This window comes from Carya illinoinensis, chromosome 10 (assembly GCF_018687715.1).
Source record: "Carya illinoinensis cultivar Pawnee chromosome 10, C.illinoinensisPawnee_v1, whole genome shotgun sequence".
In the NCBI taxonomy this organism is placed as follows: Eukaryota; Viridiplantae; Streptophyta; class Magnoliopsida; order Fagales; family Juglandaceae; genus Carya; species Carya illinoinensis.
This window is the reverse complement of record NC_056761.1, coordinates 38,615,339-38,687,427: the sequence shown is the minus strand read 5'-3', so window position 1 is coordinate 38,687,427 and position 72,089 is coordinate 38,615,339. Positions and strand designations below refer to the sequence as shown.

The window sequence follows — 72,089 nt, the reverse complement described above, 5'->3', positions numbered from 1 at the left end:
CTGCTTTGACAAGTCGAAAGAGAAGTCGGAGCAGAGTCTAACACCGTCAGAGGCGGAGTCGGAGGCTAGATTCAGCCTCCGACAAAGTCGGAGTTGGAGTCGGATGGCTCTAATACCGACTCCGATTCGTCGGTGCTCAACCCTAGTTGCTTTGTGGATACCTTTGCAGCATAGTTCATCTGACAAGCGAGTGTTCTTGCTTTGGTTAAGCGTAAGAGTGGTGAAACTGTTTTCGCTTCTTTTCTTTCTGCTTTTCAATTATTTAATATATTATACTATTTTTAACTTTTCATTATAAATAGAATTATAAAAAGTTAAAATGATAAATAATCATAAAAAATTATAATTTTAACTATTAATTTTTAGATTTGGATAGTAGGATAAGAATTTTTTATTTTATATCAAAATTTAAAATATTATTTTTTAATATTATTATTATTTTAAAATTTTAAAAAATAGAATTAAGATTTAAAAAAATTGAATTATTTTTTATATTTAGTGTGAAAATTTAAAAAAATTATAATATGATATGAAAATTTTGTGTCCTATCCTATTACCATACCTTCTCTTAAATAATCAGGTTAAAATTAGAAAGTGATGTCATGGAAATAATTGTATATATTAGATTGATTGAATTTATTTTTTAATAAAAATAATTTTATATTTTATAAATTAATATTTTGAATATAATAAATTAATTTTATTTTATAATAAAAATTACTTTACGATTTAACCAAAAATCAACTGATATATCTTATTTTAAAAAATATTAACTAATGAGTAAGCATTAGGGTGATAAATGGTAGCGGGAAAAAAAATAGTACGCCGAAAAGAGTGCTGATTTGTTATGAGACTGGATGTGGGCCAGTTTTGTCTCCTCTTTATTATATATAAAGAATAAAATAATATTTATGAATATAAATAGATTTTATAAAAATAAATTTAAAAATTAACGAAATTTTATTAAATCATTTAAATTTATTATACCATATTAGACCATATCAATTTATAAATCTACTTTTATATAATCTCTTTGTGGATAAAATATTTCTCAAAGAATAATAAATGGTGTTGCTACTATGTCTCTTTAAATTTATTATTAGTGTAATTGTATTTCTTGATATTGTCTTTTTTTTTTTTTTTTTTTTTTGGGAAAGGTTTATGATCACTCTTTCGTAACTTTAATTCCCAAGCAGCTGGTAGATTCCCCATTAACTGATTTCTCTCATTTGGGGATTATTAATAGTTAATTGTCAAGTTCATAATTTATACAATATTCTTTTCAAAGATTATTGCTTCTGTATTGGCTTCTATGATGCTTAAATTGATCTCTTTCAATATCAAGGTGCTTTTGTTGGGAGAAGATCAGTCAGACTAATAATAAAACCAATTTCTATTATGCGTAAGTACCATTGATATATATGGCTAAGGTCTTTTAAAGAGTTAATTGGCCTTATACCTTCCTTAGGTTCACATTCTTTTGGATTGATTAATGTTGAATGGTACTTTTATATGTTTCTCAAACTTTCTGTGGGTCATGCATGGAGCTTATATAATGTATATATGCTGGATACTTTGCCTTTGGTTGAGGTCTTCTTTACTTTCTCTCTTTTATATATAAATATATATATATGTATATGTATATGTATATGTATGTATATATATATATATTGTGCTTAATGAGGAGTCATTTAGTCAATTAGGTCTTTAAATTATTTTCTTTATGGCTGAGATTAATAATAACATTAATATAAACAATATAATATAAACTATCGGGGAGACCCCAACAAACAATATCCCAAACACTAGGTTAGCACAAAGCTAGCAGAAAAGATAAAACAAATAAAGGGGAAATGACTACCAAAAGTTGGTCCCATGTTTCTTGGTATATATAGATCAAGATCCGTACTTTCATTTGATTTAAAATATAACTCAATCCTCATTCTCATCCTCTTCGATCTCTTCCTCTTAATCTTTCTCTTGCACTTCATCATTGGTTTTTGACACATTTTCATCTTTTTCCTGCTCTTCATCATTTGTTTGGTTTATTCCTGAAGCCTGAATGGAAATTCTAATGAGAGTCTAAAAAATTCAAAACAAGTTCGATTAACATCAACTAAATATATGTGAGTATTAACATATGCATGCATGAAGTTGTTCACTAAGTTCTACAACTCAATTAATTCATTCTGCATTTTATCAAACTCCACATTGGATATACAGTCTTCTTACCTAGAAGTTGATACCGTTAAAAGATTGTATATCGAATGCTAACTAGTTTTCCTAGAAGGGGTTGGCCTAAACCCCAAACTATGCAGACGTCCAAGTCGTTATGAGCCCAATAACTTTAGAATAAATGTCATCTGATGCTCATTTATTTATTCACATTCAATTAACTAGTACAAGCTGGATGCGCATTCAACTTAGTACAAACTAGCTCATTTATTTATGTAAAAAACCTGTCCATCCATCATTACTCAGCTAATGTATATTTAAATACACTTGCATTAATATTTAATTTCCTGCATTATTGTTTTACCCTACCGACCACCAACCTACCAAGTCCACAAAGATTAAAAAGAAACCTCTACTTGGCAATACCCCATTGTCCATTGATTTTATTAAATTATTTCTCCTTGTCATTTTTTTTTTTTTTAATGTTGAATCATGCTCCTTAAAGAAGAATTGCTGCCCAGCGTTTTACTTCAAATATAGAGAACAGGCTACTGGAGAAAGAAAGAAAGAGAGAAAAATGAGAGAGATGAGAGACTTTTGCACTGATACAATTAATGAGAAGGAAAAATAAAGATGGAGAACTTATTAGTTTGTTTCACACGGACGGTTGAACCAAAAAATTGATACTGTTCATTTCATACAGACTTAACATACAAAAAAAGAAAATTCACTGTTTATTACTGTATCAACTCCATACACACTTATTATAATAGAGAGATACAAGTGTTGATATCCAACATAGGGGGAGCTGGAGATATCCTTAATTAGAGGTGACAATATGTTACACGACCCGTTTACCCAACATAAACATGACACGATAATAGCGGGTTAGGATTTAGTCTTAATGGGTTTGGGTCAAAACGGGTTGACTTGTTAAGACACGATTGCTTAACGAGTTGATAACGAGTCAACCCGTTATGACACGTTATAACCCGTTATGATACGTTAATAAAGTTAAATTACAATTATACCATTATACCTAAAAGTAAAATTGTTAGAATTTTAATTTCGATATTTTTATTGTTTGGATTGTAATTTTGGACTTGTAGTTAGCTTGATAATTTTTATAAATATTGTGATTTTAAAATTTATATAAAATTATGCTAAATTTAATTAGTTCAAACTGATTAATTTCGGGTTATTCAACCCATTTATATAAACAATTTGAAACGGGTCTTATAGTATCGTTTTAACTTATTTCATAATATTCACTAATAGGTCAAAACAGGTTGACACGACATGACCTGTTATGTTAATGGGTCGTGTTAGAGTTTGAGATTTTGACACGATAAGTTTAATATGTCGGATTAGGGTTGAGCTATATAGTATAATATATATTTTAACATGACACGAATACGACCCGTTAACATGATTTGACACTCCCATCTCTAATGTTTGGATCAAAGGGTCTAAAACCAACAAATGGGAAACCATGTCAAGAAACTGGGGCGTCAATTGGCAGAGCCTGAGTTATCTTAATGGTCAGAGCTTGTCGTTTAGAGTCCAAACCAGCAATGGACAAACTCGCACAGCTCTCAACATGGTGCCTTCCAATTGGAAGTTTGGGCAGTCCTTCACCAGCAACGTTCAATTCTAGATGATTGGTACAAAAGCATATACATATACAGTGTGCTCCGTTTTCAATATCTTTCTATAATATTAAGCATCTATGCGTTTACTACAGTAATGAACAGTCAATCACATTCCGTTTCCATGTTTCATGTTTTCTTTTCACATTCCGTTTCCGTGTTTCATGTTTTTCTGATTGTGCAGTCTAAATTTGTATTTTTTTTTTTACTTGAAAGATGGATTGTGTCAGTGATGTATTTTATATAATTTCCGCCAGTTGCATTGGTACTAAATCTGTTGTTGTGTCTCCTCTGTCAGGGGTCAGATTAGCGCATGCACATTGAAATTACTCTTTCCTTTGGTTGCTCAGTACATGCCTATAGATAATTACAATTTGTCAGATATCATAAAAAAATATTAAAACTCTATTATATATATTTTTTTATATATAAGTGGGAATTCGTTCTGCTACAATGTTTTCATTTTATTTGTTTTCCAATTTTACCCTTAGTTATATTTTAAAATTGCAAGCTGTTTGCTTTTATTTTTATTTTGCAGACAAATAATTTAGTCTTTTTACCTTCCTAACCGATAAATGTTTTGCTCTATTTTCACTCCACTCCACTCCACTCTGCTTCTCTATTTTCACTTTCCCGAAAAATCTCTCCCTCCCGAGTTCTCTCTCCGCCTCGCCTTGCTTCGGTTGCCGCCGTTAGCAGTCGCGGAGTAGGCCAGACAACGACCATCCTCCAAGCAGCAGCAGCTCTCTCACGATCTCTCCTACGTTTTCCTCTTGCAGCCACAATGCAGTCACAGTAAGGAAGGCCCTTCTCTCTCTGTCTCTATTTTTACATTTCTCCAATCTCTCGACCGTTGCCCACGCTGCCAGCATCAAGTCCAGCTCCGCTGCTACCAAATACAGGGAGGGATCTTCTTTGGTTGCCCAAATAATCTGTGGTGGTTAAGAAAAAAAATTGGGATTTGATTGGATCTTGTTTGGTTGCCCAAATAATCTGGGGCGGTTAAGAAAAAAAAATTGGGATTTGATTCTTTTATTTCTTTTGTAGTCCTATCTGTTGTGCACTTTACTATCCAAATTAGCCTCTGTTTAGGCAGTGGTTTATTATTTTTTTATTATTTTTTATATACTTTTTACTTTTTTTTACTATTCAATATTTATTATTATTTCTTTACTACTATTTATAGCATATTTAAAATTATCTCGTTATCCAAATGTAACCTTAAAATGGCTTAAATGTCAAACCCTTTCAAATATATTATATGTATTTATTTTAATAATTTTATATTTATACTAAAAACTCTAGGTAATTAAAATAAAGATACCATCCATCACTATAAAAAAAAATGATTTGTTGCATCACCTAAATTGGATTTGAAAAACATAAAATGGTTGCGGAAAAAACTTTGGCAACCATTTTATGTTTTTTGCATCCAATTTAAATGATGCAAAAAGTCATTTTTCTTATCGTGTATTTAAAAGCTAACAATTAAACTTCTTAATTGAAGGAATTAACACTTAGAAAATAGTGGATAAGGCTCTTAGCCTATCTATATAGAAAGGTCTGTAATTGTTCATCAGGCACAATTGTTAATGTAAATAAAGAAGGCTGAGACCTCCACTCAATACTCTCTATATAGAATTTTATGAGGGTTTAAAATTTAGAAACAATCTATTCTTGTAAATTAATATTTGATCAACAATGGCAAGTCTATCATGTCATTGTAAAACATTAAATAGCTAGCTCATTTTGATTTAATATTTTGATGTAATTTATTTCTTAGAATGAATTTGATGTCAATTTTAGTCATAGGAAAAAAGTACCAACTGTGAATGAGTTGTTGGTTATATTATTTCAGCATCATAAAAGATGATGTCATGACCATTTCAAAAAATTTGAGATGATAGAAGAGGCTGTTTTGTCTCCTGTTCAGAAAATAAAATTTAACGATTAGAGGAAGTGTTATAATATATTTGTAAATCTAAATTATTAGGTAATCTAAATTTATATCCTATAACTTATTTACATTTATATCAGTTCAAAATATATATATATTATAATTAATATTTTTAATTAATTTTATAACACTTAAGTTTTATAAATACACATAATAGAATGATTCCAACTATCCACCATCACGCCGGTGGAAGGTCATTATTCGTTCTCTGTTGATGGAGCTAATTTGTTCTTTCCAGGAAAAGTATCTAAAGAGATAATTGGCCGTATTAGCTACTCAAGTTGATCACAAGCGCGTTAATTAATGACTGATGGACTCATGAGCACCACAAATTAGTCAATCAAGTCTATTATGTCATTGTAAAACATTAAATAGCTAGCTCATTTTGATTTAATATTTTGACCAAATTTATTTCTTAAAATGAATTTAATCTCAATTTTAATCGTATAGAAGAACAAACTGCGAATGGATTGATGGTTATTATTTCAGCGTCATAAAAGACGATGTCATGACCCGCTTCGTAACAAGAGTATGAATATGAAGTCTTAGACAGCGTTTGGTTATTAAGTTTAGTCTAATTTAATTTAACTTATCTCATCTAATCATTACATTTTTTCTAACTTCTAACACAAAATATAATAAATAATTTAACTTTTTCAAATTCTAATTCAACTTTTTCAAATATCAAAATAATAATAATATTAAAAAATAATATTTTAAACTTTCATCTCAACTCAACCCATTATCCAAACCGGGCAGAATGTCCCGTGCTCTGTGACAGAGTGGAAGAGTTGATCGATCCAATTGGCTCTCGAATACGCTCGACAATAATTGGCAAGACCCCAGCCTATAGTAGGAATCTTATGATTAGAATCCTAAAAGGAAAAATATCTGTCATAACATAGGAAACCTCTGATCGAATCCTAGTGAATATATAATCCACTAAGTTAATAGGCACCATATGAGTGACGCATATCATAAACCTCGCCCGATCCATGCCAACCTCCGTCTTTGCTGCCGAGGATTAATGTTGTTGGCGAGGATTAAGTTTAAGGTCTTGAATAAGGCAGATAAATCAGTCTATTTGATGCTCTTCGTCCCATTATAAGGAGGAGCATCTGGACCAACAACCAACTGCCTCACCTTATGATCTCTGAGGCCATTGAGTCCATTAGTATCAAAGCCCTCGTCCTGAATTGTCTCCCTATCAGTTGTAGATTTCCTAGGCAACACATTCGAATATGCAGTCTGTAAACATGCGATGTCAATGAAATCAGCAAGTATGTCTGTCGAGAATGGAAATGAAGCTCCTCGTATAGTGACAATAAATCTACCATCAGCATCTTAATCGGAGGCACCGAGACTTGCTGTGTTTTATGCATGATTAAATTCATAGAGGATCTAGACTTTCAACAAGTCATTTAAATTGGAAGGAGATTGTTTGTAAGTTGTTGAAAGAATTAAGAAGCTAGGCAACAGGGTGATGATACTTGTCATGGAATCTTCATAACAGAAATCCTGAAGATTTTGTCAGGATGAGAACATTGCTCAGTAAACCATATTGAAAGGTATTGTAATAAGACAGCACGTCTTAAGCAAAGATGCTTGTGGGGTTGTAGGGTCCAAAATTGATCTCACTGGTATTAATTCTCTTGTATTTTTCCTTATCGTTGATGTAGATGAATAAAGTCATAATTTCTTTAAAAAAATAAATAAATCTATCAAGTCATTGTAAAACATTAATTACGTACGACGTTACTTCTGTCTCTTATGATGACTTTAACCAGAAAAAAGGAGGAAATTAAATTAATATTTTAAATTTTATTTCGATGTTATTTCAGTTTAAATATAAAAATAAAATATTTTAATATCAATATATAATGGTCGTTGTATTTCCTAATTTATATATACATATATATATTTATATATATATATGTCATGATCGAACCTGCGCTAGCTATGATGGAATGGTCAGCGCGCAAGTCTTCTATCACTGATATATATGTCATTATCTCCGTTAATGAAGCTAATTTGTTCTTTCCAGGAAAAGTATCTAAAGAGATAATTGGCCGTATTAGCCACTCAAGTTGATAGCAAGCGCATTAATTAATGACTGATGGACTCATGAGCACCACAAATCAGTCAATCAAGTCTATTATGTCATTGTAAAACACTAAATAGCAAGCTCATTTTGATTTAATATTTTGACGTAATTTATTTCTTAAAATGAATTTAATCTCAATTTTAATCGTATAGAAGAACAAACTGCGAATAGATTGATGGTTATTATTTCAGCTTCGTAAAAGACGATGTCATGACCCGCTTTGTAATAAGAGTATGAATATGAAGTCTTTAAATAGTGTTTGGTTATCAAGTCTAGTCTAACTCAGTTTAATTTATCTTATTTAATCATTATAAGTTTTTTAACTTTTAACATAAAATATAATAAACAATTTAACTTTTTCAAATTCTAATTTAGCTTTTTCAAATATTAAAATAATAATAATATTAAAAAAATAATATTTTAAATTTTCATCTCAACTCAACCCACTATCCAAACCGGGCAGAGTGTCTCGTGCTCTATGACAGGATGGAAGAGTTGATCGATCCAATTGGCTCTCGAATACGCTCGACAATAGTTGGCAAGACCCCAGCCTATAGTAGGAATCTTGTGATTAGAATCCCAAAAGGAAAAATATCTGTCATAACATAGGAAACCTCTAATCGAATCCTAATGAATATATAATCCACTAAGTTAATAGGCACCATATGAGTGACACATATCATAAACCTCGCCCGATCCATACCAACTTCCTTCTTTGTTGTCGAGGATTAATGTTGTTGGCAAGGATTAAGTTTAAGGTCTTGAATAAGACAGATAAATCAGTCTATTTGATGCTCTTCATCCCATTATAAGGAGGAGCATCTGGACCAACAATCAACTGCTTTGCCTCATGATCTCTGAGGCCATTGAGTCCATTAGTATCAAAGCCCTCGTCCTCAGTCGTCTCCCCATCAGTTGTAGATTCCCTAGGCAACACATTTGAATATGCAGTCCGTAAACGTGCGATGTCAATGAAATCAGCAAGTATGTCTACCGAAAATGGAAATGAAGCTCCTTGTATAGTGACAGTAAATCTACCATTAGCATCTTAATCGGAGGAACCGAGTGCTCTATAAAACTCGGTGACGAGATCGATGTATGACACGAGAATGAATGCCTTGCCCCTCTGTTCTAGAATCGATGCCCAACCACGCTCCACAAACATAGATGTCAAGGAACACCCCTCCTAGAGAAGATCCTGAAAGTTAGAGATCTTCACCTGACGCTCCAATAAAACTACACAGCCTAAAAATGTATCGGCAATACTACTAGAAGAGGGAGCTTGCCCTGGTCTAGCATGCTTCCTTCCCCTAGAAGATATTTCAACTTGAAATTTAAATAATAAAATTAAGAAAATTAGTTACAAAATATGATACACAAAACAATCACAAAATTATATATGGACTAAAATAATTTAAATCTATTTCGTGTTTAACCATTCGAACGAGTTTGTCTTTTGTTCGAACGGTTTCCCAACCATTTGAAATTTTAAAACGTAAGTGAACACTTTCAAATGCCTTCAAACGTCTAATTAGTGGTCCAACGCTATTTAATAGAGGGTCGAATAGTGTAGTAGCCGTTTGAAATTCTGACCCTTGAGTTCTATCCATTCAAGTGTGTAGTAAACACATTTGAACAGTATCTGGAACAAGCTTAACAATGACTTAATCGACTCAGTGGCCATTGAAACTAAAGGAATCCACCGATTCCTTTCGTTTCTTCGTTTCTTCCACAAAATAATATACACACACAAAAAGCCGAAATGTGCATAGAAGCATCTCGACCTTGTGTTTTCCATGCCTAGAATACTAAATCTGAAAATAGTATGAGTTTTCTATTTTTTTTTTTAAACTGTAAATGAAAATAACAATAAAAGACTATTAAACGAAGTAAAAATGTACCTGTTGAATAGTTGTACTATTGGTCGATAGTGGCATGATACGACCGTGATACAGCTATTGTTCGAGGGCTTTTTTTTTAAAAAATTTTTTTGAAGCTCGGAGGAAAAAGGGTTTGATCGCGAGTCTAGCCCTCTTATAGTATAGCACCGTTCGAACTCCTACTTCAATCGTTTGAATGGTTGTCTGTTCAACTGGGTGTTTGAACGTTGGTGCCCCTCAAACACGATATAATAGTAATTGTTATATAGTATTACTAATAATACTATATAGTTATAATATATACTATATAGTGTTATATACTATATATTTACTATATAAACTATATACTATATAGTTATAAGATATACTATATATTAGTTATAATATATAATAGTAATAGTTATAATATATAGTATTACTTTTTTTTTTTTTTTATATATAGAAAACCAACTTTATTGAAGATAAATAAGATTACAGTCATTTATCAAGCCAAAAAGCTTGAGAAAGAAAGTCTAAAATACAATCTTCTCACACCTCAACATTCCAAGCATGTCTTGCAAGACAATGTGCTGCTGAGTTACCCTCTCTAAACACGTGTAAAAGAACAAGATGCAAAACAAGTTTTTAATCTCATAACTTCACCATAAAGAGCCCCAAGGTCTAAATCAAGCATATCATTCTGCTACAAAGAATCAACAAGCAACAGGCAATCGGATTCCACAATTATATTCATGATAGCCCTACTAGCACACAGTTGCATCCCATGAAAAATAGCCAATAGTTCAATGGTTTCTGGGTTTTCCACTTCATTCTCAGCTATACTTGCTGCCATAAGCATTTCACTCTTATCATCCCTGAGTATCACCCGAATTCCAGCCTTCTTAAGGTCACAAAATATGGCCCCATCGGCCCCATCAGTATTAAGTTTCATGCACTCAACTGGAGGTGGAGACCATTTAAGATGGTTTTTCATTTGTGTATATGACTATCCCTTAACATATCTAAAACTTCTCAGAAGGCTTAATACATGTTTAGACACCTATTTGATGGGCAAAACTACATTTTCAAAAGTCATCTTCTTCCTTCTATACCAAAAACCCCAAGCCAAAGAGAAAAAAAATAGCCAAACTGTCATAATCCTTCAGTTGACAAAGCTGAGAGACTAAATCAAATAGCTTAGCATTCTGGTTCATAGGCAAGCTAGGGACATGTTTTTTCCAAGAATCTCAAAGGAAATGGCAACTGAACACTGCATGATTTAAGTCCTCGACTGGATATTCACAGAAGCTGCATTTTCCTTCAGTAATTGCCTTCTTCTTCAAAAGATTATCCTTTGTTGGAAGGCCATTTCTATATGCTCTCCAAGAAAATATTTTAATCTTGCTTGGCAATGGTAATTTCCACAAAGCCTTCCAAACTACATGTTGTTGACCCATCTCTGAAGGCTCTACCGTAGCAGCCTTTAACTTACTTGAAATAAACCGATAGCAACTTCTAACAATATACTTGCCATTCCTTTCATGCTCCCAAATCCATTATCAACTGTATTTTCTGGTCCTAGCAGCAACTTCCTAATTTCTATAACCAAATTTGGATTGAAGAGAGATATAAGAATCTCCATATCCCAACATCTCTGATTTTCAGCAAACAAACTCTCCACCAAATCCTCTATGTTATCCTCGGGTATTTCATAACCTTCTTAAATCAGAGCCTTGTGTCCAGGTACCCATTTTGCAGTCCATATTTGTGCTGCTTTTACATCTCCTATCCTCCTTCTACACCCTTCTTTTAAATCAACTGTTCACCTACCATTGATAAAAGTTGCCGACACAAAAGACAAAAAACTTTTGTACAAACTGCACTGGACCGTATTGGCAAAAATAATAAACTATAGCAAAGTAATAAACAAGATGAACTCAAAGTAATAAACATGGCGTCAGCCATGTGGGCTCCATGAGAGAGATGGAAAACTGTGTCAGTTACCTGGCCCCATGATGAACTCAATTTTGAACTAGATTGAGACCGTAGAAACTGTCTGTTTGGATGCTGAAAGTAGTTCAAGATGAACTGCACTGAGTGCAGTGAAGTAACCAAACAGAGCCTTAAGATTACTATATACTATATAACTAATACTATAGATATATTCCCATAGTGATGATACTATAGTAATACTATAATGCTATTATGCTATTTTCACTATAGTAATACTAGTTAAACAGAGTTTTCAACCATTGCCACGGCAGCTATCACCTCTCCCATCGAGTCCCGAACCAATACACATGCACCCATACGATCACTTTCCTTCTCAAGTCCCACATCCTAGTTAACCTTGAAAGTCCCAACACAGTTTCTTCCAAGCATTGATCCTCACAGTTGGAATCGGTAAGTTGTTCCCAGTCATAAAGATCTTAGTATGTGCTTGCTGGTATTCCTTTACTTCTTTCAAACCACTACACTTAGGATCACCAAACTTGCCCTAAAATACAAATTGGTTTCTTCTAAGCCAAATTCTTCTTAGCACACATTCCACTTCTTCGAGTTTTTTTACAAATAAACTTCGGGATAACTTCTCCCATAACCGATTGAACTCCATCTCTCCACTAGGATCTTATATGCATGTTTTGTAGGTGTTTATTGAGTTGTTTGGATTTGCGCTGGTCGAGGTATGCTTATATTTTGTAGTTTATAGTTTCTAACATAGAATTTATGTATTTGTGTGTTTGTCTTTATTGTGAATTGATTTGTGAGACCGTTGAATGAATTCTACGATTGTGTTTTTCTCTCTGGTTCGAATCTGGGTACAAACCGTTCGAACAACATATTTCCCCGTTTGAACAATTTTTCATATTCAAAAATAAGTATTTACCGTTCGAATAAAAACACTTGAAAACTATAACAATACCTAAAATGAAAATATCATAATAGTTAATACTTTGTTAAAAAATAGTATAAATACTTAAGAGTTAATATAAGGATTATATAAATAAAAAATATTAAAAAATACTCAATAGTTAATAGTTAGAATATTTGGAATACTTAATAGTTAATGCTTAACATAGTTAATAATTAGAATACTTAGAATAACTAATAGTTAATACTTAGAATACATAATAGTTAGGATAGTTAATAGCTAATAATAAAATACACTTAGAATACTTAATAATTAAAACTTAATATTTAATATAAGTATTGTATAAATAAAAATATTAAAAAATACCTAATATTGTTAATACTTAGAATACTTAATACTTCACATATTAATTAGAATATTTACTACGTAAAATAGGACCATGAAAAAAGAACATAGAAAAGAAGTTAACTTAGTCTAATAATAATCATGCATTCTTGTTGTAGAATTGTGTTCTTGTATCTTGCATTGTAGTTATGTTTTAATATCGTATCTTGTATGTTGCATCGAAATAAATCTTATAAATATATATAGCGACTAGTATAAAAGTTTTCTCCGAGAAATATATATGACGTTATCCCTGAGGTGGAGAGACAAGATGAACAAGAAGATGATCCCTTTACTAAAGAAGCATATTAAGAGAGTCAACCTGTTTTTAACTTGTTTGTAGATTTGATCTAGTATGAGATGATTCCATTACATAGGGAAGATATTGAGGCTGAAATTGTTGATACGACAGTTGAGCAAAATGTTGAGTCATCTTATGTATCTATAGATGATGAGAGTGAATCTATAAATGAAACTGATACATGTGATTGACTAGTTCCGTATTCATATTATACAATATCTCGAAATTATGCCACTGAAGATGAATGAAGTTCGCATCCCATCTCCACATGTTTCTAGCTCTCCGTCTGACTCACCACTAGAGACTGACTCTATTGAACAAGGAAAATATCTAATACTCATTTTTTCAATTAAGATAATTGATACATATTAAGATCTTTAAGATCATTGATCTGAACTAAATATTTTATAGAGTTAACAGTACAATCTCGTTAACGCAGGGGTGCTACTAGAGGTGGGACATTGGAGAAACATCTTAAAGTGGGTAAAATTAAAGTTAACATTCCTGATGAACATATCAGATGCAAAGGAGAACAATCAGCTTGGCTTATATTGCATGTGGGTGCTCTTACACAAACTTATGTACCTTTGGCTACGAGTTCATGGGATAAAGTCTAACAAGATGTGAAAGAGCTTATGAAGAAGCACTGTTTGGTACGTAATATTTAAATAATAAATTTATATTAATATTATTTAATAACTAATGCAAAATTTAGAATATTCTAAGTGATAATATCTTTGTGTATATATATTTTTAATGGATAACTGCGAACAAAATTTTGGTCAGAGAGAAGAGTGTAAGACTATCACGCGAAGAGCTTATATATAATGCATTCTAAAAGTATAAGACGATGTGTCATGAGTATTACAATAAGTTCGGGAACAAGGAAGATGCACACCAACACCATTTTCAGGATGTTCGTCCTTCCAATTGGAAAAAACTTTCCACTATGTTTAAGGATTCATCATATAAGGTAAATTAAAAGAATTGTTTACGTGTCCCATTTATAATTTTTGCTTACTAATATTTACAACTACTATGCAGGAGCGAAATTCTATAAACAAAACAAATAAATTGAAGTTGAAAATTCATCATCATGCAGGTTCAAGATCTTTCCATCACCTATCTAAGAAATTGGTAATTTACTTTTTAATTATTTTTATTGTATATAATTTGTTTGTTGGAGGTACTAATTTTAGTATTGACTTTATATCTTAAAAATGTCTTTTGTAGCAAGAGTCAAACACGAATTACTATTTGACAAAATTATATATTGCATCACACACTGTAAATGCAAAAGTTGGCTAGGATTAGATGACTAAATGATAAGATTTATCTTATAATTATATTTGTAATTTTTGGATGAATGTAAAATAATTATCAACTTTATCTCTAAACAACATTGAGTTTATCTAGAAATCTTAGAGATTATTTAGATAAGTCAATGAGGTAAAATTTGAGTCCATGAGGATTTCCATTTATCCAGAATAGAAGTTGAACAAAAATCAGTCACTGCAGAAGAGAGTTATTGTGAAATGTCAGCAATTCGTCAGGAGACAGATTCTATCCATCAACAGAATCCTACTTCAACTGGAACTCTTTCCAGATTCTTTATTTAAGAGATCCTATTGGTTAGTATCTATAGAGATTCAGATCTACATATTTTCTAGAGCACTTTCTAGTGCATGTTTTGGTGAGAAAATTCCTTGGTGAATTTTTATATTTGTGATCTCTTTTTTAGTGTGATCGTGCTTCAAGTGTGAATGATCATTGATTGGATTTCAGTCACTGGAGTTCTAGGAGGGAAGTTGATGAAGCGCTAAAACTGCATGATTAAGTTACTTAAGCGAACAAATTGTTTAATAAAAAATAATTTAAGTACTTAATTATGTAATAGATCACAATACTTGAGTCAATTGATAAATTCTGGTATTTTTGTGCTTAAAAAGATTTATAATGCAATTGTTTCACATGAAAATAAATATTTCATTTTTATTCCTCTCATAACAGGGAAAGTTTGGGCAATACACAGCAAAGACATCATTCAAAAAAATGAAGTGTGAATGCACACATGCAGACCAGGCCTCATTCGGACAGCAGCCACTCACACATGCAATACATGTGCAGCAGGAGATAAATGCACACATGCATATCAGTAGAAGAACAGCAGGCCCTCAGTTTTGACAATTGAAGATCACGTTGGAGACAGCCGGACAACAACACACCAATGCAGAAAACATGTTGCTGGAAGGCAAGCTGTTCATTTCAACTTTCTTGCTTCTGCACATGGAAGGTCACCACGGAAGCATGAGCTGCACATTTGCTGTGAATTGTATAACAATATGACAGCACACACTCGGCATGCTGGAGCATATCACGTTGAGCAGCAAAATCATTCTTCTTTCTTTTTCGGATGGTTGAACGTGCAGCAGCAGAGGATTATCTTATTTAAGCTTTTGGCATGTGATTCCACCGAATTTGTCATTGAAGCTGAGAGATGGAAGACAGCTGGACGGAAAGCAGCAGCAGGAGATCACATGGGATCACACAGACAGACGGGCTGACTTTTGGCTCTTTACTTTTCAACTTGTTTTTATATGGCTGGGAGTCTTTCGTTCATGCAATAGGGGTAGTCTAGGATTTATTTTCTTTCTTTGCTTTAAGCTTGGGCGGCTGTTTTTGTTTTTCCTGGCACATTATATTCTTCTTTTCATTTGAGACGCTGGGGGGGCGGTTGTTTTCATTTTTCTGCACTTATTTCGTTTGGCCTTTTGGTCTTCAGGGCTGGAGTTTTTCAATATCGACTACAGCAGTAGCTTAGCTTGAATTTATTACTTTCTTTCATTTTCATACAGTTCAGTAGCTTAGTTTTTGAGTTGTTGGTTTGTTCTTTCATTTTTGCTTTCTTTTTCGTTTAAGCTGGGAAACAGCAGAGTGGAGTTTTAGTTTTCTATTTTTTTCTTTCTTTCGTTTAGACAGAGAACAAGGGCGGAAGCTCCCATTTTCGGATTTGTTTCTGTTGTTTTACGTTCTTAGTGCAGATGGTAGACGGCTGGTTTTGTTTTACACACATTAGTTTTTCTTCTTCTTTTCATTTTCGTTTGGCTACAGCAGTAGCTTAGCTTAGAGTTGTTATTTTCCTTTCATTCGTTTAGATGGAGAAGCAGCTGGTTTTGTTTTTATTTTCATTCTTCTTTCGGTTCCAGACCTGGATAGTAGAGTAGGCTAGTTTTATTTTTCTTTCCTTTTTCGTTTAGTAGAAAGCAGCTGGTTTTGGCTTTTACTTTCACTTTCTTTCTTTTTTTCGTTTAGTTCTAGGGAGTAGAGTGTAGCTGAGTTTTAATTTCTTTGCTCTTTTCTTTAAGGAGGCAGGCGGCTGTTTTTGGAAGGATTCAACTTGACTTTTCCAATAGACGGGTAGTAACGTGGTAGTTGAGAGTTTTTAATTTTATTTCTTTTCCTGTTTTTCTTCTTTACGTTTTTCTTTCGTCTAGCATCTTGGAGGTGGCTTTCTTCTTGGTTAATTTTTGGCTTTCGGCTTATTTTTATTTTAGATTTCTTTTGCTTTCAGATTTTGTCATGACTCATCTTAGACTTATCTTTGTTGTTAGAATTATCATGTGTAGCTAATTTTTGAAGCTTGGGTTGTGGAATGAAGCTTGATTTGTTTTGGATTCTAGTATAGTGCAATATTTTGTCGATAAATGATGATTACTCTATATTACTAGTCGGATTTGAATTGAAAATAGATTGTGGCTCTTGCTCTTGTTTTGTTGTTGACGTAAGGCACAACAAAAGCTTGAAAAATATCAAAGCTTCTCTCGATTGATTGTTAATGTGTATTTGGCTAATAAATTAGAGAATCCCCTAGAAAAAAAATATTGCAAAAAAAAAACTTGAGCATAACTTTTTATCTTCCGTTTATCAATGCTTTGATTGGATTGTTAATCGAGAAAATTATCTAGAATCCGAAATAAAGAGAGTCTCATACCCAACCCAAGTGTTCGTTAATTTTTTTTTTTTTTAAAAAACTCTAATTTCAACTTCGATTATCTTTTTGCATTGCATTTGAATTTTATTTTCATCTCTCATACTTGATTCATTTGTTACTCACAAATCTCTTATACGCTTTGATAACCCATTGTCCCTGTGGAATATGATCCTGGACTTATCCTTGATATAACTTGACACTTCTACACTTGGAAGCACATTCGAAACCGAGTCAGAAGTCAATAGTTTGAAAATTGATAGAGGTTCTGCCTGCTATTGTGGTAAAAGACAAATGAGTCATTTGTCTGGACAAGGAAGAGAGTTAAGTTACAAAGGTTTTGTAATTGAGAATTGATTGTAATTGATTTTCAAACAATAAGATTGACTTTCCTGGGTTTGGCTATCTCGTAGGGTTTTACCTTTAAAGAGTTCTTTAAAGGATTTCCCTTCGTAACCAATTGTTGTGTCTTGCAAGATTGATTGTTTATTCTAAGTATTTGATTCGTTATATAATCTTGATAATTGAGATCTAACGAATTTATTTAAGAAAATTGGTAGACAATTTTGTGGTTTTACAGGGGTACTTGGAGAATTTTAATTGGCATCAGAGCGTGGTTCACTCATTGGAGTGTGATCCATACCCTTATAGATCATGTCGACGTCATTATATGTTCCACCACACTTTGATGGAGAAAATTATGCTTATTGGAAAGTTCGTATGAGGGCTTTACTCAAGTCTTTTGATGAACGTGTATGACATTCGGTGGAACGATGATGGACTAAACCTAAGACATCTATATATGTTTGGACAAAAGATGAAATTAGCAATTGCAATTGGAATAGTAAAAGACTTAACGCTATTTTCGTGGCGGTATCCCTTGAAAAATTTAAAAGAATCTCCATGTGTGAAATTGCTAAAAAAGCTTAGGATATTTTGGAGGTTACACATGAAGGCACAAGAATAGGAAAAAAATTCAAAATTGCATATGCTAACCTCAAAATTTGAAGAGATTAAAATGTTGGAATATAAGAGTTTTTATGATTTTTATGCTAAGCTTAATAATATTGTGAATTTCTGGTTTAATATCGATAAGAAGGTGGGGGATTCAAGAGTAGTGAGGAAAATTTTAAGATCTCTACCTGAAAAATTTCGGCCTAGGGTTACTGCTATTGAGGAAAGTAAGGATTTAGATACAATAAAGGTTGAAGAGCTGGTCAGTTCCTTACAAACGTATGAATCCTCACTCCCTCAAACAAAAAAAATGTAAGTCCATTGCTTTAAAAACAGTAAAAGAGGGTCAAGATGATTTTTCTAATGAAGAAAATTTAAAAAATGAGGATATAGATCTCATAGCAAGAAAGTTCAGAAAATTCATGTTTAATAAAAAGTCTAGTGGAAAGAAAAAAAAAAGTGGTAAAGAATTTTCTGCAAAGAAAAATTATTCTAAAAAATGGAATAAATAAAAACCTGATAATAATGGTAAAGTAAAGTGTCATGAATGTTCTGATTATGGTCACATAAGAATTGAATGTCTAAATTTCAAGAAAAGTAAAGGAAAAACATTGAATATCACACTTAGTGATAGTTCAGAATCTGAAACTTCAATTTCATCATCTGATGATGACAATTCTTTTGTGGTTTTTTCTACAATTGTTAATGATTTTTTTGATATTAGGCTAACAAAATCTAAAAGTGAGATGATGATAGTGATTCGGAGGTTGCTCTAGTTGTGACTAATCATGAGTTAAGTTTACAAAAAGCCTATAATGATCTATGTGAAGAAGTAATTAAATTGAAGAAATTAAATAAGAAGCTATATAAAAATCTCACAGTTTTGGAAAATGAGAAGAGTAACCTGTCTGAGGCACTAAAGATATCTGAAATTGAAGTATCAAGGTTACATGCTCAACAAGGAGTATTTGAGAATGAGTTGAAAAGATTCGAGAATGCAAAGAAAAAATGCAACTCAGAAACTTGATGAGATATTGAGTTTTCAAAAATCTAGTTGTGATCGCACGGGTTTGGGGTACATGACTTCCCAAGATATGAAACTTAAAGATTCATCATCCGTTACCACTTCATCAAAAGATATCATTTTTGTTAAAGGAAGTCAAGATGAGGAAGTTCCAAAAAAGGCGTGTCTAAAACACATGTTCCAAGTATCTCACATGATAGATAAATGACAAAGAAGCCACACCAAGGTAACTTTATTCCTGCTTATCATTATTGTGGTGTTGTTAGTCATATAAGGCTAAATTGCTTTAACTTGAATAAAATGAAGAAAAATGGAGGTGAAAGAAATCCAAAAAGGAAAGAAAAGAGTCTAGAGAATCAAGTTTATGATATGAGTCAATAAATCAACTTTGTAAGTCTCAAACTTGGTGAACTGGCATATTTTTGCTTTCAAAATAAATAAAAGATCATACAAAGTGATGATGAAAAGAATATGCCAAAATTTAAAGTAACGTGGGTGATCAAAGAAGATGCCATGTCACATTAATTGATAGGACTACTTGCATGTTCTTGCATTATTTATATTATTGCATTAGTCTAGGATATGTATTTTATTTTTCTGTTTTGCTTTTATATTTCTGTTTTTTAGTTTTAAATAAGAGAAATATAATATAATTTTTTTTCTTGATTTGGTTCGAAGTTTTTCTTTAAGGAAAGTGCATGCTTGATATGTTAAAGTTTGAGCACTTGTATTCTTACATGGTAAATTTCTGAACCTATACATTTCTCTACTTTGTGCATACTAATCTTATGGGTCATCTTGGCAAAGTTCATTTACAAAGTACTGTGAGGAACTTATATGTATGCATATTATAATTAAAGTTTACATTATTTGATGAGATTCTCATCATAGAGGGAGTCCATTCCTTGAATTGACTAATATTAGTTGAACCTAGTACATTAATAAAGAGTTCTACTAAGAGTTGATTCATACAGAAAAAGTTGGTGTTAAATTATTGCAGAAAATAACTAACACCCTACACGGATCTATCTCCTTAAGTCATTATAGAAAGAATCGTTAATCTAATCATTGTGAAAAAATATGAGCAACAAAAATGAAGATAAAAAAATGAGGGGTTGTGCAAACTAGTGTTGGGAGGAGATGCTCGTGTATCTAGACCCTAGCATAAAGTTTGACTTTTGAGGTAAGTGACAATGTTTTTGGAGCATCTATAAAAAGAAAATACTCATGGATAATATTATAAAAATATATTGAAGAAAATAAAATAAAATAAAATAAATAGTTGCTACTTTATATAAGTTTACTCACTCACACACTCACATGAAATTTGACATTGATGATCTCATAAGGTGTGAATATCTATAGTGATTGTGGCAAATGAGAGGGTGTAAATGATCAGATTTGTTTTGTAAGATACAATATGGTTGACCTAAGATACATTTAAGTATATTACTTGTCTCAATGCTCATAGTTAAAATGTGATGACCCACTTTTGAGTGTATTTTCGCTGAAATAATTGTTTTTATTTTAATTAATATATCAGTTATTTATTTTAATTTATTTGCGTTTTAAAATTGGTTTTTAATTTAATTTAATTTATTTGAGGTTGTGTTTTATTTCTTTTAGTTGTTTTGTGGTTTTAATCTTTTTCGGCGGTTTGTTTCGTTTTCCCGGAGTGAGGATTGGACCTCATTTCTTTTCACATCATTTTTCTTTTTCTCTTTTTCCTTTTTTTTTCTTTTTCCCTTCTCTTCTTTTTCCTTTCTTTTTCTTTTTTTCTTCTTTTTCTTTTTTCTTTTCTTTCTTCCCCGCGTCCGAACCCCCCCGAGCTCTCTCTCTCTCTCCTCCCTCTCCCTCACGCCGGACGTCCCTTCAACAGCCCAGACCGCCGCCGTCCGGCCACCGTTTGACCCCCCACATGTCCCATTCTCTTCCCCTCCCTCCGGCGCACCACCCCTCCAAAGCCCACCCCCAACCGGCCAGCCGTTTGGCCGGAAAAGCTCCAAGAAGGGCGCACGGATTTTGCTCCGATCCGCCGCCGTCGCTCCACTTCCGGCCACCACTTCTTCACCACTTCATCACCGACCCATTGCCGTCCTAACCCACCCATTTCCGGCCTCCAACGACCACCGGAACAGCTCCTACGAGCTAGCTTTCCGTTTTGGGTAATTCGGCCATTTTCCGGCGATTCCGCCGCCACCCACGGCCAACCACCACTTCCAATAGCTTCACAACCATCCCTAGACCATTCCCTATCAATCTCGTGTCCTAGTTTGTCCCCGTTCAAAAGTGGGTTTTTCAAACCCACGGCCACAGTGAATTTTCACTGTGACATTGCTGTTTTTCCGCCGTTTGCAACGCCGCTTGTTTTCTAAAATTGCCATATAGCGCTGTAAGTATTTTCCAAATCCTATTTTCAGATTTTAATATATATTGCTCATTCAATTATTTACTGTTGTTGGTTGTTGATTCCGGACTGAGTCCGAGGAGTTTCAGGGGTCGGATGGATGGAGGACGGAGTTGCCTGTTTCTTTGATTTATGATTGTTGGATTATTTTATTATGCATTGTTATGGCATTACATGGTGCATGCACGTGTGTTTGTGGATTTATGTGAAAAGTCGGTGTTTTGGCGTAAGTGTATTGCGGGTGCGTGTGTATCACGAGTCCAAGCCGGGATGGGTTATTATCTCGGTGGAGCTCCTCTGGTCACTCGGGAGCGGAATAAACTGAGTGATGTCCCCTGAGTTGTCGAGAGCGATGACGGGAGCGGGGCTAGGGGATGCTTGGCTACGAACGCGCCGGGCACGGAACCGGGCATCGCCCTACTCACCGACTCCGTGGCCCTTCGCTGGCGAGGGCTAGAGGATGCTTGGCTACGAACGCGCGGGGCACGGAACTGGGCATCGCTCGTTAGGTGTCACATGCGTGGTGGTACTCTACGGTGTGACACTGGAGCCAGGGTGTGCGGATGACCCCTAGGGGAGGTCATGGTGCATACGGTTAAAAATTGGATAATGGTCTGTGAGGCCAAATGGGACTTTTGGCGTGGGCCAGATGGACTTCTAGCGAGATATTGGGCCAGATGGATTTCTGGCGAGATATTGGGCCAAATGGACTTTTGGCGGCCAAATGTGACTTTTGGCGTGTTTTTGGGCCAAATGGGTTTTTGGCGTGTATGGAAAACTTGTGTTTTTTTGGGCTTTGTGCATTGGGCATGTTTCATGCATCTTGTTTGAGTTTTATGTGTTTTTATCTGGTAGTGTTTGGGTTTTACTTACCTGCGGTACCACTCTTGGTTCCGTAGCTTTTGGTGCAGAGTTAGAGGACGAAGAGGAGGAGGCTGAGCCCGAGGATGCGGCTCCGCCGGGTTGCTGATTCTATGTTTTATATTTGTTTAAAACTGTATTTGTGTTTTTCTTTGTAATATTTTATTTATGTATGTTTTAAACAGCTTGTATTACGTTAAGAAAAATTCTGGTACTTAGTTATGACTTTCGTTATCCGCTGCGTTTCCTTTTGCACATTTGTTACCTTTGCACACACTTGGCACCCGTCGATGGGATGGTGACCCAGGTTGTCACCATCCGGACGTCTCGATTTCCCAGTGTTCGGGCGTGGTGATTTGGGGGCGTCACATAAAATATATATATAATATAAAAATATATATAAATATATATAAATGAAAAAAAGGACTTTGATTATTTCATATTTTTTATTTTTATTTTTTTTAATTTTATTTATAAAATATATGAATTAATAAAAACTATTAAAGTGTTGTGTGTGATAAATTGTGAGTGTTGGTCTACGTTAGCTGCGTGGCCTCATAGGTGTTTGGTTAAGCCCCATTGGGACTTTATGAGGCATGACAGGAGCACGGGCCTTAGTCGCATAAGTAACTTATATCACTACAAAAAGCACCCAAGCTCATCCCGATATTTTTGCCTCATCCCATGCGATATAGTAGCCCAAGGTACTCTCACATCTTCTCACTTTCACATTCTACCGATATCACCCATACCAGTTTTGATTCTCTCGGGATTAAGAACAAACAATCTTCACCTCCTATTCAACATCGCAGTGAGGTTGTTTGATTCGAATTTCTTTTCTTTTATAAGTTTAGGGATCGGAGTGTGTTTCATGGATATTGGTTTGTGGAGTTTGAGTATGTGAAGGATGGGTTTGATTATTTGTTAGGTTGAGTGGATAGTGATTGGATATTTTTTCAGAGTATTCTATGCATGTATTGAGGACGATTTTTGGTAGGTTATGTGATTATACATTTTAGTTTTATTCCAGTGCATACCAAGTATTTGATTTTTTGTCTCAACCAAGTTGTCTCAATCATTTGCTCATTGTTTGACCTACATTCATGCTCATACATTAGGTATATTTAATCTATAAAAAGTTGAGACAAATGGGAGTTGTTCATCGTGTCTTTCTTAGTGTCTTCATCTTGGCACACATAAGTAATATTTATTCTCTTTTGTGTCTTGTCAGATTAGTGACAAAAAGGGAGAGTAATGGAATAGCAATTTAAAATATTTTGGTATTGTAAAATTTAGGGAGAGTTTCAGTAAGTGTGTTGTTGAGGGAGAGTTTAATGAACTTGCTAAAATTAATTTGTTGAGGGGGAGTTGGATGAGATTTTTTTATTTTTGTTGGACATAAGTTTTTATTCTTAATTATTTGCTTGGAATAATTTCTACTTGGTTTCTTGATTTGTTGTTTGTGTTTTTGACAGGTCTTATATTACATTTATCAAGTTGATTTTGTCACCAATCCGCCAAAGTGAGAGATTGTAAAGGAAAAAGTTGGCTAGGATTAGATGACTAAATGATAAAATTTATCTTATCATTATATTTGTAATTTTTGGATGAATGTAAAATAATTATCAACTTTATCTCTAAATAACATTGAGTTTATCTAGAAATCTTAGAAATTATTTACATAAGTCATTGAGGTAAAATTTGAGTCCATGAGGATCTGCATTTATCCAGAACAGAAGCTGAATAAAAATTAGTCACTGAAGAAGAGAGTTATCGCGAAATGTCAGCAATTCGTTAGGAGATATCTTTGCGATAGATTCTATCCGTCAACAGAATCCTACTTCAACTGGAACTCTTTCCAGATTGTTTATTTAAAAGATTCTATTGGTTAGGATATACAGAGATTTAGATCGACATATTTTCTAGAACACTTTTTACTGCATTTTTTGGTGAGAAAATTTTTTAGTGAATTTTCATATTTATTATCTCTCTTTGAGTGTGATCGTGCTTCAAGTGTAAATGATCATTGATTGGATTTCAGCCATTATAGTTCGAGGATGGAAGTCAATAGTTTGAAAATTGTTAGAGCTTCTTGCTGCTATTGTGGTAGAAGATAAATTGTTCATTTGTTTGGACAAATAAGAGAGTCAAGTTACAAAGGTTTTGTAATTGAGAATTACTTGTAATTGATTTTCAAACAATAAGATTGATTTTCCTAGATTTGGCTGTCCCGTAGGATATTAAGGATTTCTCTTTATAACCAATCATTGTGTCTTACAAGATTGATTGTTTATTTTAAGTATTTGATTCATTATATAATCTTGATAATTGAGATCTAATGAATTTATTTAAGGAAATTAGTATAAAATTTCATGGTTTTACAGGGGTACTTGGGAAATTTCACATACTAATCGTAAGAGAAAGTGGACTCATCCCGATGCTCGTGAAAATTATGTTTGTATTATAATCTATTTTAATTAAACATATTTGAATATTTGTGACGATATTAATTATTTATGTTGTGTGTAGGATAAAATGGTTGCCCTATATGCTGAAGCTGCATCAGATCAAAATTTCTCAATAAGTAATATTGAAATTTTTACATACATTTTGAGTCGACGTTCAGGATATTTGAGGATTTGGGTCATTGTGTAAAGCTTTCTAGCTCTTTCTCAATGTCAAGTACCTTTATAGCGTTAGAGAGTACGAATTCCAGGATCGAAGAATTTACTGTAAGACAACATGAGTTAGAGACTCGATTGATGAAACAAATAGGCATGGAGATGCGTATGAAACAGCAAGAAGAACAACAGGAAGTGTTCAGAAGAGAGATACAACTCCAAATGCAGATGCTTATGCAACAGTCCAAGCCTTCAAGCAAGTGATTTTAATATTTTGCATAGATTTTGGGATCTATATAGTTCTGTACGGAAAACATTAGTAGTATTATTACTATTTTATTTATTTAGTTGGGACTTATTAAACTAGTTTTATTGGTATTGAACAATTTGTAATGTGTTTTTTTAAATATTATTTATGTCTATTTTGTTTTAAATTTTTGGCTAAAATAAAATATTAACCATTCGAATGTCCATGAAACGTGTGAATAGTGATACATCGAAAACAACTATTCGAACATCACATTATACCGTTGAAACGACCGTTGAACATCACTTACTGTTCTAATGTCTACAAACTGGGAAATCGCTCTATCCTCATCAATTTTCTGTTAGAACCTCTTACTTAATCTGTAAAAATATATTTTCTGTTCGATCATCTTTGAACATTTCCTCATGTTTATTTGGATGAACGGATTGGTATCAATCAATCACACATGGAGGACATGTTCGAACATACATACCGTTTGAATGTCTTTTTGGAGCATTCAAACGTGATTCTAAGATGAATCTCACTATTAAAAAAAAAAAAAAAAAAAAAAAAAAAAAAAAAAAAAGAAGAAGATCGTTTGAACGTGATTGAACGGTCTTGCAAAATTTCATTCCAAAAGATATTTTTTGAGACAAATTGATATTTTCATCCCAAAATACCTTTCGAGACATTGTTATTGGAACGGCCTTGAGATGGTTTTTTTTTTTGGTCCCAAAAGACTATTTATGTTGTTGTGATCTTTGCCAACGACACCTGTGATTCGGCCATTAATATTAATTTAAGAGTACTGGTTAACCAAGTTTTCTATCTGTCAAGTACTTGGTTACATAATTTTGCAGTAAAAAAATTGATATTTATTATATGTTAGGCATCGTACCTTATTATGTTTCAAGCAAAATAGACTGTCAATTTTAAGTAAAATGGATTCAAAAGTAGTCTCTCATAAATGCTAGTTTATTGTATCTCCATACATTTAATTTGCCGCTTGCCATATATTTCTTGATCCGACTTTTGGAACATGAAAGTAACTTGTCTACGGCAACTATACTATAGCTTATCCCATGCCAGGCAGTCTCTTGTAGTCTAAATTACCTGTCTCAGTCTCTTTAAAGTATACACTCAAGCAAACGACAACAAACTCATTATCAGCTAATCTAAAAGGCCTCGTTCATTTTTACAACCATTCTCATCTTAATTTATTTCATTTCATCTAATTATTATAATCTTTTAAAACTTTCACACAAAATAAAATAAATAATTCAAAATTTTTAAATTTTAAAACAAAAATAATATTAAATATATATATATAATATTAAAAATATATATATTCTAATAATATTTTATTCAACTTTTAATTTTTATTTCAACTCATTTCATCTTATCTGATCTTATATGTAAAACCAAACGAGACTTACTTTAATATTGACTTAGTCCAAGTTGGAGGCACATTCAACTAACTAGTACAAACTAGCTAAAATCTATCTTAAATTTGGACATTCAATTTTTATGTGACAAAACATTCATGGCTATTAACATTACTATTTTTTTCATATTTCTTTTTATTCTATTTTTCAGAATCATATTCTTAGCAAGGAATTCCTTACCTCTTTTTAGCTTTCTATTTGCCCTTTTGTTAAATATGAATTTTCTGAATTTTCTTGCGTGTTATATCCTCATCGTTTAGATTCTCCTCATCAAAAGAATCTTCACGATCTTCTCTCATAGTTTTTAGAGCAATGGACTTACATTTTTTCGCTTAAAAAAGTGAAAATTCATAGGTTTGTAAGGAACTTACTAGTTCTTTAACCATAATTGCATCTAAGTCCTTGCTTTCCTCTATGACAGCCACTTTTGGGCAAAATCTTTCAAGTAAAGATCTTAGGATCTTCCTCACAATTGATATTGAATCTTCTACTTTCTCTTTGAGATTGAACCTGGAATTTACAATATTATTAAGTTTAGTATGAAAATCATTAAAACTTTCGTCTTCCGGCATTTTAATCTCCTCAAACTTTAAGGTTAGCAATTGTAATTTAGAATTTTTTACAATCCTTATTCCCTCATGTGTGACTTCCAAGATATCCCAACATTCTTTAGCCACCTCACACATGAAAATTCTATTAAATTCTTCATGAGATACTACCATAAAAATAGCATTAAGTCCATTGCTATTCCAATTACAGTTGTTAATCTCATCTCTTGTCCATGCTTTTTTTTTTTAGTCAATCCTTGTTCAACTGCATACCACACGCGCTCATCTAATGATTTAAGGAAAACTCTCATATGAACTTTTTAATATACATAATTTTTCCCATCAAAGTGTGGCGGGGCTGTAATTGACAACATGATCAATGAGGGCATGGATTCCAGTCAAATGACTGAACTTTTCAATGATTTAAGGAAAACTCTCATACGAACTTTTCAATATGCATAATTTTTCCCATCAAAGTGTGGCGGGGCTATAATTGACGACATGATCAATGAGGGCACGGATCACACTCAAATGACTGAACCACACTATGATACCAATTGAAATTATCTAAGTATCCATGTATTGTATTTTCACACTCTACCAATTCAATCAACAAATTAGTTAGTCGTCTATTATGTAATGATTTGATAAATAATCAAATACATAAAATAAATAAAGTGCGCTACACCAAATTTGTTTACGAAGGGAGCTTATGGAATAACTCTTTAAAATTTTAGAGATTAACTCTGTTAGAAAGTACAGCGGAAAGTACCTCAAGCTCAGCTTATACAGTTGCTCCACAAGTTTCTCCAGATCGACAAATCTCAAGAGTTTTCACTTAGTGGTAAAGTGAAAAATCATCTATAAAAGTGATGAAGTAGACACCTCCATGTCTTGCCCTCACACTCATTGGACCACAGATGTCTGAGTGGACTAATTGTAGTGGAAAAGATGCCCTAGTGGCTTTTCCAAACGGTTTTGTTTTAACTTTTCCCATTAGAAAATGTTCACATGTGGCCAAGATGACCCTAGCGAGATTGCCTATCAGGCCTTCTCTAGCTAACCGAGTCATTCTATCTTGCCCTATATGGCCAAGCCTAGCATGCCATGTATATGAATCCAAATTATTAGCAGATGAAGAAAGAAAAGCAATAGATTCATTTATATTAGAATAAACCAAATCCAATATCATAAAACCGTCTTGCAGAAAAGCATTGCCATAAAATACATGGCCCAAATAAAAGGAAACATAATTGTTTTAAAAAACAATCCGAAAACCAAGTTTTAATTGAGTAACAACTGAAAGTAAGTTTCGTTGGATCTCGAGAGCGTATAGCACATTGTGGAGGAAAAGAGTGCGGCCACCCTGCAAGTCCAGCTTGTAGGTACCAAGTCCTAGTACCTCAACGCTAGCTCCATTCCCCACCTTGATATCACGGCTCTCAGTTGGAATCTGGTGATACTTCACAAATCCGACTCTATCTCGCGCTATGCGCTCGGTCGCTTCTAAATCAACAGTCCACAAAGGATAGGAGGGAGCAACCATCACATGGCTAGTTACAAAAACAATACGAGAAAAGTCAGAGTGTACCTTCTTCGGCTCAGTGCAGTCACGAGTGAAGTGGCCAATCTTTCCGCAGTTGAAGCACTCTAATTTTGACTTGTTTTCCGGCACTTGCCCCTCTTGGTGCGCTGAGAAGTTCCTGACACCTTTTTAATTTGTCTAGCAGCTACCCCATTCTTGGACTTCTTGCGCTTAGGCCTTGATGCCTTGCGCGAATCAGCATTAGCCACATAGGCTGTATGATTGGGCTTAGCAGCCTCTAGGCGCTCAGCCTCCAATTCCAAGTGACACGAGACATAATTAAAGTCTTTGATATTCTCGTTATGCGTCAGGTTCTGGTTCATATTCTCCAAAGAATTCGGTAGTGATCTTATCACTGCCTGTACTTGCTGTTCATCTGTTAGGTTGTTTCTTGCCGACCTAAGTTCGCGAATCATAGTTGACATAGCCCTAAGATGCTGCTTCATCGTGTGGTCAGAGCGCATCTTATAGGAGTCGAACCTCATGGTTAATCCACGCAACCTAGTGGCTGAAGTTCAACCAAACTTCAATTTCAAAGCCTCCCACATGCTTTGGGCAATGTCATAGACCTCGAACTCATACATTAGATAATTGTGCATGCTGCTTAACACTATTATGTGCGCGCATCGATTTTTCTTAGCCCATTGAGTATAGGCTTGTTGATCTATCTTGTGTTGTTCCGAGTTCCCTTCCCTAGGCACAGTAAGGGTGTGAGATAAGGTCTTCAAGACCTCTTACTCATCTAAGACATATTGGATCTTGTAATGTCATATGTCATAGTTTTTCCCATCTAATTTCTCCCCTTTGTTTAAGTCGGCAACAAAATTCTTGGATGCCATTTCACTACAGTACGCAAAGAAGGGATATTACACACACACCTAAGAAATCTGTCACATCCTTTCAAGCTAAAAAAAGAATAATTTAGACATGTTGTAAGATTGAAAAATCGCTAAGCTTCAAAATCATCTCTTGCGCCATAATATCCAATTATTAAATTTCTAACCTAATTCCCACGCAAATTTTAAAAAACCAAATATGGGAGAATTTATCATCATAAATCCCAACCATATTCTCACTATCTTAAGTAGTCATCTAGCCCTAGTCATATGTAAAGACATAACCTACTAAAATCGCAGTAACCTTTTGGGCCAGTCTACAAGGATAGCTACCCAGACTAGAGCAACCTATTGGGCCAGTCTACAAAGACAGTCAGACTAGAATAACCTGTTGGGCCAGTCTACAAAGATGGTTCATATAAGACCATTACAGTCCATTTTTCTTGTTCCATCAGTGCATTTACAGTTCTTACTGGGGCCACTGTAGTCTTTTTGGCTATACAGTGCATTTACAGTTCTTACTGGGGTCACTATGGTCTTTTGGCTATACGGTGCATTTACAATTCTTACTGGGGCCACTGCAATTCTTTCAGCCTATCATTCATACTGACAATTCTAACTAAGACTACTTAGTGGGATTTTCTATTTTATCACTAAAAGAAATAAAGACTAATGTCTAAACATTCAAGTCTAACATTCATAGATGATAAAATAATCACATTTCCACATGTTCAATACACATATACACTACAACAGAATATGTTTTTTGGGACGAAAAATTTCATCTCAAATTAAAGGTATTTCGTCCCAAAAAATGTTTTGAGACGAAAAAAATTCGTCTCAAGCTCATCCCAACAACACTTTCCCAGAAGATATTTTGGGACAAAAATCACCATTTTGTCCCAAAATATTTCTTTTGGGATGAATTTGAAGGAAACCGTTCGAACGCGTTCAAACGCGGTATTTCTTTTGTCATGGTTGAAGTTCGTCCCAAAATATCGTTCAAACGGTTAAGATTTACATTTGAACGATTGCGAAATACGTTCGAACAAAAATACAATCTGAGAACGTTCGAACGGTATATGGACAGAATGAATGGTACAAGAGTTCAAACGGTACGTGGACAGATCGAATGGTACAAGAGTTCGAACGATAGACGGACAGATTGAATGGTACAAGCGTTCGAATGGTAAAAAGACATGTTCAAACGATACGAATATAAATTGGATTATATTATTTTTCGGATGATTTAATAATTGGCGTTCGAATGGTGTGTGGTCGTTCGAACGGTAAATATTTTATTTAAACTCAATAAAAAAAATAAATAGAAATTCATAATATTTAGTAAAATACATTAGAAACTGTTTAATACTCACAAATATTTTGCACTAAGTGCAAACTAACTAAGTAATTCAGTACTAGCAATGTTCATACATACATAAATAGATAATCCCAAAAGTTATACGTCAAAAGCCATCAGTTGCTTGGAAGCCTGTACTATTGCATAAACTGCTGCATTTGGAGTTGCATTTGTCTCCTAAAATCTTCTTGTTGTTCTTCATGTTGTTTGATGCACATTTTCATGTCTGCTTGTTTCGCTAATTGAGCTTCTAGAATTCGCATTCTCTAATGTTATAGAGGTCGTAGATGCAAACCCAGAAAAAGATGAAGAGGGAGAAGGCTTTACACAACGACTCAAACCCCTCAAATATCCTGAACGTTGACCCAGGATAGGGCAACATCACTTGTTGAGGAATTTTGATCTAACGCAGATTCAGCACATAGGGCAACCATTTTACCCTAGACATAAATAAGATAAATAATTAATATCGTCATAAATATTTTAATATATTTAATTAAAACATGCATCAAGATGAGTCCTCTCTCCACTACGATCAGTGTGCGATGCAGCATATAATTTTGTTAAATCATAATTAGTATCTGAATCTTGCTACAATAAATATGTGTTAAGATATAAAGTCATTATGATTCATCCAAATAATTAATTATATCCAATAAAAAAAATAGCAATACCAATTTCTTATAGAGACGATAGAAAAATCTTGAGCATGCATGATGATTAATCTTCAATTTTGATATATTTGTTTTGTTAATAGAACTTCGTTCCTACAAAAAAAATTAAAATATTATGAAGCGAAATGACAACTAGGACAAGAAAAATAATTAATTTAATTATACCTGATATGATATTTCTTCAAACACGTCGTAAAGTTTTACCCACTCAGAAAGTCGGATATCCTGAAAGGGATGTGGCTTGCATCTTTCTTGTTCTCAAACTTATTTTTACGGAATGCATTACTCATAAATCTTCTATTAATTTTAATATTTAGTAGTATTTTAATTAAAATACTTTATTTTATTAATTTAAATATTAAGTATTTAAGTATTATTAAATCTTAACTATTTGCATTTTAATTTTAATTAAAATACTTCATTTTAGTAATTTAGAATTAACTATTTAAATATTATTAAATCTTAACTATTTGTATTTGTATTTTAAGATTTATTAGTATTTTAATTTAACTACTTCATTTTATTAATTTATAATTAACTATTTAAGTATTCTTAAATCTTAACTATTAATTTGTATTTTAAGATTTCATATTAACTATTTGTATTCTTACTTAGTTTAAGTATTTTTAAACTACTTTTGAATAATCATCATGGACAACTATCCTTATATATTCTAATTTCTAATTGTAAATACATTGATATAAGTTTAAGTTCGAACGGTGTTAAATTATGTTCAAACTTGAACAAACACGTTCGAACGGTAAGCCTAAACCGTTCGAACGAGTATGTTCCAGATTCCAGTCGTCTTCAACAACGAAAAACGCCATTAATCTCGAACTCACAATAACACAAACAACAATATCAAGAACAAACAAATTTCTAACATTGCAAAATGTTATATTCAAACCATGAACAAACAAATTTCTAACATTGCAAAATATTATATTCAAACTAAATGAGAATATAAGTCACATACCTGGGTTAATGGATATGAAAACGCAAGGAGATTAAGTGTGCCGTGTACCCAATGCAAAGGGGCTCCCCAAAAAGCAGTAAAAATAAAGGATTAATCAGAGAATGATTGAGTGCAATGAAAACTAGGAGTATTTTAGGGCTGGATTGACGGAGAATGAGAGACTGAGAGCGGTAGGAGGAGAGCAAGAATGAGGTTCTGTCTTGTATTTGCAAAACATTTTCCGTTCAAACGGTTATTTACTAATCGTTTGAACGTGAAACTAAGAAGCGGCAAAAATTTCTCTCCTAAAATTTTCCGTTCGAACGGGTAAATAGTTTGTTCAAACGGTAAACTATACATTCTCTCTCTGTTCCAGATGCCCCAAAATATTATTTTTCCGTTCGAACGCTTATTATCAAAAGTTTGAACGATTTTGGTAAATGTTTAATAATATTTTTTTTTTACACTATAACTTTAAATAAAAGAACAACATTAATGTATATAGACATATTAGATGACACTATAGTTTAGTAACATAGTAATATCATATTATAACATAATCGATGTGACGCCCCCAAATCCCCACGCCCGAACACGGAGAAATTGAGACGTCCGGATGGTGACAACCCGGGTCACCATCCTATCGACGGGTGCCAAGTGTGTGCAAAGGCAACATATGTGCACAAAGAAACACGCAGCGGATAACGAAAATCATAACTAAGTACCAGAATTTTTTCTTGTTTAATACAAAGCTATTCAAAACATATATAAATAAATATTACAAAACACGAATATAATATAATATCAAAAACAAAGCATAACATCAGCAACCCGGCGGAGCCGCATCCTCGGGCTCAGCCTCCTCCTCCTCATCCTCAAAACCTGCACCAAAAGCTACGGAACCAAAAAATGGTACCGCAGGTAAGTAAAACCCAAACACTACCAGATACAAAGACATAGAACTCAAACAAAATGCATGAAGCATGACCGATGCACAAAACCCAAAAACATAATTTTCTACACACGCCAAAAATCTCATTTGGCCCAAAAACACCTCTTTTCCAAAAACCACGTCAAAAGTCACATTTGGCCTCGATAACCGTCTCAAACCAAAAACAATTTTATCCGTATGCACCATGACCTCCCCTAGGGGTCATCCGCACACCTTGGCTCCAGTGCCACATCGCAGAGTACCACTACACATGTGACACCTAACGAGCGATGCCCAGTTTCACGCCCCGCGTGTTCATAGCCAAGCATCCTCTAGCCCTCACCAGCGAAGGGCCACGGAGTCGGTGCGCAGAGCGATGCCCGGTTTCGCGCCCGGCGCGTTCGTAGCCAAGCAACCCCTAGCCCCCGCTCCCATCGTCTAGCGACAACCCAGGGGATATCACTCAATTTATTCCGCTCCCGAGTGACCAGAGGAGCTCCACCGGGATAATACCCCATCTCGGCTTGGGGTCGTGATACACACGCACCCGTAAGACCACTTACGCCAATACACAGGCTTTTCACACTATTTCACAAACACACGTGCATGCACCATGCAATGCCATAACAATGCATAAAAATAATCCAACAACTTAAATCAAATAAACAGGCAACTCTGTCCTCCATCCATCCGACCCCCGAACTCCTCGGACTCAGTCCGGATTCAACCAACCAGCAGATAAAATAAATTGAATGAGCAATATATATTTAAATCTGAAAATAGGGTTTGGAAAATACTTACTGCGCTATATGGTATTTTTAGAAAGCTTGCGGCATTGCAAACGGCGGAAGAAAAGCAACGTAACAGTGTAATTTACACTGTTGCTGTGGGTAATAAATTACCCATTTTCGAACGGGGACAAACCAAGGCACGAAATTGATAGGGAATGGTCTTGAGATATTTATGAAGCTAAAGGAAATGAGTTTTGGCCGTGGGTGGTGGTGAAAATGGCGGTCGAAGGCCAAAAAGGGGCTGAACGGAGTTGAGCTCGTGGGAGCTGCTCCGGCAACGGATCGAGGCCGGAAATGAGTGGTTTAGGTCGGCAAGAGGTAGGGGAAGAAGCTGTGAAAAGATGGTGGCCGGAGGTGGTGCGACGGCGCCGGAATCGGTGAAAAACCGTATGGCTTGGAGGAGCTCGTGGTGGCTAACGGTGGCTCGGATGGAGGTGAAACTTGGTGGGGATGTTCACTGGTGAGAGGGGAAGAAAACTGGGTGGGTGATGTAGGCCACACCGCCGGCGAGCGGCGGTTCTGGGCTGTGAAAGCAACCGGCGATAGGGGCAAAAACAGAGCACGTGTAGCGACTTCCGACGGCTCTCGAAAGCTAACGGCTGGTCCGATAGCTCTGAAAATTGGTGGGGATGATCTCTGGTGTAAGGGGAAGAGAATGGTGGTGACGGTGCACCAAATGGTGGCCGGATGGCGGAGAACTGGCCGGTCAAAGTGGCGGTGACGGGAATGAGAAAAAGGGGCAGCTGTGCGTACGTGGGAGAGAAAGGAGAAGAAAGAAGAAGAAAAGAAAGAAAAATAAAGAAAAAGAAGGAAAAAGAAAAGGAAAAAGGGAAAAAGAAAAAGAGGAAAGAAAAGAAATGAGGTCCAATCCTCACTTCGGAGACCAAAAACCGATCCGCCGAAAACGATATTAAAAACCGTAAAACGACTAAAATAAATTAAACACATCAAATAAATTAAAACCAATTTAAAATACATTAATTTAAAATAAATAAACTAATATATTAATTAAATTAAAAACAACCGTTCAGTGAAAATACATGTAAAAACGGGTCATCACAATCGAGCATATCATATTAGATTATATATATCATATATATAGTATCATATATAGTGTCATCTAATTAGACTATAACTAAAATATATAGTATCAACAATATTAGAGTAGTATATAATATACTATGCTAGTATCATTAATATTAGTTATGCAATATATACTAGTTATAATATACTATAAGTTATACTAAATCATATAACTTATAGTATATTATATATATATAATATAATATATTAAATACTATATAATATATAGTATATTATATATATAATAACATATATTATAATATATTATATAATATAGTATAGTATTTAAAGATATTGAATAAAACCGTTCGAACGGTTTTGCATATATAAGTTATCGCAGACGTTTATTTTTATGGATTCCGAACCACACTCAAAACGTTGTTTTCTCCTCTATAACCGTCCATCTCTACCATTTAAAGTTGTTGTCGCTGCCGCGAACAGTAGTCAATTGAAACCTCTTCCTCTAAACACCGATATGCTCTTTTTCTAATTATTTTACCATTTAAATCTAGGTTTTTCTTGGATTATTTGTTTAAATTATGATAAAACAATTTATCCATCAATATTCACCGTAGATTTGGTTAAATCCATTGTAGGAAGGTTTATTTAAGTCTCTATTTAAGTTTCTAAGATTTACTTTATTGAGAAATCCATGGAATCGAAAAATCATTCAATGGCTGAGTCGACTCAACATCGTTGCTAAGTGCAATTCGCATACTGTTCGAATGCCCTACCCAGCGTTCGAACGGTAAGATCAATTATTTAATGTTCGAACGTTGTTTTAACCATTTTAACGATACCCCATTTGAACATATTTTTAGGCATTCAAATGAGACGAGACAAACAGATATTATACCGTTCGAACACTATATATTCTCGTTAAGATTTAGTACTTTCTATCTTTTATTTATTTATTTTTTGTTTTTAGAATGGACAATATTTTATGTTTTTTAAATTCAGTATTTAATTGTGAATTAGGATTATTTTATATTTTATGAACTAATTATTGATTTATATTATTCCTATTATTTAATTGATAAATTTCTTATAATTACTATTTAATATAAATATATTCTGTAAAAAAAAAAAACATATGAATACCGTTCGAACATTACAAAATACATTCGAACAGTGCTGATTCATCATTCGAATGGTGAAATTGGTACGTTCGAACAGTAGAGCACTTTTCCACTATAATAATTTTACTTAAAGCCCCATAATTTACGTTTGAACAGTTAAATTTAACCGTTCGAACGTTAAAACATTACATTCGAACGGTTTCATTATTAGGGACAAAATATTTCGTCCCTAACTATACCGTTCGAATGCGTTTGAATGGTATCCATCTTCCATCTTTTTTTTGGCATGAAATATAAAATTCGTCCCTAAATCTCACTTTTTGGGACGAATTTCATTTTGTCTCAAAATAAAATCGTCCCAAAAAGTCTTTTTTGTTGTAGTGATACATGTTATCGCATTTAATCAAAAAAAAATTAAATAAAAGATCACATGTAATATAACATTATAGAAAAAAAAAATAGCATGAATATAACCAAATATTCACATGTAATCACATTTAATCTAAAACATTAAATAAAAGATCACATGTAATATAACAATATATCTAAGCATATATTAAATCATGCCAAAAAAAACTTCTTCTTCTTTTTTTTTTTAACAAAAAAAAAAAAAAAACTATTATAAAAACATTTAAAACCTCCACCTAAACCAAAAGATATTTGCAACCTAGTGGTGCGCCCATCTCTTTAGTTTAGCAGGTGGTCTTGGGTTCAAAACCTCATTGTGCCACTTTATTCTTTTATTTCATTTCAAAAAAAAAAAAACTTGAAAAAACTGAAAAGCACTAGGCCGAAATGCCTTTTTTTTTTTTTTTTTTTTTTTTTTAAATAGGAAACAAATGGGTCGAAAGGCCTAGCCCAGTTGTTTTTTAAAAAACCAAAAACACAGTGGGCTGAAGGGCCCATGCCCAACCCAGCCCATCCAGATGACTATTTAGTCATCTTCTTCCTTCTGCATGTTACTGTTCACATGAACAGTAACTCCAAAAAGGGCCAGCTCCGGCCGCCATTTAAGGAGTCTACTGGAGCCACTTTTCACCGGAAACAGCTTCTAGGGGAAGCTGGGTGCTGCCGCAGCACCTCTCTAGTGCGCGCAGCACCCCTCTGGTCCTAGCAGCATCATCTTGGTGCGCGCAGTACCGCTGTAGTGCCCCCACAGTGCTCCGTGCATCGTGGGCTCCTACTGGTGCGCGCTGCACCATTACAGGGGTGCCGCGCAGCACCCTTTGGTACGCGCTGCACCTCCTGGTTCAGGTGGTGCACGCTGCACCACTGAGTGCAGAGGTGGTGCCTTTTGCACCATCGTGTGTGGTGGTGAGCGCAGCGGTGCTGCACAGTGGCTCAACTCAGACAGAAAATATTTATTTTTTAAAGAACATTGCAGCACCACATGTGCGCGAACAACATAAAAAAAGAAGAAGCACAATCACAGTTTACATGCATATGCAGAAAAGAAACTGGAAGCAATTATAAAAGCTTTGATACCAATGTTAGGAAGCACAGCAGAAAGTACCTCAAACTCAGTTTATAAAATTGATCCACAAGTTTCTCTAGATCGACAAATCTCAAGAGTTTTCACTTAATGGTAAAGTGTACTACATAGTATAAATCTAGAGTAACACTTAACAAATCCACAGCCTAAATACTATTTTAAGAAAGAACAAAAGAGAGAGAGATTTTTACTATTCTGATGATTACCAAGAACCAAAAGAGGGGGCTATATATAGCCCCCCTACACTGCTAGCCTTAAAGGCCAGCCTTAAACTGCCAATTAAATGGCAGTAACGCATGGCCTTTAAGCCATGCATTATAAGCAAGTAACGCATGGCTTAAAAGCCATGCATTATTCAGACTAGAGGAGGGGTCTGCCTCACGTGGGCGCCCCTCCATTTAACAAACTCGATCAATCAAATACCGACATGAAGTATGCACGCACTCAAATGAAGAAAATGAAAAACACGAGAAAATTCTTTTCTCACATTCAAGCAGTACTTGTATCATTCTCTAACATCTCCAAGTTCTGAAAGTGATAAAAAGATATCCACCGAGCCGAGATGCCCATCATAAATACTTATTTCATCTTATTATTATATTTTTTTTAAATTTTTATATAAAATATAATAAATAATTTAATTTTTTAAATTTTAATTTAATTTTTTTAAATTTTAAAATAATAATTATATTAAAAAATAATATTTTAAACTTTTATCTAAAATTAAAAATTATCGTCTCACTATTCAAACCTAGTGTATCTTTCAGCATATAAAACTTTCTTCAACTGGAGAATTCCTGACTTTTCGAATTTCAGATGTACGTACAGACTCTTGGATAATAACTTCTTGAAATAAATCATATGATAAAGATAAAGTACTTTACATTCATCCAACGTATCACTCCCAATCCATGCTGTAAAATACAGTTGCTTTAAAAAAAACAAAAAAAATTGTACAAAACTGATGTCTAATAGATCTTTTATTTCATCTTTACTTTACATTTTACTACAATACTTCCGGTACATTTAGAGGAAACTCTTTATACCTGTAAATATTTTAAATTAATTTCTCTCTCCTCGATCAGTTGATATATATTTTCGCCATTTTTTTCAAAGTTTTCTATTTTCATTTCACGTTCCCATGCTTTCCTGAATGTTTCTTGCTATGCTATGGGCTGCTGTGTTGGATGGGATGACTCCAATCCGTCTACATATATAAAAGCAAGCATATGATTCTAATTGATTTGTATATCCTTGTAGACGTGCAAAAACCACATTGTATATACTTTGAGAATATTTTTATTATATAATATATTCTTCTAAATTTTTTGAATTAATTTATATTTTGGTTTTGCTTATAAATTTGGATTAATTTAAAATAAGATATAATTAAGTAATATTATATGAGGATATTATTGATAATTAGAAAATATATTTGAAATGAATAAAAAATATTAAAAAGTATAATATTAAAATGATATAAAGTAAAAATAGATCATAAAATAGTAGATAATATATTATAAAATTCAATATGTAAAATAAAAAAATAAATTTTAATAATGTATTTTAAATAATATATGATAAAAAATTCAATGAGGGTGCTCTAACAAATTTAACAACAAATCTATATCCATCTAGTCAATCAATCCTAGCAAATTTACAGTACTTATCATTATTCTTTCAGAGAAATCTTTGAGATCATGAATCAAATTTTTATAAAGCCCAGGCCGTCGTTCTCCGTTGATGGAGATAATTTGTTCTTTCCAGGAAACTTATCTAAAGAGATAATTGGCCGTATTAGCGATTCAAGTTGATCAGTAGCTAGCGCATTAATTAATGACTGCATGGACTCATGAGCACCACAAATCAGTCAATCCAAGTCTATTATGTCATTGTAAAACATTAAATAGCTAGCTCGTTTTGATTTAATATATTTGACGTAATTTATTTCTTAAAATGAATTTAATCTCAATTTTAATCGTATAGAAAAAAAAAAATATGAACTGTAAATGAGTTAAAAAGTTATATTATTTAAGCGTCATAATAGATAATGTTATGACCATTTTAAAAAATTTGAGACGATAAAAGAGGCTGTTTTGTTCTCTTTTCATAAAATAAAGTTTAATAATAGGAAGAAATGTTGTGATCTTTTTATAAATCTAAATTATTAGATATTCTAAATTTATATCCTATAATTTATTTATATTTATATTAATTTAATATATATATTATAATTAATATTTTTAATTAATTTTATAACACTTAAATTTATAAATACACGTAATAGAATGAATTGAACTATCCACCATCACAACGTGGAAGGTCCTTATTCTTTCAGAAAAATACTTGATATCATGAATTAAATTTTTAAGAAGTCTAGGCCGTCATCCTCTCACTACAACACAATTGATATTTTATAATAGAGAAAATCATCATAAAAAATGATCAAAATGTCACTAAATATATATTTGGTGATGGTTCGAAACTATCATGACTGCCATCATTTAATGTGCGTCACAGAAAATAACTGACGACAGTTTACTGTTCAACCGCCATGAAAAATATTTTTAATGACAGTTAAAGATCTTCCATTTGATGTCACATTTAAATGTGAGATATTTTTGTGATGGTTGAAATTTGTCACATAATGTAACGTTCGAACATCCAATAAAACGTTCGAACATTAACCCGACCAATTGACATTCAAACGAGAATAGTTGAAGTTCGTTGGTTATGATTTGAACGTATCATATTTACATTTGAACACAAGTGGTACGTGCGGAGTTAGTTCAAATGTTAATCATTTAAACATTCGAACATGTTGTTCATTTTGAGGATAAGTATATTCGAATGTTATTTCATACTTTTGTGTAATTACGTTCGAACGTTTGTTATATACATTCGAACATATAGATCAAAAATACTAATTTCATAAAATTAAAAAACATAAAAATTGTATCATCATATTACACCATCAAATTAACAACTAACAATATTTTATATAGTTGCAAAATTAGATATTAAAAATTCTACATAATGAGAAAATTGAATTGCTTTCATTTCTTCTTTTTTCCCCCACCCACTGCGATTCTAGTGCAGTGACATAACACGCTCTATCTAGACTATCATCTCCCTCTACACTTGTTCTTAGACTTCATTGTGCATTCTTTCCTTTTGATCTCTCTGTTGCTCCTACAAACGCTCTCTAAATCAGACTATTGCTCCAAGAGACTCCAACTCTTGCTGTCTCGACCTCATATACTCATTTGATAAAGAAAACGTAAAATAAGTAACGTTTTAAAAGAAATATAAATAAAAAATAAATTATTGACATGTTGCATGATTTAATAAATTATTCCCAACATATTTGATAAAAGTTAACAAATTTATTCACAATGATATCACATATTTTCACAATATATAAACATATTCACAAAGAAATTCACAATATTTCACATTTTTTCAACAATTTTAATAGATATTGTAATACACAAATTCACAATATATAAACATATTCCCCATAGACTAAACTGTTTCACAAAATTAATCGTTTAAACATTTGAACATGATGTTCATTTTGAGGATAAGTATATTCGAACGTTATTTCATAATTTTGTGTAATTACATTCGAACGTTTGTTATATACATTCGAAAGTATAGATCAAAAATACTAATTTCATAAAATTAAAAAACATAAAAATTGTATCATCTTATTACACCATCAAATTAACAACTAACGATGCTTTATATAGTAGCAAAATTAGATATTAAAAATTCTACATAATGAGAAAATTGAAGTGCTTTCATTTCTTCTTTTTTCCCCACCCACTACGATTCTGGTGCAGTGACATAACACTCTCTATTTGGAGTATCATCTCCCTCTGCACTTGTTCTTAGACTTCACTGTGCATTCTTTCCTCTTGATCTTTCTATTGCTCCTGCAAACGCTCTCTAAATCAGACTGTCACTCCAAGAGAGACTCCAACTCTTGCTGTCTCGACCTCATATACTCATTTGATAAAAAAAACGAAAAATAAGTAACGTTTTAAAAGAAATACAAATAAAAAATAAATTATTGACATGTTGCATAATTTAATAAATTATTTCCAACATATTTGATAAAAGTTCACAAATTTATTCACAATGATATCACATATTTCCACAATATATAAACATATTCACAAAAAAATTCACAATATTTCACATTTTTTCAATAATTTTAATAGATACTGTAATACACAAATTTACAATATATAAACATATTCCCCATAGACTAAACTAATTCACAAATCACATATACATATGCACAATAATAACTAATTCACAAATACCAAAACATAGTCACAAAAAAATAACCACAACATATCCTTCAAATTTACATACACAATTGTAAAACATATTTATTTTAATCCATAAATATACACTAATATTTACATTTTCGTTTTAAGAATAAGCATACACAACACAATTTTTCATTTTAATTCATCATATTATATAATCCATATCACAAAGATTTCCTTCTAACTCATCAATATAAACAATTTAATTCCTTCTAGTTCATCAATAATATTCAATTCACAACATATTCACAATATATAATCAAAATTCACTACTTAACTCACAATATTATACCCATATCTAATCCTTCAAAATCCACAATCAACTCACATTATACGCATCAAAATATTCATCATTATCTAAAAAAGATCACAACAAAATATATAAACATATTTATAAAGTTTAGAAGTATACCTATCACTCATAATATCTTCTTACAAATCACAAGTTTTGAACAAGTCACAACAACCAATCCTTAAAAAAAATACAACACTAGCTAGTTAGAGACATATATAAAAAACACAAAATCAATATCATAAAATTGCAAAACATTCAAAGGAAAAAATAGTTTTTCCTTACTAAAATCAATGGAGAGAGCAAAAATACTAACCCTCTCTCACTCTACTCTCTCTCACTCTAACACACTCTCTCTCTAACCCACGACCCTCTCTCACCCTCACTCTCTCTTTCACGCACGGGAGAAGCAGAAGATGTGACGCCCCCAAATCCCCACGCCCGAACACGGGGAAATTGAGACGTCCGGATGGTGACAACCCGGGTCACCATCCCATCGACAGGTGCCGAGTGTGTCCAAGGCAACAGATGTGTACAGAGAAACACGCAGCGGATAAAGAAAGTCATAACTAAGTACCAGAATTTTTCTTAACGTAATACAAGCTGTTTTAAAACGTACATAGATAAATATTACAAAACACGAATACAGTTTTAAACAAATATAAAGATAGCATCAGCAACCCGGCGGAGCCGCATCCTCGGGCTCAGCCTCCTCCTCTTCGTCCTCTAACTCTGCACCAAAAGCTACGGAACCACGAATGGTACCGCAGGTAAGTAAAACCCAAACACTACCAGATAAAAACACATAAAACTCATACAAGATGCATGAAACATGCCCAATGCACAAAGCCCACAAAAACCCAAGTTTTCCACACACGCCAAAAAACCCATTTGGCCCAAAAGCATATCCTTTCCAAAAAAAACACGCCAAAAGTCACATTTGGCCGCCAAAAGTCCATTTGGCCCAATATCTCGCCGGAAGTCCATCCGGCCCAATATCTCGCCAGAAGTCCATCTGGCCCACGCCAAAAGTCCCATTTGGCCTCATAAACCATTATCCAATTTTAACCGTATGCACCATGACCTCCCCTAGGGGTCACCCGCACACCCTGGCTCCGGTGTCACACCGTAGAGTACCACCACGCATGTGACACCTAACGAGCGATGCCCAGTTCCGCGCCTCCCGCGCGTGCGTAGCCAAGCATCCTCTAGCCCTCGCCAGCGAAGGGCCACAGAGTCGGTGAGTAGGGCGATGCCCAGTTCCGCGCCCGGCGCGTTCGTAGCCAAGCATCCCCTAGCCCCGCTCCCGTCATCTCTCTCGACAACTCAGGGGACATCACTCAGTTTATTCCGCTCCCGAGTGACCAGAGGAGCTCCACCGAGATAATAACCCATCCCGGCTTGGGCTCGTGATACACACGCACCCGTAAAACCACTCACGCCAATACACAGGCTTTTCACACGTGAACAAAAACACACATGCATGTACCATGAAATGCCAAATCAATGCATAATAAAATAACCAACCAACATAATCAATTAAACAGACAACTCTGTCCTCCATCCATCCGACCCCCGAAACTCCTCGGACTCAGTCCGGAATCAACAACCAACAACAGTAAAATATTTGAATGAGCAATATATATTAAAATCTGAAAATAGGGTTTGGAAAATACTTACAGCGCTATACGGCAATTTTAGAAAACAAACGGCGTTGCAAGCGGCGGAAAAACAGCAACGTCACAGTGAAAATTCACTGTGGCCGTGGGTCTGAAAAACCCACTTTTGAACGGGGACAAACTAGGACACGAGATTGATGGGGGATGGTCAAGGGATGGTTGTGAAGCTAATGGAAGTGACGGACGGCCGTGGGTGGCGGCGGAATGGCCGGAAATGGCCAAAAAGAGCAAATCGGAAAACAAGCTCGTGGGAGCTGCTCCGGTGGTCGTTGGAGGCCGGAAATGGGTGGGTTAGGACGGCAAGGGACCGGTGATGAAGTGGTGAAGAAATGGTGGCCGGAGGTGGAGCGACGGCGGCGGATCGGAGTGAAATCCGTGGAGGCTCGTTGGGCTTTTTCCGGCCAAATGGCCGGCCGGTTGGGGGTGGTTTTCGGTGGGGAGGCGCACCGGAGGGAGGGGAAGAGAATGGGACCGGTGGGAGTCCGGTTGGTGGCCGGACGGCGTTGGGCTGGAGGAGAGAGAGGGACGATGCGGGGGAGAGGGAGGAGAGAGAGAGCTCGGGGGGGGGGAGCCGATCGGGGAGAGAGAAAAAGAGAGAAAAAAAAGAAAAGAAAAGAAAAAATGAAAGAAGAAGAAAAAAAAGAAAAAGGCAAAAGAAAAAGAAAGGAAAAAGGGAAAAGATGTAGGGAAAAGATGAGGTCCAATCCTCATTTCGGGAAGCAAAACTAACCCGCCAAAAAGATTAAAAACCACAAAACAACTAAATAAAACACAACATCAAATAAACTAAATTAAATCAAAAACCAATTTTAAAACGCAAATAAATTAAAATAAAATAATTGATATATTAATTAAAATAAAAACAATTATTTCAGCGAAAATACACTCAAAAACGGGTCATCACATCCTCCCCTCCTTAAAAACAATTTCGTCCTCGAAATTGCAAATCAACCACCAACTTTAAGCAAGCCACATAAATGCTCATAAACCAACTGAGATCAAGATTAAAATACATACCTTCATCATTCGAACAGATACGGGTACTGCTCCCTCATGTCCGCTGCTCGCTCCCAAGAGAAGTCTTGAGCTAACGGATCTCCCCAAGCCACTTTAACTAAATGTATCGTCTTGGACCTCAACTGTTGCTCCTTCCAATCCATGATCTGCGACGGAACAACTTCATAAGTGAGATCCGGTTGCAACTGAATACCTGCTGGGTCGATGAAGCGAGGCTCTTGCTGCCCAAAGCTCTTCTTCAGGGATGATACGTGGAAGACATCATGAACATCCCCAAAATAATCTGGCAAAGCAACCCTATAGGCGACGGCCCCTACTCTCTCCAGAATCTGAAAAGGGCCGACGTATCTCGGATCTAGCTTCCTTTTCTTACCAAAACGCTTAACACCTCTCATGGGAGAGACTTTAAGATAAACCCAATCACCCACTTCAAAAGACAATTCTCTCCTCCTGGTATCAGCGTAGCTTTTCTGGCGACTCTGAGCTGCCGCCATTTTATCTCTAATGATCCGGACTTGGCTTTGCATTTCCTGAATTATTTCGGGTCCAATTACCCTACTCTCCCCAACTTCATCCCAACACAAGGGCGACCTACACTTTCTCCCATAAAGAGCTTCATAGGGAGCCATCTGAATGGTCGCATGGTAGCTGTTATTGTAGGCAAACTCAATGAGCGGCAAGTGGTTTTCCCAACTCCCTTGGAATTCCATGACACACGCTCGCAGCATGTCTTCCAGAGTCTGAATGGTGCGTTCTGACTGGCCGTCTGTCTGCGGGTGATAAGCAGTACTAAACTTCAACTTAGTACCCAAAGCTGCCTGCAAACTCTTCCAGAACTGCGATGTGAACCTCGGGTCTCGATCCGACACTATAGTCTTTGGTATGCCATGTAGCCGCACTATCTCTTTGACATACAAACGGGTCAACTTACCCAAAGAGTCGGTGTTGTTAACAGGCAGAAAATGAGCACTCTTCGTTAACCGGTCCACGATCACCCAAACAGAGTTCTTCCCACTAGGCGTTCTCGGCAAACCCACTACGAAGTCCATCGTGATGTCATCCCACTTCCACTCAGGAATAGGGAGGGGTTGGAGCATGCCTGCAGGTCTCTGATGCTCAGCCTTTACCTGACGACACGTGTGGCATTTCTCCACATATAAGGCAACATCCTTCTTCATTCCATCCCACCAGTAATTTTTCTTCAAGTCACGATACATCTTTGTACTGCCGGGATGAACTGAATACGGGGCCGCATGAGCTTCCGCCATGATTCGTTCTTTGAAATCTGAGTCCTTCGGGACCACTCTGCGATCTCAGAACCGAAGTACCCCATCACTATCCATGCTATAGTGCAACGGCCCTCGAGATTTTCGGACTCTTTTCCTGATGTTCAGCAGCTTCTGATCCTTTCTTTGGAGAGCTTTCAATTCTTCAAAATCTATTACCCGGATGTCAAGAACTGAAGACAAAATCTCTACTTGCTGCGAACTCTCTATAAGGAGTCTTCTCATCCCATAAAGTAACGAATCCATCTCTGACGGTTCGGCTTCATCCTCCAAATGAGACTTCCGGCTCAAAGCATTAGCAACTATGTTAGCCTTCCCCGGGTGGTACTTGATCTCACACTGATAGTCACTGATTAGCTCTAGCCAACGCCTCTGCCTCATATTCAAATTTTTCTGGGAAAACAAATGCTTCAAGCTCTTATGATCAGTAAATACCTCACAAGCTTCCCCATACAAGAAATGCCGCCAGATCTTGAGTGCAAAAACAATCGCAGCCAATTCTAGATCATGCGTCGGATAATTCTTCTCATGGTCCTTAAGCTGACGAGATGCATAGGCTACAACCCGTCCTTCCTGCATAAGGACACAACCCAAACCGAACTTAGACGCATCACTGAAGACTACGAATGGCTTATGCGGTTCTGGGAGTGCTAACACTGGTGCCGTTGTCAACCTGTTCTTCAATTCCTGGAAGCTTCTCTCACATTTCTCTGACCACACAAATTCTGTATTCTTCCGAGTCAAAGCTGTGAGAGGTCCGGATAGGCGAGCAAAACCCTCTACAAACCTTCGGTAGTAACCGGCGAGTCCCAAGAAACTCCTGATCTTGCGTACTGTAGTTGGGCGTGGCCATGACAAAATGGCTTCTACCTTACTAGGATCAACTGCCACTCCACCCTGGGAAATTACATGCCCAAGAAATTTAACTTCTTCCAACCAGAACTCACACTTGCTGAGCTTGGCGTATAACTGGTGCTCTCTCAATCTCTCTAGTACCAGGCTAAGATGATACACATGCTCTTCAACATCTCGGGAATAAATCAGTATATCATCGATAAATACTACCACAAAGGAATCCAGGTAAGGTTGAAACACCCTATTCATCAAATCCATGAACGCTGCAGGGGCATTAGCTAACCCAAACGGCATCACCTTAAATTCATAATGCTCATACCTCGACCTGAAAGCAGTTTTAGGCACATCCTGGTCTCTGATTCTCAGCTGGTAGTATCCCGACCTCAGATCAATCTTAGAGAACATGGCTGCTCCTTGAAGTTGGTCAAATAAATCATCTATCCGCGGGAGAGGATATTTATTTTTGATGGTCACCTTGTTCAACTCCCGATAGTCAATGCACATACGAAGGGTTCCATCTTTCTTTTTAACAAATAAAACTGGAGCACCCCACGGCGACGTACTAGGCTGAATAAACCCCTTCTCTACTAATTCTTGCAACTGAGTCTTCAACTCTTTCAATTCAGCCGGTGCCATGCGGTAAGGAGCCTTATGCACAGGAGCCGCTCCAGGTTCCAAGTCTATAACAAACTCCATCTCTCGCACGGGGGGTAGTCCGGGCAAGTCATCCACAAACACATCGGGGAACTCTTCCACAACTGGAATGTCTGCCAAGGACTTCTTCTCAGATGGCGTGGACACCATCTGAACCAAGAATGCATCCGCTCCCCATGCAATCTCTCTTCTTGCCTGTATCGCCGATATAATCATCGGCTTTTCTTTTAATCTACTCCCCGCAAATTCCAGACAATCACCATCCGGAAGCTGAAAGCTAATTGTCCGACTTCTGCAATTAATAGTCGCAGAATATCGGTATAGCCAATCCATCCCGAGGATGATATCAAAACCCAACAGCTTGAATACCACCAGATCAGCATCCAAAAACCTTCCCTCAAAATTTAACGGGCATCCCAAAGCAACCTTGGAACACCACACCATCTCGCCATCGGGTAGTGCCACTACCATAGCCTTCGGCAACGGTTCTGTGACCAAGTTACACACCCGAGCAAACGTGGAAGACACAAACGATCGTGAAGCACCGGAATCAAACAAAGTACAAGCATAAAACTCATACAAACGGACTCTTCCTGAACCAAACACACAACCCATGAAATCCAAAAAAAAACAACGAAGAAACCAAATGCACCAAAAAATTAAATCCAACTTAAAAGATTAAATTAATCCATACCTGTGATTACTCCAGCATCATGGGTTGCTGGTGTCTCATCGTCCACCTCTCCGGACGTGACAGCATAAACCCGGGCTTGCACTGCTTGTCTCGGGTTGGTTCTTCCACCGTGTCTACCTCCACGGCTTCCTTGAGCTCTAACGGGGCAATCCCGAGCAATATGCCCCACTTGGCCGCACCGATAACACTGGGGTCCGCTACTCGTCCGACACTCGCCCTCATGAGCTCTATTACAAACTCCACAAACAGGCATACGTCCTCCCATGCGAACACTGGAGGATGCTTGAGATCGGGTTCCAGTCCGCTGAACAAACTTCTGAGGCGAACCCGAGCTGCTTCCTTCACCAGAAAAACTCCGCCTCTTTTGCCCTGAAGGGGAGCCCAAACTCAGATTATTTTCCCTCTCTATAAGGGTGGCCACATCCACTAACTCCTGAAAAGTGATTATCCGATGGCTGACCACCATGCGGCGTATGTCCTGACGCAGCCCCTCCTGGAAACGATCTGCTCGCATCTCCTCAGTGGCGACAAGATGAGGAGCAAACCGCTCAAGTTCTATGAACCTCCGGGCGTACAGCTCCACTGTCGCGCCCCCTTGGACCAGATTAGAGAACTCTCTTGCCTTTTGCTTCCTTACCGATGCGGGAAAGAAGCGGTCATTGAACTCTTTCTTGAAACGCTGCCAGGTCACCGCAGCGAAAGATCCCAATTCAGATTCCAACAGCACCCTCTTGGTATCCCACCAATCAGAAGCAGTGCCCTGCAAGAGGTAGCTGGCGTAAAGTACTTGTTGTGCCTCAGTGCACCCACACACCTCAAAAGTCTTCTCCAGATCTTTGATCCATTTTCCAGCCTGAACTGGATCCTCATTTCCCGTGAAGTGTGGAGTCCGATGCGCTAGGAAGCGCTCATAGGTGCATCCGGCCTGCACCATGCTGCTGGACCCTCCTGGATACATCCAAGGCCCTCCCTGATATGGCCAAGGACCTCCTGGTTGTGGCCAATACCCTCCTTGTTGCGGACAAGGTTCTCCTGACGGTGGATAAGGTCCTTCTGATGGTGGACAAGGCCCTCCTGATGGTGGCCAAGGACCCCCTTGTGGTGGCCAAGGTCCTTGTGGTGGCCAAGGCTCTGCCTGTTGGGACCTCGCACTCTATTGCATAAACTCCGTCATCTGCCGAATTGCTTCGGCTATGGAGTCATCTCTGGAGGTATTTTCTTGCGGTTCCTGAGTATTTTTCCTTGGTCTCCCTGGTCTCCCCATATTTCCGTCACAACACTACTCTTGACCCTCCTTTAAGAAAACAAATAAAACCATCATAAAACCAACAAAAACAAAAACAGCACTACACAGCAAGAAACAAAAGAAACCAGCATGCCAAAACATAACTAAATAAATAAAAACAAACAAACAAGCTCACACAAATAAAACAAATAAGACAACTATACTTAACATAATTTTCAAAACACAACTTTAAAAACATTCTGGTACTACCTACGGGACATGTGGTTTTACCCAGAGCCAAACCGCTCTGATACCACCTGTGACGCCCCCAAATCCCCACGCCTGAACACGGGGAAATTGAGACGTCCGGATGGTGACAACCCGGGTCACCATCCCATCGACGGGTGCCGAGTGTGTGCAAGGCAACAGATGTGTACAGAGAAACACGCAGCGGATAAAGAAAGTCATAACTAAGTACCAGAATTTTTCTTCACGTAATACAAGCTGTTTTAAAACGTACATAGATAAATATTACAAAACACGAATACAGTTTTAAACAAATATAAAGATAGCATCAGCAACCCGGCGGAGCCGCATCCTCGGGCTCAGCCTCCTCCTCTTCGTCCTCTAACTCTGCACCAAAAGCTACGGAACCACGAATGGTACTGCAGGTAAGTAAAACCCAAACACTACCAGATAAAAACACATAAAACTCATACAAGATGCATGAAACATGCCCAATGCACAAAGCCCACAAAAATCCAAGTTTTCCACACACGCCAAAAAACCCATTTGGCCCAAAAGCATATCCTTTCCAAAAAAAACACGCCAAAAGTCACATTTGGGCGCCAAAAGTCCATTTGGCCCAATATCTCGCCGGAAGTCCATCCGGCCCAATATCTCGCCAGAAGTCCATCTGGCCCACGCCAAAAGTCCCATTTGGCCTCATAAACCATTATCCAATTTTAACCGTATGCACCATGACCTCCCTTAGGGGTCACCCGCACACCCTGGCTCCGGTGTCACACCGTAGAGTACCACCACGCATGTGACACCTAACGAGCGATGCCCAGTTCCGCGCCTCCCGCGCGTGCGTAGCCAAGCATCCTCTAGCCCTCGCCAGCGAAGGGCCACGGAGTCGGTGAGTAGGGCGATGCCCGGTTCCGCGCCCGGCGCGTTCGTAGCCAAGCATCCCCTAGCCCCGCTCCCGTCATCTCTCTCGACAACTCAGGGGACATCACTCAGTTTATTCCGCTCCCGAGTGACCAGAGGAGCTCCACTGAGATAATAACCCATCCTGGCTTGGGCTCGTGATACACACGCACCCGTAAAACCACTCACGCCAATACACAGGCTTTTCACACAATGAACAAAAACACACATGCATGTACCATGAAATGCCAAATCAATGCATAATAAAATAACCAACCAACATAATCAATTAAACAGACAACTTCGTCCTCCATCCATCCGACCCCCGAAACTCCTCGGACTCAGTCCGGAATCAACAACCAACAACAGTAAAATATTTGAATGAGCAATATATATTAAAATCTGAAAATAGGGTTTGGAAAATACTTACAGCGCTATACGGCAATTTTAGAAAACAAGCGGCGTTGCAAGCGGCGGAAAAACAGCAACGTCACAGTGAAAATTCACTGTGGCCGTGGGTCTGAAAAACCCACTTTTGAACGGGGACAAACTAGGACACGAGATTGATGGGGGATGGTCAAGGGATGGTTGTGAAGCTAATGGAAGTGACGGACGGCCGTGGGTGGCGGCGGAATGGCCGGAAATGGCCAAAAAGAGTAAATCGGAAAACAAGCTCGTGGGAGCTGCTCCGGTGGTCGTTGGAGGCCGGAAATGGGTGGGTTAGGACGGCAAGGGACCGGTGATGAAGTGGTGAAGAAATGGTGGCCGGAGGTGGAGCGACGGCGGCGGATCGGAGTAAAATCCGTGGAGGCTTGTTGGGCTTTTTCCGGCCAAATGGCCGGTCGGTTGGGGGTGGTTTTCGGTGGGGAGGCGCACCGGAGGGAGGGGAAGAGAATGGGACCGGTGGGAGTCCGGTTGGTGGCCGGACGGCGTTGGGCTGGAGGAGAGAGAGGGACGACGCGGGGGAGAGGGAGGAGAGAGAGAGCTCGGGGGGGGGAGCCGATCGGGGAGAGAGAAAAAGAGAGAAAAAAAAGAAAAGAAAAGAAAAAAAGAAAGAAGAAGAAAAAAAAGAAAAAGGAAAAAGAAAAAGAAAGGAAAAAGGGAAAAGATGTAGGGAAAAGATGAGGTCCAATCCTCATTTCGGGAAGCAAAACTAACCCGCCAAAAAGATTAAAAACCACAAAACAACTAAATAAAACACAACATCAAATAAACTAAATTAAATCAAAAACTAATTTTAAAACGCAAATAAATTAAAATAAAATAACTGATATATTAATTAAAATAAAAACAATTATTTCAGCGAAAATACACTCAAAAACGGGTCATCACAGAAGAAATGATTATGCTTCCTCCAGTGCATTTATTCATTAAAAACACTCTAATTTAATCTGATGTTCGAACGTTTAAAAAGTAACATTCAAACGTTCAATTATATCATTCAATTTTCACAAAGTAACGTTCGAACGTTAAATTTTAACGTACGAATGTTATTTAGAAATTGAGCAAAAAAATTTTTGCATTTTTTCCACGTGCATATACGTTCGAAAGTGAAAAAAAGTATACTCTATTATAATAAATAATATATAATATACTATACATAATAATATATATAGTATATTAACTATATATATTATTATATAATATTAATAATAATTATAATTAAAATTTAGGAATAATAACAACTAAACTAAATAGTTATATATATAGTATATAATATAGTGTATTATATATTATATAACTATATTATATACTATAGTATATATATATATATATGGTGCAGTATAATATACTATATAATATATATACTAGTATATATAATATAACACACACAGACACACACATATATATATATATATATATATAATTAGTCATTACATTTGCTTTACTTCTTTATATTACCAGGCTGGTTATACCGCCTCTATTATATAATTATTCTATTCATATTTCCATTATAAATCTTGGTATATTTTGATGGTATCAGAGCTATTGGCTATTATATATTAATATTCTATTTTATTTGCAATCTTATTGCTTTATTGCTATTTTCTATTTGAATTTCATAATGAAATATTATGCTCATAATGTTGGTTTCACTAATCTTTATGAATTAAGATGTGAAGAATATAATTTAAGACTTAAATTGAGTAACTTAATAGAAAGAATTAATCATCTCAAAGAAACACAATCATTAATGAGATTAAATTATTGTTCAATGATGGAAAGATATCATACTTATGAAAGTAGACAAGTTGCTATAGAAAGATTAGAAGATTACTACGATTTCTTAAGAAAATAAATTAGTATAAAATATCACCTATGTATTCTAGCTTTATAAAAAAAAAAAAAAAAAAAAGAAAGTAAAAATTCACTGATAAGGATGTTTTAACAAAGATAATCTATATAGAAGAAAATGGAGTATATCGGGAATCTTGTGTTAGGAAGGCATAAAAATCTGTTGGTTAGCCCATTTGTGGTGCCAAGAAGGCTTTAAGGGTGGTCTCGGTGGTGTTCTTTCAAGAACTTGATCTACTTATTTCTCTTTGAATATAGGAAATATTTGTTTTAAAAACCTGTCTAAATGAATTCTTTATTTAAGTCAAAATAATCTATTACTAATATACATATAGAATCTGAATCTGATAATACTAACCAAGAAGACTATATTAATAGACATAGAAAGAAATTTACAAGACTGGACTATTCCAAATATTCTTAAGAAGAAAATATACAAACAGTCTACTTTCTTTTCTAAATTATCATTTCTTACTAATTATAACATTAAAACGGTAGAAAAAATTATTAGTTTAAATAATGATTATGAATCATTATAATTATTAACAAAAGAAGCTATTAAACACTATAAAAAATAAAAATATTCTTTTATACATATTGGATTAGTACAAGTGGCTATAAAACCACTCACTAGAAGATGATTAAATGCCTTAATATTACTCTATCTAAGAGACGGAAGACATGATTATAATTTTCATGATTCATTATTTGGAATGGTAGACTCTAGTCTTTTTCAAGGATCAGTTTATTTAAATTGTTATCCTAATTATTTACATTTATTATTTGATACTAATGTTTTACATGCTTTAACATTAAATATTAAAACAAATTGTACTTCTCATACGATGAAAGGATCACATCCTTTAACTGTTGTAGTATATAGAATTCATTATAAACTAATGAAAACAACATTAGAGCCACAAGCTCTTATTATTAGTCCAAAAGGCTACACATTATTATTACAACCTAGCACACCAAATTCTAGTATACAAATGCCTAAACAAATAAATTGGAATCAAATTACTCTCCTTAATGAATGGTAGTTAGAAAATATTATTCCATTACCCAAAATAGAAAACAGTTCTAAAAATGATTTAGATTATATAAATAAAAAAAGGACAGAATAGTCCAAATTTCCTTTCAACCTTTTAGGAGATCATTATCACAATCACATTATTCTTCACCAGTACCTTTTAGTTATCAACCACCCACATTTGTCCTTACTTCAATTTTTAGAAATAGATCTCAAAATTTTGACACTAGATCTCAAAATCTAGATACCTAGATCTAGAGAATTATTCTTGAAAATATTATTGATACACCAATATATACTGTTAATCATCATCCTGATATAACATCAACCTCTCAAAATCTCCAACAAAGTAAAGAACATTTTTCTCCAACATATTCACACGTAGTTGGAAATGATACTCAAATATTTACCCCGAATAAAGAAGAATTTAAAATTAATAAAGATTATCTAAAACAAGATTATATGAAAGAAGAAAATATATAGAAAAGATTAGCATTTTTCTCTACTTTCACAAAAATAGAAAGAGATTATACCCAAACAAAATATTATGAGTACTTAGAAAGTGTACAAATTAATATACATTTCTTTACATGATTTGAAATATATAAATCAAATTAATTATCAACCATAAATAGAACTACTAATCAATGGGCTAAAGAAGATAATAATCAAATTATTTATGAAGAATACCCCATTTTGAAGCTATTAAATACAACCAAAGGAATATTCAAATATTAGCCTCTACAATAAAGAAATATAATTCTATATCAGAAAGTAAAAACACTGATACTATAATCCAAAAAAATAATTACCTAATTTCTATTGAAAAACCATGAGTAAACAATTAGAAAGAATTGAAAATCAAATATCTCCTATCAATATTCTCATTAAGGTAACAAAAGAAATTCATTTATTTATTCCCCATGAAATTCCTTCTTACTTAAAATCTAATTTTTCTAAAACTAAAGATGCTTTATTAGAATATATCTCTAATAAATTAGAAAAATTAAGTATTAATACTGCATCAAGTTCCAGACAATCTCATATTAATGTATTAAGTAAAACAGACTCATCTGATTTATCTGATTATGAAATTAGTAATATTGAAAATTAATTTAAAGATTTATAATTAAATAAAATTAGAGGTGATCACTTTAATGCATTTTCTGCTAGAGACTCTAAACATCATGTTTCTATTACTTCTAATTGGTATTCAAAACCTACGTACCCCACCGGATATGCAATTCGAAGAAAGAGATTATCTTGTAAGATCTGCTTTTTCAACAAATGTATTATATGAATGGAATATAGATGAATTACCTAAATATGAAATATTAAATCATTTCCAAGAAATTATTATGGTAATTAATGTTTATAAGGCTAGTAAAAGAACATAACATCAAGTAGCATGTTCTGGTTACAGGTTTTACTGGCCAATTAAAAGGTTGGTGGGATAATTATCTTTCACAAGAACAAAAAATAAAAATATTAAGCTAGTATAAACATGATGAACATGTGCAAGAAATTAAATTAAAAAATGATCAACCTATAAAAGATGCTGTTAATACTTTAATATTTATACTATCCAAACACTTTCTTGGTAATCTTATTCAATTTTAAGAAAGAACTAGTGATTTATTAATTAATTTAAGATGTCCTCAATTATCTGATTTTATATGGTATAAAAATATATTTTCAACGAAAGTTATGATTAGAAATGATTGTCAACAACCATACTAGAAGGAAAAGTTTATAACAGACTTCCATATTATTTCGTCCAAAAGGTATGAGAATTATTAGTAAAACTAGTTGATAATATTGATTTTATTAATCTCACATATGGTGATATAATAACTACTATTAATAGAACTGGTCTAATTATGTATAATGATCTAAAATTAAAAAAGCAAATGGATAAAGAAACGAAATTTGTTAAGAAAGAGTTAGGTACATTTTGTGAACAGTTTGGTTACACTCCATCATTAGTCCCATCTAGAAGATAGAAAAATGTAAAAAGAAATTATAAAGATTACACAAATAAAAAATAAAAATATAAAAGACCTTATAAAAAGACAAAAGATAAACAAATATCTAATAAACCTATAAAAAATACAAAAAAAGTTTAATAAAAAGAAAAAACAAATTGTTTGTTATAAATTTGGAAAAGTTGTAAAGTTAAAAAACAAATTAATGAAATAGATTTACTTGAAATAGTAAAAGAAAAATTATTAAATATTTTTATAATACGTTCAAGTGAAGAAGATGAAAGCTCTTTAGAAGAGGAAGAAATTTATCAATTAAAAGAATCAGGCTTTTTAGAACAATCTTTTGATAGTGAATTAGAAGAGGATGAGGTACATGTTTGTAATTGTTCAGATAAAAATAATTGTCTTTATAAAACTACTAATGTATTGTCAACACATGAAAATATTATATTAGAACTAATTAATAAAATTAGTAATCCACAATAAAGAAAAGAATATTTAGAAAAATTAAAAAAATACTTTTACTAATCAAATTACTTTAGCGCCTATCCCAATACCTTTATCATATAATTTCTTATAAATAGTAAATAGATTTAAAACAGAAAGACAAAAAATTACTTTAAAATATCTACATAATTCTCCTAAAAAAGAATAAGAAGAAAGCTCAGAAATAGTTGTTAAAGAAGAACCAAATAATTTCATTAATATTTTTAATAAAATAAATTTCCAAAAATGATATACTGAAGTAATTATCTTTATTAGCAAAGAATTTTCTTATGCGACAATTACTTTATTAGATACATGAGTAGATTTGAACTGTATACAAGAAGAAATAATACGTTCTAAATATTTTGAAAAAACAAAAGAGACATTATCTCAAACTAAAGGAGCAAAATTAAACATATATTATAAATTATCAAATGCACACATTTGCAATAATGGAATTTGCTTTAAAACAATATTTATTTTAGTAAAAAATATCAACACTAGAATAATATTAGGAAATTTATGCCTAACCTTACTCTAACATTTCTCTGTAACAGAAAAATGAATTTTTACAAAAATATTAGGTAAAGAAGTTCAATTTAAATTTCTATTTCTCACAGTTTCAAAAGAAATTAATACTTTAAAAGAAGTCTCATTGGTTAAAGAAATTAATCTTTTAACTAAGAATGAGATTAAAAGAAAAGAAAAATAGATAAATTTTCTAAAACAAGAATTAAAATACAAAAAAAATTGAAGAACAATTGAAATATCCATTATTAATTCAAAAAATTAATAATTTTAAAATTATAATTGAAAAAGAAGTATGTTCTAGTTTACCTAATGTTTTTTGGAATAAAAATAACACATATTTGAATTACCTTATGAAAAAGATTTCTCTGAAAAGAATATTGTAATGAGCATGGAAATTGCAAACTATTACAAAAAGGATACGGTACCCAAAATTACTAGCAAAAAGGTACCTAAAGAAAAGGAAAGCTAACGAAAAATAATTGGGAAATACTACATTATAACACCTTAAAAATACTCACTATACTGCATAAAAAAAATTAAATTAATCAATCTAATAAAACAAAAGGTGTTATTTTCGAAAAATTTATTTCCCTGCAATGAACCAGCTCTGTATTCAATAAATCGTTAAGTTCTTCGAATACAACTGCTCTCTATATAGTCTAGCATCTGATTACTGTGGAAGCACTTACATTTAAATTTACATAAAAGGCTACCAGCTTAAGAAAACATAGTGTACAGAGCCCTCCTAACCGATTGAAGTAAATATCAACCACAATGTTCTGTACAAGACATTTTACGAGCTTAACCTGCCTAGAAATAATCCAAAACTCAGATTTCTTAACCTCATATGATGCAAGATGTAGCCAACTAGAAGAAACACAATGCGTAATTCCTGAATTTGAAACGCTGCGTATCTTATAAGAAGAGCAAATTAGTGATGTGACAGGTATGCAAGCATGCAATCATCGTGTATGGTGAAGCATCATGCCTTAGTGCAGTTATCACAATGTGAGGGAAATAATAGTATAGTTCAACAACGGCAAGTCCCAATCCACATGCAATCTAGTTGTGCCTTTAGATGTGAACAGGACTTCCAGAAGGAAATGGTTAAATGAAATACATGAATTTGTACACATGAAATAAACGAATTTGAACTTGCCTCAGCATGCCCATGACTTGCCAACAGGGCGGCCATGACTTTAGTACAGGAAAAGCATAGGTACATAAATGCAATAAGACATTGTATGTACAATAGATTCTACAGACTAAATATATATTACTCAATTCGATTTAGTGAATATCATTTTTCATAGTAGGAATGGGTCCTCTCTCTGGGAGATGAGGTTTTCTCTCTATGCTCTCTAGAACATAGAGTTTGTCTCTTGGATCTCGCTGATCCATAGAGTTTCTTTTCAGTTCTTTGTTGCTGATAGTTCGTTTTCTCATTAAAAGTTTTTAGTCCTACAATGGAGGAGGAACTTTCCTTTCTATGTAAGGGATTAAGGCTCACGGAGGAGGAACAACAAGAAATACTTCTCCCAAAGGAGGAACTGCTAATTGCACAGGATTTCAGTAACTTGTGTCTTGCGGCACTGGTGGTATCGGAAAGGGAAGTGAATAAAGGAGCCTTCAAAGCAACTATGACTAGGATATGGAATACTGAAGGGGGTCTATATTTCAAAGACTATGGCAGAAACAAATTCCTCATTGAATTTCAAAACCTCTCAGTGAAAAACAAGGTGCTGGCTGGCCGATCCTGGTCCTTTGATAGAAGTTTAATCTGCCTCCAAGAATGCAAAGGCAAGCAAGCCTTGAAAGACATCCAGTTCGAGTTGGAACCCTTCTGGATCCAACTACATGACCTTCCTTTTGCAGGCCTAAATAGAACTATGGGTGAAAAACTGGGAGCAAGTGCTGGTAAGGTCCTTACAGTAGAGGTTGATGAAAAAGGAAGAGCATGGGGGGGAGTCCTACGGGTAAAGGTACTCATCAACATCTCCAAACCTCTGGCAAGGGGTAGATTAGTATCTGTTGAGAACAACAGGATCTGGATACCTTTCAAATACGAAAGGCTCCCTTCTTTCTGCTATCTCTGTGGAACAATCCTGCATTCCCACCCCAACTGTTCAAGGCAGGCTATAGATGAAAGTTTACAGCCTGCATCTCAAGCACAATATGGCTCCTAGCTTAGAGCCACTGCACCGCATAAAACATCAAGCCACCAACCTCAGGCAGGCAGTCCAGTGGGGAGGGTCTCAGGCAGGGGACAGCATGGTAGTTCAGATGAACAAAGTGTAGAATTTGGCGGGAACAGCTGCTCTAGAAAGTCAAATGATGTCAGGGAAACAGTACCTAGTGACCCTGTACTCTCAGAGGGTGATGTGGAGGAGGTAAGGGGAGTTGGTAACTTTCAGACTCATAAGTACAATGAAAGTCTTCAAAGATCAGAAAAGAAAGGTTCTCATAGTCTTGAGGTGTCTGATGCAGCTGCTATCAAAACCATCTCTCCCAAGGACCATACAGTCCACTTGGCAATAGACACCAACATGGCTCCTGCAGTAGAAACTCTACAAGTAAGTCCCTCTATTCTGAATACCCAGATAGGCCCAAAACCTCAGGTTCATAACCCTCCTTTGACAAATTGGAAAAGGAGGGCCCGTGGCAAACCAATCCCAAGTGATGGCCCATCCATGTCTATTCCCATCTCCCACCATGTCATCAGTAAAAACAAAAAAAGAAGCAATCCCCTAACTACAAAGCCCACGAGGTCCTCAAAAAGACTCAAGCATGGTAACAAGGCAGAGGCTGTTCGACAGCCCTGCCCATCTCCGTGAATGCACTGTGCTGGAACTGCCGAGGGCTTGGGAACCCTCGGACAGTTAGAGAACTCCACAGTTTAGTGAGAGATAAGTCCCCATCATTGGTGTTCCTTATGGAAACCAAATGTAGAAAAGAGAAATTAGAATCCATCAGAAATAAGCTAGGCTATGAATGTAGCTTTGTTGTGGACTGTATTGGTTGAAGTGGAGGCCTAGCCTTCTTTTGGAAACTTCAAACTCAAGCTAATCTGGTTTCCTACTCCCTCAGTCATATAACCCTTCAATTCCAACTCTCTGATTTCCCAAATCATTTCCTGGTCACTGGATTTTATGGTCACCCTATAGCAGCAAGAAGAAAGGAAAGCTGGGCCCTACTTAGACATCTTAAACCTGACCAATTCACCCCTTGGATGTGCATGGGAGACTTTAATGAAATTACCTCTCATGGTGAAAAGTGGGGTGGCCTTCCCAGATCCTTTAGACAGATGGAAGAATTCAGACAGTCCCTAGCAGTTTGTAATCTTGGTGACATTAGTTATGTGGGCTCTCATTATACTTGGTGCAACAACCGTGAGGGAACAGGTTTTACTAAGGAGAGATTGGACAGAGGACTAGTAAATTGTGCATGGCATGATGACTTTGACTCAAACTTAGTCACCATCTTACCCACCTTATGTTCTGATCACAACCCTCTCTATATCTCAAGCAAGGCTACAGATCCTACCCCTCGCACCCATAGGAAAATATTCAGGTATGAGGCCTCTTGGGCTAAGCAAGAAGAGTGTGTGGCAGTAATAAAAAGAGCCTGGCTGGGATCCCTCCAAACAGGATCAAGGGTAGATGTCACTAGAAGGAGCCTTGAGAGATGCAGATTTCCGTTAAGAGAGTGGAATAACATCAACAGGAAAGCTCACCAGCAGGAACTGACCCACAAGAAGGAACTTTTGAGAACACTGCAAGATTCCAATATTGGTTTGGATAATGATCTAATCAAATCCTTACAAAAGGAGTTGAATTCCTCACTAGAGCAGAATGACCTGAAATGGAGGCAAAGAGCCAAACAAAGGTGGCTCCAAGATGGTGACAGGAACACCAAATACTTCCACAAGTGTGCCTCGGCTAGAAAATAGAAGAATATAATTCAGAAGCTTCACACTGAGGAGGGCCAGATTTTGACATCCCCTGAGGATATAGGGTCTGAATTCCAAGCTGTGTTTATGGACCTCTTCACATCCTCCAATCCCAATGTTTCCAACTCCATAATGGAAGTCCTCAACACCACGGTCACCCCTGCAATGAATCTGTCCCTTACTAAGGCATACACCAGAGAGGAAATCGAGCTGGCTATACATGAAATGAATCCACTGGGCTCACCTGGCCCAGATGGTTTTCCAGCAATTTTCTTCCAAAGCCACTGGCTCACGGTTGGCAAAGATGTAACAAATGCAGTACTAGAGCACCTAAACACAAAGGCTGGGTTCCAAGCTATCAATCACACCTACATAACCCTCATTCCTAAGAAGAATTCCCCTAGGAAGGTTACTGATTATAGGCCAATTAGCCTTTGTAATGTGTACTACAAGATCATAGCTAAGGTCCTTGCAAACAGGTTAAAGACCATCCTGCCAAAGCTAATATCAGACACCCAAAGTGCTTTTGTTCCAGGAAGAATGATTTCAGATAACACTATTGTTGCTTATGAACTCCTTCACTCAATGCAAAACAGAAGGAAGAATGATAGAGTAGCCTACATGGCCCTCAAGCTGGATATGAGCAAGGCCTATGATAGGCTAGAGTGGCCCTTCATTCATCAAGTGCTTCAGCAAATGGGTTTTGACAGAGAGTGGACAGAACTGATCATGCAGTGCATAGGAACAATGACTTACTCTATCCTAGTCAATGGCATCCCTCAACCTTCTTTCAAACCCTCAAGAGGAATACGACAAGGAGACCCCCTTTCCCCATATTTATTTATCCTGTGCTCAGAAGTACTTTCCTTGGCTTTGAACCTGGCTGAACAGCAGGGCACCATCTCAGGTTTCCCTCTTTCAAGAGGCTTTGTAACAGTCAATCACTTATTTTTTGCAGACGATAGTATGGTCTTCTGCAAGGCACATCAACAGGAATGGACCAAACTTCAGTTCATACTCAATTCGTATGAAGCAAGCTCTGGTCAGAGGCTCAACCTGGATAAGTCTTCAATTTACTTTAGCAAGAACACAAGCCAAGTAGCCCAAAATTCCATTCTAAACTTGGCTGGTATGAAGGCATCGGGTCCTTTTGAGAAGTACTTAGGTCTACCTTCTTCTGTGGGAAAAAACAAGGGCAGAGCTTTTAATCCTATTTTGGATAGAATCAAGGCTCAGATGAGCAATTGGAAAACAAACCTCTTGTCCTCAGCCGGGAAAGAAGTCTTGCTAAAATCAGTCATTCAATCCATTCCCACATATTGCATGGGAATCTTCCTAATTCCCAAAGGAATCCTGAGAAACATAAACAAGTTGATGCAATCTTTCTGGTGAGGGATAAATAACCAAAAATCTAAAATGCACTGGCTTAGTTGGAAAGGAATTGGAAAGGGCAAGCAAGATGGGGGCCTGGGTTTCAGAGACTTTGAAGACTTCAATAAAGCCATGCTAGCCAAGCAAGGGTGGAGGCTTCTCATCAACACCCAATCCCTTGCCTCCAAGGTCCTAAAAGCCAAATATTTTCCCTCTGGTGATTTTCTCTCGGCTAAAGTTAGAGGAAGTGATTCTTTTGTATGGAAAAGTATAACAGCAGCCAGGCCTTTGTTGGCTGAAGGCCTCCTCTGGAAGATTGGAAATGGCAACTCAGTGAGGGTGTGGTCAGACCGTTGGCTGCCTACCCCTACTTCTTTCAAGGTCCAATCTCCTCTCAAGATTCTCAGTTCAGGAGCTACTGTGAACTCTCTAATAGATCAAGATACTCACTCCTGGAACTTGGCTCTCATACAGGATGTCTTCACTCCTGAGGAAGCAGCAGTCATATCCAAGCTCCACATCAGTCCTTGCAGTAGCAGTGATAGACTAACCTGGAGGTGCACCACAAATGGCATGTTCACAGTTAAATCAGCTTACCATCTACAGGTTTCCATGAATGATAGCAGGCATGGGCAAGGTTCTCGACCTCCTACCCAAGGGGCCCTTTGGAAGCAACTGTGGAAGCTTAATGTGCCAAGCAAAGTTAAAGTGTTCCTATGGAGAGCTGCAAAGGACATCCTTCCAACTAAAGCAAATTTGTTTAGAAGGAGGATTGTTGAGTCTCCTTTATGTCCCATCTGTCACTCCTTTCCAAAAACCACAGCTCATGTTCTATGGTCATGCACGGCAGCTCAGGATATTTGGAGCTATGGTTCGAGAAGACTCCAAAAATGCAGGTCAGAGGAACAACCATATCATGAACTGCTGGCAGACCAGCTCTCTCTTCTCCCTGCTGAAGAACACGTGGAACTGGCTCTTACAGGCTCCGAATTGTGGCATAGGAGGAACAAGTTTGTCTTCGAATCTAGCTTCATATCTCCTTTACAGGTCTCCAAGTCTGTCTTATTGAGAAAAGGGTGAAGTGGAAGAACTTAACAGTCAACCAAAAAAGCAACCTCTCCCAACTCAGGAACCAATTGTGTGGTGCAAGCCTCCTACAGACTTTTACAAAATAAATTGGGATGCAGCCATTGACAAGGTGAATTGCATGGTGGGAATAGGAGTGGCAGTCAGAGATTGGGATGGCCTAGTCACAGCCACCCTTAGGAGTCCTAAAAACTCCTTTCCTGATCCTCTTATGGGAGAAGCTTTGGCTGCCTTGCGAGCTGTGCAACTGGGGCTAGAAATTGGTCTTCATAATGTCATATTTGAAGGGGACTCTAAGCTAGTGGTCAGTGGGATTAACGGTGGTACTGAGGACTGGAGTACTGCAGGCCTGATCTTCCTTGCATAAAGAAACTCTTGACTTCATACCATTCTTGGTCTTTTAGGCATGTACCTAGGCACATCAATGTGGTGGCACACACTCTAGCCAAAAGCTCCTTAAAGCTTGGTGAGGAGTCTGTTCTTGTAGAGGATTATCCTCAATGCATTTGTAACCTTCTATGCTCGTAGTATTAATATAAAGTTCCCATCTTCTCAAAAAAATTCAATTTAGTAAAGCTCATGCTATGCTGTAAAAAATGGCATTAAAGCACAAGTTTAGGCCAATGCTATGGTGTATAAAGTGACCAAAGCAAAGGATCTACACCAAACAGTAACTTGATGACCATGTAGAGAAGCATAAAGTTATACAAGTTTATAAGCGTGCAGCCGATAAACTTAAGGACTCCCTCCCAACAACAATCAACAATAAGCATTTTGACAAATAGAGGACTCGGGTTTTGATACTTTTATAAGATCCATCTTGCTGCATAAAGTCATCCAGAGTTTTAGGGGGAGGGGGAGGAGGTAGAGTGGGAGAACACCAATTATGGTGGTAATAGATATTAACTTTCCATATCCAAGAATAAAATATGCTAAAGCTAATAAAATGCTAGTGCCTCACTCTTCAACATTACCTGCATTATAAAACCAACCATGACAAGTAGGATTGCAATTTTTTATCCAACCTTTGCACATGCGCATATGCTAACGCAAGAAAATGTATCCTACAACTACTATTATATATATCTGAGTCAAATGACAAAATGATTAGAAACTTACATTGATAAATTTCAAACGACATGGTGAGCCAATTCTACAATCAAACCATGCATTTATGGTTAAAAATGAAAAAGCAGTGGTTCTACACAACACTACACCTAGAGGGGGATGAATAGGTGTAATCTAATTTTTATGGCCTTTTGAAAAATAATCAAATAAGCAGTTAATAAATAAATCAAATAACACAAATAATCAACACATGATTTTGTTCACGGAGTGGAAACTCATTTGAAAAACATCTTCAAAATCTAAAACCACTCCGGGTGTAAGACACCACCTCAAATCCACTATAGAAACTTTAGTTTGTTACAACCAATTTAGAGACACTCACAAAACCTTTGTAGTAGCTAAACTTGGCTTGCAACACCACGAGTGACCCACTCGATCTCTACACGCATGTAGTGTCGGAACTCCGACCTTCCTATAGCTTCCCACGAGAACCTCTCGATCTCTGCATCAACGGCAGCTCCGGACTCTTCCGGCCAACAAAAATGTCCACTTCAATGGACTCAAGTAAGAGTTGATTTTGAATGTGTTGTGGTGGAGAAATGATTATCCAAGAGAGAATCAAACAAATGGGGGAGAGTTTGCTCTAAGAAGTTCTTGGAGGCCCTTAGGGTTTTTGCTCTGATTCTCCACACTAGAACAGAAGCTAAGCTGTTCTATTTATAGTTCCCATTAAAATGAGGCGTTCAAAACCCTACATTGTAAGTGATCTGGAACATTGGCTCGAGCGAAGGTCGAGCGTCGAAATCTGCCTAAGTTCGCTCGAGCGCCATGTCGAGCGAGTATCGAGCAGTTGACTCTGCCTGAGTTCGCTCGAACTAAGTGTCGAGCGAGGGTCGAGTGACACACTCTGCCTGGGTTCGCTCGAGCTCAGTGTCGAGTGAGGGTCGAGCGGTTGAATCTGCCTGAGTTCGCTCGAGCGCTCTGTCGAGTGAAGTTGCTTCTTTTGACCAATACTGAGCACACTTCAAGCACACTTCAAGCCTTCCGCAACAACACTTATTACAACACTATTTTACACAGGTTTTCACAAGAATATGCCAATACACTTATTTTTCCCTCAACAAAAAACTTTTACATTAGAAAATGAAGCTAGGGATACTATGGCATGGAGACTATGGAGTTCAATAGTGCAAAGATTTCAAAATCTTTGATTTTTCTTTGGAGGAAGCGGGAAGATTACTGGAGAAATATAAAAGTATATTACTTAATATTAGTTAAAAATTAATATTTGCTACCTCCTAGATACATACAAGCTAAACTAGACAATTATGAAACCAAGAAAAAAAAAAAACCTGACAGAAATTTCGCATATGGATTAGTTTAAAGCAAATGAATCTCAACTTTGTCCAACTCAATCATAGAGAGTGAAATTATTGATCAGCAAAGATATTTAGTAAAAATATGGAATTAAGTTAATAGAAGCCTTAGTGCGAATTAACTGGATATTATTTACTACAAACTCCTATAGCCCTGTTCCGATCTTCTTGTTCCAGGACAGAAAAAACCTCTTCACCATTTATACCACCAAAGGTAGTCAAATCAATATCTCCATCAGGTACATAGGTGTTGTGCCTAGAAAATAATCACACAATAGATACAGACATTATTTAAGTGGTTCGGCAATTTGCCTACGTCAACTGGAGTAGAAACTTAAATTGGTTGCGAATAGTCTTTTCGTTGCAATAAATTGGTCACAAAATCCCATTTTTCTTGTAGTGTATTCAATGTATTTGTACAAAATTATAAACACTCTCTCAAAAAAACTCTCTATCTCTCAAATGGCACTCTACAAACTCACACTCAGAAGTGAACTCCTCTTCTTGGATGATTTTAACTTCAACAATCCTCTTCTATTTATAGGAGAGGTTGAGCTTCTCCCTCCACAAAACATAACATAGTGGAGGGACACATATGAGCTGGAGAAATGCTGGAGATGCCAAATGCTTTCCAGTGCACATGGGTGGACCTCAACAATCACCCCCTTCCACCCAAGTGTACCTTATTAGGATATTACATGTTGCATCCTTCCAATAATTGCACCCCCTCATCGAAATGTTCGTTTGTTTTTGCCATAAAAGCTTTTCACTATCAAATGCACCCTAAGGTGCCAATGCACCTGTAGGTGCATAGCAGTGTGAGATATTAATCAAGTCCAAGTAGTGTTGGAACTTGATCACAGTTACGACTTTCGTCAACATATCTGCTGGATTATCTTGAGTGCCAATATTCTGAAGTAGAATGTCCCATTCTTCCAATATCTCATGTACGGAGTGGAAATGGACATCTATATGTTTTGTTCGAGAGTGGTACACTTGATTATTGGCCAAATGATCTGCACTCTGACTGTCACAGTAAACGGTAACCTCTTGTTGCTTAAAGCCCAAATCTGTTACCAATCCCTGTAACAAAATGGCTTCTTTCACAGCTTCTATTACAACCATGTATTCAGCCTCTGTAGATGATAGTGCAATTGTAGACTGCAAAGTTGATCGCCAATTGACCAATCCCCCAGCCATGGTGAACACATATCCAGTTGTCGATCGGCTTTTGTCAAGATCACCTGCATAGTTTGAGTTAATATATCCAGTTATTAGACTATCTTTACTCTTCTTTAACTTCAAACCAATGTCTACGTTCCCTAAAATATACCGTAGAATCCATTTAGCTGCATGCAAGTGTGTCTTTCCAGGATTATGCATGTATCGGCTGACTAAGCTGATAGCTTGAGAGATATCAGGTCGTGTACACACCATAGTATACATCAGGCTTCCAATAACACTTGCATACAGGACATTTTCATATAGTCCCACTCTTCATCACTTTTAGAAGACTGCAGCGCACTAAGTTTGAGATATGGGGCCATTGAAGTACTTACTGGCTTCGTCTTTGAGTTCATGTTGAAGTGTTGTAGTACTCTCTTTAGATACTGCTTCTGATTAAGGTGAACTATACATTTCACCCTATCTTTATTAATCTCCATCCCCAATATTTTTTGTGCTTCTCCTAGATCTTTCATTTCAAACTCTTGACTCAGTTGAGCTTTCTAATGATTTATCTCCAACTTGCTTTTACATACAATGAGCATATCGTCTACATATAAAAGCAAATATATGAAAGATCCATCTGCAAGTTGTTTGAAATACACACAGTGATTGTATTGGCAAAGGGTATTTCAGGTCCATCATGAAGCAATCGAAATGCTTGTACCATTGTCGGGATGAATGCTTCAACCCATATAGAGACTTCTTTAAACTGCAGACCTATTTTTCTTTCCCAGTTTTTTAAAGCCTTCTGGTTGAGACATATAAATCTCCTCCTCCAAATCACCATGTAAGAAGGCTATCTTCACGTCAAGCTGTGCTAATTCAAGATCATATTGTGCAAGCAAAGCTAGTAATATCCGAATGGATGAATGTTTCACAACAAGAGAGAATACTTCACTGTGGTCAATTCTCTTTTTCTGAGTGTAGCCTTTGGCTACTAACCTAGCTTTGTATCGCACTCCATTTTTTGCGGCTTGATCATCTTTTTGGTTAAAAACCCACTTACAACCAATTGACTTCCTTCATTGTGGAAGCGGCACAAGCTCCCATGTCTGGTTCTTATGAAGAGACTGCATCTCTTCATTCATTGCCTTTGTCCACTTAGTCTTTTCACATGACTGTATGGCTTCTTTGTAAGTAGTTGGGATCTCATCCCCTTCAGCTGGTAGTGCATACGCCACATAGTTTGCAAAATGGGCTGGTATACGTGTCTCTCGTCTTGGCCTGTTAGTCGCTATTGATTCAGGTTGTATTGAAGGTACTGTGACTGGACTATCAACCTCATCTTGTCCGTGCTCTCCATTTGTTTCTCCTTAATCCTTTTGAGTGGTAAACTCCACCTTTTGCGAATTACCAGGTGTTTCGCTATCATGGCTGCCTTCATTGGAGTCTTTATGCTCGTGTGACTTAAGCATCTCAGACTCGTTGAATGTTACATCTCTACGGATGATAACCTTCTTAGAGTCCATGCACCAGAGTCTATACCCTTTTACACCAGTACTAAAGCCTAAGAATTTTGCTTTCTTGGCTCTAGGGTCAAGCTTAGTTCCTTGAGCATGATAGTAAGCATGACATAAAAAAATCTGTAAAGAGTCATAATCAATAGCATGAGTACCTTTCTACATTTCAATGGGTGCCTTCCCGCCATTGGCAACTACGGGTAATCGGTTGATGAGGTGGCAGGCATATGTCACAGCTTCAGTCCAAAATTGTTTACTAAATCCAGCATCCAGTAACATACACCGTACTTTCTCCAGCAAAGTACGGTTCATTCGTTCTGCCACACCGTTTTGTTGCGGTGTTCCTTGTACCGTGAAGTGTCTAATGATTCCCTCTCTTCGGCATACTTCTATGAAGGGGTCCGAAGTGTACTCACCTCCATTATCTGATCTAAGCCACTTGTTTTTTTGTCGGTTTGAGTCTCGATCATTTTCTTCCAATCAAGGAAGATTTTCAACACTTCATCTTTATGCTTCATCGTGTACACGCACACACAACGAGAATTGTGACGCCCCCAAATTCCGTTTGGGATCGGACGGACATTTGAAGCGTCGAGACATGCAACACAAGGTTACCTGCCCCCGTTCATGACATATAAGATGCAATAATCCTAACATGCATCTAACATTATGCAATATTCGCAGCGGATAATTTTTTTCTTTAGCAATACTATGCACCAAACTGAAAATATCCCAATACTTAAAACATACTTCATACATAAAGATCCATTGAATAACTAAGATCACAGCACTATTCCAAAATAGTTATGATCCAATAGTACTGGAGATGCAACTCTATCGTACAAGTAGTAATTTAACTACTATATTAACATTAACGACGCACCGTCGTTCAGTCGACTGTGTCTAGTTGGTCAGCTCCTGATCCTCATTCAGGTCCTGTAACAAGATCTACCATTCGGGGGGAATGGTAGTTGGGACTACCACAGTGAGATTTGATTACAAATCTCAGCAAGTTAACAAAAAACTTCCATACAGACTAATGATGCATGGATGACAGTAAAAGCATAAATGCATAATCAAATTCATAAGTAATTAAAGAATAACTTAGCGTACAACATAGCATAATTGACATAACTTAAATTGAAACATGAACTGAACTTGACTTAGCATGAACTTGCTCTGAAACTTGAATTAACATGAAAAATACATACTCCACAGTTGTTGTGGCCCCATGTATTCTACGTGTAAATACATACTCCACAGTTGTTGTGGCCCCATGTATTCTACACAAACTTGACTTAACATTAAAAATACATACTCCACAGTTGTTGTGGCCCCATGTATTCTACACAAACTTGACTTAACATGAAAAATACATACTCCACAGTTGTTGTGGCCCCATGTATTTTACGCATCACAATTGTAGTTAAATACATACTCCACAGTTGTTGTGGCCCCATGTATTTTACACAAACTTGACTTAACATTTAAAAATACATACTCCACAGTTGTTGTGGCCCCATGTATTCTACACAAACTTGATTTAACATGAAAAATACATACTCCACAGTTGTTGTGGCCCCATGTATTTTACGCATCACAATTGTAGTTAAATACATACTCCACAGTTGTTGTGGCCCCATGTATTCTACACATCATAATGTACTCAAGATGAAATGTGACTGGAATACGAAAGGACTGAAATCCTGACGTAACATAACGTAACTTGAACATAACTTAGAATACATGACCAACTTGAGATAGAAACATTTCGTAACATGGCATAACATATAATAGACAACATATTTAACATGACATACTTGTAATGTATAGTAATACATGACAGAATATATTGTGTAACAGATAAAAATTGATGACAGAATAAATTCTGTATAATAGACAATTACATGATAACTTGGCATGGCATGAAATATATGATAACATACATACATACACTGTAATTCTTTTACTTAGCACACATACACAGTAGACTGCTAGTAAGTTAAAAGCTAACTTACCTCGATCTCCGCGTTTCTTATAAAACTTCAAGTGCGATCACGAGGAACTGTAATTAGTGATTCTAAAAGTTAGAACTAAATCACTAATAATTTAAAATATGGAAAATACTAACTTAAAGAGTAAAATTTTCATTTTACTCTCTACATGTGGGAAAATGACCGTTTTACCCATAACTTAAGGATTTTGCATACTAACTCCAAAAGTTTCCAAAATTTACATTCCTCATGTAAATCTTGTCCTAAACTTAAATATCAACTCAGAAAAATTTAAAACAAAACACAACTATGAAGAACACACTATGGTCGAAACATCCATAGGCCATTTCCCTTTATTTTTGTTGCAATTCCTTCCAACTTCAAAACTCATGCTTAAACCAAAATTTTGCAACAAACATCTTCCAATCCTAAGTTCAAAACCATACTTAAAACATCCATTTAGAAAAAGCTAATAATCAACACCAAACTTTTTTGTAAAAAGATCCAAGCACTTGAATCACAAGTTTTGACCTTAAATCAAAACATCTCCAAGAATTTCAAAAAAATCAAATCTTACTTCTAACATATTCATAATATCATCCTAACATCAACCATGCTTTAAATCATCAAACTAAAGTCACCAAAATCACAAAATAACATTTGGAGTTTTTGGTTTTACACTTAGTCCAAAAACATAAACTTTTCCCTCAACTAGTTTTGATAAATCTCTTGATCTATGACTTATAAATATATGATCTTCAAACCAAACCATCACATGGTTTAAAAAGATGTCCTAAAACATATATAAGCTTCTAATTCAAGATCATATGGTTAGAAATTAACCAAAACATA

General features: G+C 35.8%; 1 protein-coding gene across 1 annotated transcript; it reads left to right on the top strand.

The window, feature by feature from the left end:
* Nucleotides 1-60,941: 60,941 nt before the first annotated feature.
* LOC122278715 lies at nucleotides 60,942-61,655 on the top strand. Its single transcript, XM_043088896.1, has one exon. The coding sequence runs from the start codon at nucleotides 60,942-60,944 to the stop codon at nucleotides 61,653-61,655; it is 714 nt and encodes a 237-aa protein (XP_042944830.1).
* The last annotated feature ends 10,434 nt before the right edge of the window (nucleotides 61,656-72,089 follow it).

Bases quoted from the DNA above. Each gene is read 5' to 3' on its own strand.
- LOC122278715 (XM_043088896.1), top strand. From the start codon at position 60,942: ATGGGAGACTTTAATGAAATTACCTCTCATGGTGAAAAGTGGGGTGGC.